This window comes from Ctenocephalides felis, unplaced genomic scaffold, assembly GCF_003426905.1.
Source record: "Ctenocephalides felis isolate EL2017-DRISC unplaced genomic scaffold, ASM342690v1 CF-g0.4_SCAFFOLD_01170, whole genome shotgun sequence".
Taxonomy (NCBI): Eukaryota; Metazoa; Arthropoda; class Insecta; order Siphonaptera; family Pulicidae; genus Ctenocephalides; species Ctenocephalides felis.
This window is the reverse complement of record NW_020537324.1, coordinates 22,456,122-22,517,479: the sequence shown is the minus strand read 5'-3', so window position 1 is coordinate 22,517,479 and position 61,358 is coordinate 22,456,122. Positions and strand designations below refer to the sequence as shown.

At 29.6% G+C, this 61,358-nt stretch overlaps 2 protein-coding genes across 2 annotated transcripts; both read left to right on the top strand.

Moving 5' to 3' along the window:
* Positions 1–5,191: 5,191 nt before the first annotated feature.
* Positions 5,192–10,280, top strand: LOC113366977 (dmX-like protein 2; the record flags this gene model as incomplete). The annotated part of the gene is made up of 10 exons (XM_026608616.1): positions 5,192–5,305; positions 6,694–6,891; positions 7,221–7,389; positions 7,728–7,801; positions 7,884–8,493; positions 8,591–8,822; positions 9,131–9,433; positions 9,679–9,874; positions 10,034–10,160; positions 10,219–10,280. Coding segments are annotated over exons 1-10 (2,058 nt in total), but the record flags the coding sequence as incomplete, so codon positions are not given.
* A 6-nt stretch (positions 10,281–10,286) lies between these two features.
* Positions 10,287–27,718, top strand: LOC113366143 (dmX-like protein 2). Its single transcript, XM_026607704.1, has 42 exons — positions 10,287–10,397; positions 10,534–10,653; positions 10,884–11,050; positions 11,533–11,677; positions 11,773–11,974; positions 13,002–13,007; positions 13,062–13,223; positions 13,335–13,498; positions 13,611–13,872; positions 13,979–14,262; positions 14,346–14,391; positions 14,440–14,469; positions 14,587–14,798; positions 14,877–15,131; positions 15,321–15,524; positions 15,603–15,757; positions 16,173–16,236; positions 16,530–16,616; positions 16,725–16,838; positions 16,896–17,046; positions 17,289–17,489; positions 17,651–18,051; positions 18,113–18,369; positions 18,442–18,712; positions 18,801–19,032; positions 19,100–19,186; positions 19,271–19,415; positions 19,484–19,668; positions 19,770–20,066; positions 20,139–21,157; positions 21,253–21,535; positions 21,894–22,059; positions 22,133–22,235; positions 22,489–22,707; positions 22,779–22,960; positions 23,028–23,127; positions 24,075–24,158; positions 24,644–24,704; positions 24,785–24,993; positions 25,057–25,126; positions 25,297–25,505; positions 27,095–27,718. The coding sequence occupies exons 1-42, from the start codon at positions 10,290–10,292 to the stop codon at positions 27,359–27,361; spliced, it is 7,986 nt and encodes a 2,661-aa protein (XP_026463489.1). The 5' UTR covers positions 10,287–10,289; the 3' UTR covers positions 27,362–27,718.
* Positions 27,719–61,358: the final 33,640 nt, after the last annotated feature.

The following is a 61,358-nucleotide window of genomic DNA, read 5'->3' as shown; positions in this document are numbered from 1 at the left end:
GCTTTAAGGCACGCGATGCATTTTAATATTCTACTCTAATATGACTTTTGCTGTTAAAATTACTATATATTCTATGCATTCCAATTTATTATATTTCATATTTGTTGAAATTAACGTACGAGGTCTGTTCAAAAAGTACCCGGAATTTTCGTTTTTTCAAAAAAATATTTATTTATTCGTCTACATTAATGTGGTCCCCTTCAAAGTAGTCCCCCCCAGATATAATACACTTATGCCAGCGTTTTTTCCAATTTTCGAAGCACCCTTGATATTCACTTTTTGATATGTCCTTGAGCACTCTCAGCGATTTTCTTCAATCGAGGAAAACCGCCGTCCTTTCATGGGTCTCTTCAACTTTGGGAATAGGAAAAAGTCACACGGAGCCATATCTGGTGAATTTTTGCACTTTGCAACACTTTATTTCATTTTTTACGCAAAATTTAATACAAATTCTTTGACTTTTCAATTCTTCCATTGTAAAAATCGCCGAGCTCAGAAAAACACGTCGAACCTTAGCGACTACCACAGACAAAGTAAACAGTGAATATAGCTGAAAATTTCATCATACTTTAGGGGCATGTATACCAACACAATAAAAAAAAAATTGACAATCAGACACTCCAGACCCGCGAAATTTAATTAATAGTAATTCCGGGTACTTTTTGAACAGACCTCGTATGTTCAGTATAAATTAGGCTGACCTTTATGCAAATGATTTGAAGTAACATCTTACCTTAATATGTTTTATGGTAATGCTCTTAATAGAATAATTTGTACTACCTAATATAAATTTATGCTATTGCAACATTTATAGAAAAATCGAGTCATGAATAAAAAATGATATGAGAAGGGTTATGTTTCTCATTAATTTGGAATGCAGTATAGTAGAAACTATAAAATGGTTTAAGTGATTGATTTATTTTACCATTTTTTTCATAATTTACGGGCGAGCAGAGCTTATAATTGATATTATAGTCACGTTAAAATATGCACTAAAAATTAATGAAGACTTCTGACATATCTTATTCGAGAACACGCAAAGCTTGCCCTGTACAAGTAATTTTTTATCTGTACTTAATTTTTTTATTTTTGGTTTTAATAACTACTTATAATTAGTATTTTATATTATGGATTTCTAGAATGGTATTTTCTAAGTTCAAGTTCTTTTGGATGTACTCCTTGGGCTATGTAATAATAGAATAAATAAAATAAAATCGCGCACTTCTACTATGGATATATATGCACTATAACTATTTCTATACACTACTCCGTAGGCTATGATTTATAGGCATACAGATATAAATCGAAATCTGAATTTGATTTGTGAAATGAATGGACGTACTCGCCTACTTTATTAATATGGCGTGGTTCCAGAAAACTGATTTATATTCTTATTATACTTGACATTATGCCGGGCCGGATTTTCATAGAAATGCAACGTGTTAAATGTTTATATTATATAGAAACAGTATTGTTGTGAAAATGGATTATTTAAACTATTTAGTAACATTTGAAACTATCAAAGCCCCTGGAGTATTTAATTATTGAAAAATGTTTTTTAATATAACATCTTATTCAATTTGATCCATTATTCAAGTCCTGAAGATGTATAAGTATGTGCAAGACAAAATTTTACCATTTCTTTTTTGTCATTAACACTAAACATACCATGACGGGTCAAATGACCCATTTTGAACTTTTGCATTTAAATGCACGTATAATTTCATTGCGTTTGCACATTTGACTTCATGACTTTTTTTAAGTAATTAAAGTACAGTTATAAACAATTTTTTTTTCTTGTTTTGTTTTGTTTATTCTGAGTTATCCTTCTTGTATACCGATATCTACCACAATGGGTCGTTTGACCCGGAGAGAATTTTTTAGTTTATGAGATTGTCGAGTCATATTTGTAGTCGGTAAGTTGCACATTCTTCTAAACACTGTTGCGTAAAGTAGTTCAACGAAAATAGCTCAGAATAATTTCAAGAAAATATCAAAAATTTTAGATTGACAATAGCTTTTTATTGTTAGGAAAAGTGACAGAAATTGAAAGTCTTGGTAAGTACCTAGCTTATATTTTATTTTGATAGCTATAGTAATACAGGTTATTTTTTACCCGGAAAAATGTCGAAGCAAACAAGACATTACAAGTTCTTAGAAAATATAAATAATATTGGCGAAGAGTTTTCAGAAATTAGTGAAGATGAATTTTCTGAAAATGGAGATATACTGGTTGAAAATGAAAATGAGTTTGATTCAACAGATACCGATGATAAAGAAAACAATTCATATTACAATAAAACCAAATTTGGTGTAGACATGACCGATCAAATGGCGAGAAAATTTACTACAAAATCCAAGTCTTGCAGATGGCCTCTCCTAGTTTTTTTTTCAATATCCTTGATTTAGCTAACATAAATGCCTGGATTTTGTACAAGCAAACGACAGGAGAAAATATCTCGCGACAAGATTTTTTACTCAAGCTAGTAGAAGAACTTGGCGCCGATTTTCGAGAAGTCCGTGAACAACCAAAACAAGAAAAAATACGAAAATATCGTTGCTTAAGTCTACTACAGATGCTTATAAACGTATGAGATGTCGAATAGAATACTGTAAAGAAAATAAAACCAACAAAATTTGCTCTAAATGTAAAAAATATGTTTGCGGAAAATGTACAATGATACGATTAACTATGAATTAAAATTTTTTATTTTTGCTTTTGTAATAGAAATGCTCAACATACTTTTTTGTTTAATTATAATAAATTTAATTTTTATTTTTATTTTCTTCCTAACATCCATATTTAATACATTCAAGCATGAAACATAGAGTCGGGTCATTTGACCCGCTATGGTAGAATTAGGTATATATTAAGTCTTGGTATGATTAGTGTTAATAAATAAATTTATTAATGAAAACGTTATTTATAAAACTATAGATATAGTTAGCTTTATTTATTCAATGAATATCCATTCTTTCTCTTTATTGTATTATATTTGACTATTACTGATGGTGGAAAGGTTACATAAGTATTGGTACCATTCTGATAAGGATGAAACTCTCAGGAAATTTTGATGTCAAATTGAGGAAACTTTCAAATTCTTTCAAAATTATATGAATCATCATGAATAAGTTTTTTGTGAATAATTTATTTACAAATATATATTTTTTAAAAATAATTTTTTATTTCAGATTACTTTTCTAATAGTTTCCACCTCAAATCCTGCTCCTGGACCTGGATGATAGACCATACAGATCTAAGTAGTTTATCATGTTGCTCAGAAGAAGCAGACTATACCTCAATGTTGCAATTTCAGTGCTTATATATTTTTTTGGTTGAATGTAGTTTCTAAAGGAAAGTATTTATATAAATATACCTCTGGTTTAGTTCTAAAAACCGTCTGCTCAATATAATGATAACACTGAAATTTGGAACATATTAATTCATTGGAAAAAACGCGATTTAATTTGTTTAATAAGTTTGTGTAAAACAATTCTACGTTCAGGCACAAATATGTGAAATATTCAATAAAAATGTATGATATCAACAAATCTGAGATTTCTTTTAACATGTTGAATTTTATTTATTTATTAATTAATATCATTAAACTTACATTTATTCAGTTATGATAATTGTTTAATAACATGAGGTAATTGTCGTTTTGTTGTTGGTAGTTTTGATTTCAAACTATAATCCTATTATTTCATATCGTCAATATTATCATATCCTTAATTTTTAATTTTTTTTTCAAACAGTAAAGATGAATGAACAAGCTATAACATGTTCGATTCGTTCTGAATCAGATCTTTCAGTATGAAACTAAATGCAGTTAATTTATTCATTGTAACTATTGTAAACGAATAAATTGAATTTGAATCTAGGAGTAAGTGGCAATTTGCCTCAAGAGTAGTTGCATTAACGTTACGATATAATAGGTAATAAATGAGACAAAATTGAGTATTAACTTATGAATTTTTTCCAATAAAATTTTCAGTAGAAATACTTTAGAAAAAAAGAAAAAAATATCTGTAATATTTAATAGTTTTCGAAAGGTTTTTAAATACCAAGAATAAATACGTTTAGTCAAAAAATTCGTCATAGAATAACTAGAAGATTACCATGTCAGATTCTCATTGACCCTAAATGTATAAAATTAATGCATGTTTAAGAAAATATATATAAAGGATAAATATTTATCATAAGAGTTTCAAGAGTATACCCTGATGGTAGATTCTCGGTGGCTCTATCTGCATATATTTCCTGCATATTTTAGCAATGAAAACACAAGTTCCACTTTCTAAATCACTATTTCTTGGTTTTTAACAGTAAGAATTAATGTTACTCCGATTCAGTTAAAAATTAAGTATTTAAACATTTTCAAAATAATCTCTAAAACGTTTGACCAGGGCTAATTATCAAGGGATGATTATTGGTTAATAAGAGTTAAGAGTGGCAGACGATGTAATGAACTAACAGTATAATGCATTATTCACTAAATTTTAATAAATATTTATATTAATAAGTTAAAAAAGTATAGAAATTATTTCTGTACATTATGTGTGATGTATATTTAAATCGGCAATGTGTTTGTTGATTTATATTTCGATTTGATTGCATATTCATTAAAATATAATATTATCTAGTATATTCTTGTTATTCATGTATTATTATAAAACATAATGTGATTGTAATGTTAAATTTAGTTTCAAGTACCCGATTGTTAAAATTCATTAATTTTTATTTCAAATTTTGCGCCATTATTTTGAATGCTGAAAACAGCGCCATCACGTCTGAGCGGAGGACCCTTTAAGTATCCCTTCTGAACGTAAAAATCGGGAAAGAGAAATGTCTTATGTGAATAAATCATATTCTCATATTATCTAGGGTACAAATTACTGTGACGCGGATTAAGTTAAACATTAATTATTTAAACATTTTCAAAATAACCTCTAAAATATTTGACACCGCTTTTGTGTCAGCTGAAGTTGTGTTGTGTTATCCACAGATGGCAACACTGTTCGTACGTCAATATGACGTTTACGTCAGATCTATTGGTCAAATAGTAATGTTGAATTAGAAGTGAATCGATATGGAGTCGTAACACGAATCTTTTAAATTTATGAATATGTGAAATATGCATTATATGAAATAGTGAATGTAAATATTATGTGTAGGATAGTAAAGGTATTTTCCGTGTGGTAATTTGTAGCAGTCACGATGAACTGTCATCAAATATTAAGTGGTGCCTGTAATGCAGGAGATCGATGTTTTGCTGTTGGTTCTGTCGAAGGAATCCCATTCACGGTATTGCACAATTAATAATAACATTCATAAATGTTTTATAAATATTTTCAAATGTTGTAAGTTTTTGCTACGTTGCCATCGTTTCCTATGCCTATCCATATAGAGCAAAAAAATTAATCAGCTGACTACACAACACATTCATAGATTAATATTGTCTTAAACAAACACAGATATATTTACATATTGTATTGTAGTTAATTAATATCGCGGCGATATAGCTTTCCTATTGTCTGAACAAACTTTTTAGAATATTGTTTCTTGAAACTGCTTTTTTAAAGTATTAATATGCTTAATTATATTGTTGATATAAATATATTATGTTTATAATAGTCTTTCAAGACTATAGTCTTGCTTCTTAAAAGTTGTTTTTTAAACTAATTGAAAATAAATTAACGATTAACATTGGAAAATTTTAAACAAAAAAAATGTAAGAAAATTTCTAAAATAAACGTTAAAATAAATAATACACACATAGAAGAAGTGGATTACATAAAATACTTGGGCCTTATAATACACGAAAAGCTAACATGGTTCGAAACATATAAATGAAATTAAATCGAAGATATCGGCAATAACAGGAGCTTTGAAAAGGATCCACAAATAGGATACTAATTTTGAAAGCGCATATAATACCCTTAATTTCATATGGGATAACTACTTGGAGACAAACAACTAAAGCTAACTTAAATGATATACAGATAACAGTAAACAAAGCTATAAAAATATCATATAATTTTGTACATTTAACACCCACTAAATACTTACAGACAGCAACCAATACTCATTCACTAAACAACATAATTAGAATAGAAAAATGCAAATTAATACACAAAATGAAATATAACAGAATTAAAACAAGTACAACAATAGACATAAAATTTTTACATCAAACATAATAGAAAGAAGAAATTAAGAAAAAATGTCTTATGGAGCGCAAGTAAAATATTTAATGAACTGCCAATCGATATTAAAAATACCAGCGATGACAATAATCTCAAAAGAAAAATAAAGAAAAGTTATAAAGAAATTGAAGATTGAATAAATATTTAAGATATAATAAACATTATATTATTGTAGAATGAAATAGACAAATGATATGCATATATAAAATATGAACATTGTTTTATAATCTTTCATACCAGACACCCCTGTCTAACTGAGATATGAATTTAATATATAAATAAATAAAAAAAATATAATAAATAAAAAAAATAGAAAAAAATAAGAAGAAAAGATCTTGCTTTCTTTGTTTTTTCAAGCATTTATTATGAATCATTGTTAAAATAAATATAGTCTATTTACAACATGTTTTTAAATACAATAGCTATGTCACAAAATTTATAAAAATTGTATACATTATAATTATAAAATATTCTATTATATTCTAGGCATATGCAGCAGGTTGTAACATTGTTATTTTGGCCAGCACTTTTGAACGTGTCCAAATTATTCCTGGAGCTGTTCACAATTATATTCGAATATCATCTCTCGACTGTAGCACAGACACTGGCAAAATAGCAGCAGCCTATGAAGATCAAGTGTGCATTTTTGAGCCAACGCCATTAATACACAGTGATAGTTCACATGTATGTAATTTTAATTCAAAACATTAATAAATAGAATGAAAGCTTTTTTATAATTATTTAGTCTTACATTAATTTTGATGTCCGTTTTCGAATAACTATTTTTTACGTAAGTTTACATTTTTTTCTAAATACTTTTTGTGTATTTATTATATGTATATAATTATTTAATCATTGTATATGTTTGTACTAAATAATAGCATAATTTGTGTATATAATAACCACTCTGACATTATTGGTAAATTTTAAAGTATGAAGTATGAATATGCATTCATATTTTTGCTGATGCATAATTCTCAATTTTCACTTTATATTGATGTATCTTAATTTAGGGATTAGAGTATCGTTGGGTTCAGACGGGACGCTTACAGGCAGATTCCCACATTGCTGCTTTATCATGGAATTTAGAAGGAACTCGTCTCTTAACTGGAGGAGCAGTACTTCAAATGTGGCATCAAAAATTGGTACCACTAGATCACGATCTTGCAGAACCTTCTCAAGGTAATTGAGCGATATAAAAGTAATGTTATTGCTCAAGTTTACTATTAATAAAGTCTAATTTGTCTATATGTTTAATGTAATTTTTAATCAAATACTTACTTTAGGCGTTATTTACTCATGTTGTGTACATATTAAATTAGCATAAGTTAGATAATTATATTTGTGCTAATATTTTCAAAGACTTTTTATAATAATGTATACTATCATCTAATAGTTTAGATAAATTTATTAAAATTATAAAAATATTTGTTTCTGAAGCCCATATTGTAATTAATCATTAATATTATTAAAATTAACATACTATTTAATTGAACTAAATTTTTATATTTATATTTTAGGTGTGACATTCCAAATTGGAGGTGACAGAGATAGTAAAGTTTTACCTGAACCAGAGGAAGGAAAAGATGATCAGGTAAATTTCATATTGAAATATTTGTAGCATATTACTAATTCTTATTGTAGTAGAATATTATTAATAATTACTTATTATGAAGGGGTGGGACTGCGTTTGGAAATGCAAAACTGCTACTCCTGTGTATCATATGGAGTTTAGCCCTGATGGTACACTATTTGCAACATCTGGTAAAAATGATAGACTTGTCAAGATTTGGTATGAAAATAAACATTTATTGTTTCCGTCAAAGAGCATGGACAATAATCCATATGCAAGTCATAATCAGGAACAAAATTATGGCTTTGTCTATATAGCTCATCCAAGAGCATTAACACATCTCTCTTGGCGTAAAACAAGCAAATATATGCCAAAAGGTTCAGTATCAAATATGCTGGTAACTTCTTGTCTGGATAATATCTGTCGAATTTGGGTGGAAACTGTTTTACCTGATGATGGTTTAGTTAATATGAATCAGTTTGATCCATTGGCTTCACAGAATCCTAAATTTAGAACTCACAGACATAAGCATCGGTTTATGCAGAGATTGAAACATATGAAAACGTGTTTTCATATAAGAAGGCATGCCAAACATCATGGTAATTTACCCAATGGCGGTTTAGGTGGGCAATCGCCTATACCAACTTTACCCTCGACATATAGTGTGCATGATTTTCATTCATATGGATATCATGGAACTGGCGTTACACCAGGTATAATATAAATAACTTTGAAAACTTTATCAGTGTGATAATGCAAAGATTTTAAAGTATTGTTCAAATAAATAATTCAATACAATTTCTCTTGCAGGATTACATTTTCATCTTGCTGCATCTATTAATGCAGAAACTGATATTCCTTTAGTTCCATCGATGAAATCTTCTCATCCTTCACAACAAGATCCCTCATTCATACTTCATTGGTTAAATAATAAAGAAATGCATTTCAGTTTGCAAGCTGAAGCAATTTTACAGGAACTCACTAGAAAAGTTGTCGAAAAGGAAGAAGCAGCAGCTAATATCACACATGTACAAAATCCAAGGTATTTATACTGACAACCTAGATTGTTTTACACCATTTAAATATATTTTATGAAAAATAATGAAACATTCCGTTTTCTATTGTTAATATATTGTTTTTCTTGATTTATCTGTCTATCATTAATAACATATATAATATATATTCAAGAGTTTTTTGTGTATAAGCTTTTATAATTCAGTAGAAATAGAGCTTATAATCTCATGAGTTGTCAGAATATTTTCTTAATTTCTATCGGTATGTAAATGAAAGTAATAACTAGCATTAAATTTCATAAAATGATTTATAATATATTTTTATATATCTAACTAGTATTGTGGAACCAAATGATGAAGAAAGTAAAAAAATGGGTCGTGTGAATAAATCATATTCGCAAGATGAAAGCGGTAGTGATGAGCATGTCATGAGCAACATCAACAAAACACATGATCCCTCTTTATCAAACACAACATCCATCAATTCTTTTGCAACTGACGTAACTGGAGGAGGTGGTGGCATAGGAATGCATATTACTGACTCGCTTGATATGAAAATAGATTGCTTATTGCGAGATTGGCATCATAGTCCCGACCTACTCTTTTCTGTACATCCAATTGATGGCAGTTTTCTTATATGGTAAGTGAACATTTTAAAACATAATTTCACATTATATATATATTGAAATTTTATTTATAACTATTCAAAGTATACAAGTATAGAAGCAATTTTTTATTATGAATGTGACACAATTTATATTATGATTTATTACTGGAATTACTTAGAACATCATATGTAAAAGTTGTTCTAGATTTATTTATAAAATATTTATTTTAAAACATGATGTTTTATTACTTATTAGTAATATATTTTAATTACAACAGGGTTGTGGAATGGTTGGATGAATATCATCCTGGCTCATTTCGCCAAGCCCAAGTATCCTTCAGTACTAGAATTCCTGGAGCTTTTCCTCTTGGCGATGCTATGAGTATGGCTACTACTTTGTCTTTATACAATACAACAGGATCACATCAATTCAGAGATATGGTGCGAGCAGCAAAACCAACTTCACAAAAGACGGTAAAGAGATAATATTATACTATATTTTTATTATTTTTTTTGTAATAAGGCTATTAATATTTATTATAAAAAATATCAAGAATCATAAATCAACTTGAAATTCATTTTTATACAAGTATTTTAAAATCTAGTATTTATGTTGAATCAATTATATTTTAGGGTGTTGAGGTCGGTATAGAAGCATCAGCCAGTCCACTTCCTAGTGTTGTGGAAGAGGATCAGACTGCACCGGAATGGCCAAAAAATGCAGATGACCAACATGAGAAACCATCTACTGATCCACCAAGTGAGATTTAAAAATTTTAACATAAATTTTATACAAATGACAATTATTTAATTTATAGGTCCTGCACCATCAGGCGAAAATCATACACCGCATTCTGCAAGTATGATACTTAATTCAACTACAAGCGATATGCTTTCAGCACCTCCATCGCCTGTTATATCTATGGTTTCGAAACATTCAAATGGCACTTTGAATCTTTGGCAGTTAACTTTTGCAGATAAATCAAAGTTTTCTCAGGTAAGCTTTATATAATTTTTATCTTTATATAATCTATTCTATTCTATATGCAATAACACTTTTATTAAATAAAATAACATAAAGCTGCATCATGATAAAAATCATTAACAGTTTTATAAATATATATTTTGCACAGGTACTTAGCATTGGTCATGCATCAAGGGCTTCTGGGCACAGATTTCGAGTAAATGATATCACATGTCATCCTGTTCTACCTCTTCTTTTAACGACTTCTCATCATAATATTCCAGGTAACATGTAATATTTTTTCTAATAATTTTAATAATTCCTATTTATATTTTTAATTATATGTTTATTTATTTTCCTGTTTAATAAATGTAATGCAGTAATGAAAATTACAAATTTTATAATTGTCCTAAATATAATATTAATTTATCAGATTTTCCAACTGTTCCTGGAGCCCCGCGTCCGACACAAACTGAAAAATCTGCAAGTTCTACTCCGACTTACGAGCATTTTGTTAACAAGGATGTATTTTCTCCAACCGGTTTTTGTTCTGAATTGATTTTGTGGCGTGTTGATGCAGTCGGTCCGTTGTCGAAGTCTGGTGGAGTTAGTGAACTTGCTAGAATAAATAGTCCAGAAATATCTGCATTCAGTAATGTTGCTTGGATTCCCACTTTGTTACCAAGGTAAATTTTTATGTGATTTATACGATTTTCAAATTGTGTGAAGCGTGTAAACTTTATCCAAAATCCAAAGACTTAATACTGGGTTTGGGTTTTCTAGCATCTATTTCTCTCTCTCTTTTACTTTAATTGTCAGAAAAACTCAAGGTTTCCTGAATAATCAATGTCATTATGTTTTCTGTAATTTTTAAGAAGGAAATAAATGTATGTTTTCTTAGTTTGCTTAATATATTGAGTTATAATTACTTTATGATCCGATTATTGTCAAGCAGGATGCTGCAGGAAAATGAACAATATACATTTGATTAATTTGTGTAACAGCACCTAAATGGAAAACTGGAATATATTTTTCCTGTAATACTAAATACATTTATTCACCAGAGAGTTATACCATATACATTAATAATTATAACCAAATTTTTATTAATCCGTCAATTTCTGATCTATTCATATGAAAATAATCTATCAATATATTCTTGTTTTAGTACTACTTTGGGAAACCTAAGCAATTCGCCATCAGCATGTTTTGTAGCCAGTGATGGGGAATGCTTGCGAGTATATCAAGCTGTTATTGATGCTCGTACTTTGTTAGCTGAAATTAGTTTGTCTGAAAGAAGATCCAAGATGAAGGTATGTAATAAATTGTTAATAAATACATTTTAATTCATGTATTCAGAGATTGCTTTCAGTTATGTCTTCTTCTATATACCTACTCTTTATTAAAGGATTCTATGATGTCTCTATCTTCTGCTTGCTCATCGGAAGTAGCGGGTCCAGCTTTTCCTTTACAAGAGAGAATTAAAATAGTTTCACAACAGTCGACTGCGCGGCCTGGTTGTGTGATACAATTAGATGCTATTGAAGATGCAACACACGATTGGCAAAATACGCAGTTTCTTCATGTGTTCCAAGAGCAGTTGATTACAGGTTGGTATATGTATTAAACTCTGTTATCATCTATATATATAAAAATAAGTCGGGATTTTTCTTCCTGACGAAATAACTCCGGAACGCTCGAACCGATTTCGACAATTTTGCATTTGTTTGGAAAGGTCTCGGACTCCGCAAGATTTATAGCTAAGAAAATTAGTTGTGCATGGCATCGTGCCTTAATGCAAGCTGCTGGAACTTCATGCACCGTAATTAAAAATTCGAGTAATAAAAATAATCAACAATTGTTTTAAATAATTTCAAATAGATTATATACTTCTTCTATATATATAAAAATAAGTCGGGTTTTCCTTCCTGACGAAATAACTCCAGAACGCACGGAACCGATTTCAACAATTTTGCATTCGTTGAAAAGGTCTCGGGCTCCGCAAGGTTTATTGCTAAGAAAATTATGGCATTGTGCCCTAATGCAAATTGCTGGAACTTCATGCACCATAATTAAAAATTCGAGTAATGACATTAGTGAGAATTATCAGAATTATGCTTGGTTAAGTCAACGAGCAATTCTTGCCGCAAAGAATAATGATATACATGTACTGTTTCCAGTTTGCCTTGCGTTCGCAATAACAAGTCGCAAGGCCAATCGCTTAGTGTTTGCGGGATAAATTTCAAATAGATTATTTAGAAAATCATTGTTTTTCACATGGGCAGTTATACGGTGCCTGTTCACGAGTTGGAAAACCATCCGCGTTGTTTGTGTTAACGTTAGACCAAAAAACAAAAAATGTGGTTTACCAAAGAGAACTTCAATTAAACGGATAATTTGCGGATTCACATTCATTTACTTTTAGAGAAGTTCAATTAAAAAACACTTCATTTTTGTAATGTAAACACTTAATTTTTCAAATATAAAACAAACAAAAAATTTCTTCATCTTTCTCACGAAACCATCTGGTGGCGAAACGGAGTTCGTCGGGTTTGCTAGTTTGTTCATAAAATCTTGGTATGATATGAATGTAAATAATTGCTAAACTTCTGAAATGTTTATTTGTTCTTATTCTAGGTGAACGTACTGAAGACAAAACAACTCCAATATTTCAAAGTTCTGCTGATCTAAGAGAAGGAACTCCGAACTTAATGGAGTCTCAACTAGGAGCTATGGTTGATTTACAACAAAATGCTGTGTTTGAAGAACCATTTTACATTGTTGTCCTAGAACGTACTGCTAAAGGCACTACTGTCCATATGTGGAGATTAGTCATAGCATCCCAACCTGATCCTGAAGGTTAGATATCCGTGTGCATTCAGATAAAATATTTGAACTTGATATGGATGAAAAGTTTAGTAATGCTTCTATATTTGCCCATTTAGAGTTATATTTTAATGTCTATTGTAGAAAGTTTATCAGCAAGTATGATGTATGTACCAGATTCAAATTTAGTCCAGGATTTAGATGAGTCTGAATTGGCTGCTCCAAAACATTCCACAACCAAACTTAATCCACAACCAGAACCTGTTGTTGAACCGCCAGGGCCTCACGTTTCTATTAGTACAACAAAGGTAAATGATTATAATAGTTTTGACTATTTGATCATTTCGTATTTTTATAATTTAATTTTATAATGCTGCCCTGCAATATTTTCATTTATTTCATTTTATATTTAATTTTCAGGTATGTCAACAAGAATTACCTTTGCCTGAGGGGGTGGAAGTTGTGCATGCCTCACCAGCTGCAGGACATTTGAGTTCATCATCAATTTACCCAGCATGTTTTGCACCTTATATTATAGTTACTGCTTGCTCTGACAGCACTGTTAGGTTTTGGAAATGCCAGGTTACTAAAACGAACGAAAAGGAAAAAGGTTCAAGAGAATACAATTGGTGTGAATGGGAAATGATTAGAAAGGATCAGGAATCAACAATAGATATTTCGGGTATGTTTTAGAAGTAGATATAAAAATATTTACATATATTACTGAAAACACTATTATTTGAATAGTTTATGGACATAGTTATAGCCAATTATTTTTATTTTTTAAGGTCAACCACTTAATATAAGTGCTGCATATTCAGGAAGAATAGCTTGTGCTTATAAATATGGAAAATCATTTACTCGTCCACATAAATCTGATCCCGAATCCAGATTTGTTAATTTGTGTGTTGCTATTTATGAATGTGAAAGTACTGGTGGCTCTGAATGGGTTTTAGAAGACACAATCCACCTGAAAAATATTCACTTACCTAGAATTCAAGTTGATCCTCATCTTGATTTGAGCTATTTGTATGACAGCAGATTTTTACAGAAAAAACAAAGGTTGACACAGGTAACATACATTCGTTTTAAGAATATTTTGTTAGCATTTTACTTCATTATATAGAATATCCATTAAGAGTTGTTTGGTTTTAGGTATTACAAACATTGTCGCATGATGAAATTCGAAATAATCGAACCAGTACAGAATCTGTTCATGGTAATACACTATCTCCTACGTCAGCAGAAGCACCAAATGGGTTAACCAAAGCCAATGCAGGTCAGTATAATAATAAGTATAGTTGCTAAAAAATTGTTTGTTAATATATCTTAAATACAATAATGGTATTACTTTATTTGGAACTGTAATTTATTTTGAAAATAAACGATTTTTCAGGATTATTAGCAGTTCCAAGTTTTTCCACTCTTCAGTCTCTTAGAAAGTCCATAACCGAGAATGGAAATACTTGTCCTTTGACACAGAAACATCTTGTACAGTTAGATTGGATATCTAAAGAGGACGGTTCACACATTTTAACTGTTGCTGTTGGAAGTAAGGTCATGTTATTTACATCAGTTTCAACAGATTTGGCACAAGCTAATATGAAGGTATGGAATATACAGGAATTTGACAATATTTAGCATTTACTTCTTTTAAAGGGTATTATTTTCTACTTATATCTCTAGGCAATGAAAGAATCCGCTTCCACTAATCGACCGATATTGCGTAAAGCAAGTTCCTTGGCCGCGCCTCATTTCAATGATGAAATTCGATGGATGAAATTGCGTCGAATTGACTTAACAACGGCAGATGGTCTTCCTCCATTGCCGATGCAGATCTCCTGGGTTCGTGATGGAATTTTAGTTGTCGGTATGGACAGCGAAATGCATGTTTATTCTCAATGGAAAGCAAATGCAGATCAAGGGCAAACACCACCGCAGGTAATTCACCGACAAACGGTTCATAAATATTCATAATCATTCATAAATTTTATCTAGAGAAAATATATATAAAAAAAATCATAAAACAACAAACATTGTTGTAGTCATATTATATTTAAAAAGATATTTCATTTAAAAAAAATTACATTTATGAAAGATTATTCATTAATTTAATCAATTTTTTATTAGGAATCAGATGAATTATATGATACTAGAAATTTGAGAGATGAAGATCTTCGTACAATTGCTCATGAGAGTTCCCAAAGACGGTTAAATAATGTTAGTTCAATGCCTCACTTGTCTAGAGTCAGTTCTATTAATCTCCAAATGTTCCAAGGCGGTGGCACTATAGACAGAAGGAAGAAAAGCAATACAAATCTACAATCAGAACAGGTAAAAAACTTGTAACAATGATTTATAATTCTTTTTATCACCTCAGTAAAAAAAATGAACATTGTTTTTGTTTGATAGGCGCCTGCTTTAGATTACATGCCTGACTATGGTTTATTTGAGGCTTCAAGAATAGCGTGTCCTGTGTTGCCACAATATCATCCTAAACAACTTATGGAATTATTGAACAGCGGGAAAATTCGTTGGGTTAAAGCTATATTGGCACATTTAGTAAGGTAATTGCTTTACATATGTATGTACAGTCTGAAAATGACAATGGATGTTACAGAAAGCGTTTTGTAGTAGAAGGTCTTTTTATATAAATATGTATGTACTTATGTTTTTTGATATAGTGAACATAGTAACTATACATGTGTATATTGTGCTCAAAAGACATTGTTATGGTCAAATTATTATTTTCAATTTTGCTATAAATAAACAAATCGTGATAATAATTCTGCACTAATTCAAAATAATAATCAATATTTTGTAAACAAAAACTTATATGAAAATCAAACTTCGTATTGTAATTACGTCATTATAAACGGCTGTTCAATATCATCAACATATTCTAAATACACTGCTTAAAAATGTAGCTAAGTGATGAAAGTTAGCTAACAAAAATATGTGATATTTGATTTTTTTATACAGATGTATCAGCGGAACTTACTCTTTGAATACTGCAGGGGGCGATGAAGACAGTTTGACCAGACAGGTATAGAAATCCTAATTCACTCATTTTGCCATGCACATTGTTTTTAACTGTACCTATTCTTCAATATGTACTAACCATTTACTGTTTGTTTATGTGGTTGCCAAAACTGTACGAAGTACGACTTTGTATTTTATATTATAATGTGTAATATTGTAGTTTATTATTTGTATAAATTAGTTTTTTACCATATTATTTTGCTTTTATTAATTTGGCATGCCAAAAGCTGTGATATACTACTAATCACTATGCTTTTGATGTTTTTATTTTCCATTATTTCTGGCATTGTTTTTCAGCGCGGGTGGTCTCGCTCGCGAACCTTGTCGGTCAGTTGTGTACCTGGCACTGCCAGTCCTCTAGAACCAAGAAATTCCACTACTCAAGTAAGTCCCGACATTCCAATATTATGATATTTTGAATAAGCACATATGTGATATCTGAAATTTTTTATATTTCTGAAATTTATGTTAAAAAAATATATTTTTTTACAGTTTCCTGAAGAGTTAACATTAGACTATGCAGAAATCACCTCTATACCACCCTTGCCGTTATGGACATTGCTTGCTGCTGAGAAAGAGACAGCAGCTACAAATGAGGATGGACAAGTAAGTAACCATTTAGTTATTAATTAAACAGCGTGCAATAATAAACAATGTTTATAGGAATATAATAACTTGTTTGATGCAAACACAACTAATTGCGAGGAAACTTTGGATGATTTACTGGAATGTGATACAGATTCACCTAGAAGATTTGATAGAAGAGCTTCAGTGCCCGAAAGACAAGGTTTATCTTACTTTGGGCCTAGACAAGGTAAATTTTATACATAAAGCATATCATAGGTCAAATGATGATATTTAAATTTGATGCATTTTTATATATTTTTATGATATATGTACTATTAACTAGTAGCTTGCAGATTTATATCTGCTCATTATGTTTTATGTGACTACTTAAAGTATTTTATTATTAACAAACTTCCCTGGTATAGTTTATTATTAATAAAAGAGTAAATAAATTATAGCAATTATTGAAAAGCATTTTTCACTTTTTAGGTCGTTTACTCTCGCGACTCTTGACACATACCCACATGCCTGGTTTGTCCAGCTTAGATCAGATGCATTTGCTGGCCTTGGCTGACACGGTATCTTCATGTAACACTGATTTTGCTGAAAGATTTGCAAATGATGCTGCACGAAATGCAATTGCTAAAGAAAATTTAAGCGGAGTACCGGATACTGAAGTTATTTCAACAGGTATTTACCGATCAACCTTTTCACTTTAATACAACGCCTATTTGTATAAATTTATATTATATTTTTAATACAGTAATAGATTAAATAATATAGTGATAGATTTTTTAATAAACTTATTATATGCGATCACGCGTTGCTGATGATATTAAAATTTTTTGTAGATTCATTGGATGACTGTGGTTTGCGGTTCCTATTAGCCATGAAACATTACACATATTTATTGCGGTGTCTGCCTATTGCACAGAGAGCTCAATTCCAAAGACAAGGCGTTGGAACCAACAATTTAGTTTGGGCATTCCATTCCGAAAGCGAGGAAGAATTATTAAACGTTATACCTTCATATGCAAAAGGGCAAGCAAAATGGAACACACTTAAGGAATTGGGTGTTGGATGGTGGTTACGTAATAGTACTTTATTAAAAACTTGTGTAGAAAGGTTGGCTAAGGCTGCCTATCAAGTTAATCAAGATCCTTTAGATGCCGCTATTTATTACATTGCAATGAAGAAGAAAACGCTAGTTTGGGGATTATTTAGATCGAAACGAGATGACAAAATGACGGCGGTATGATTACATAAATTGGTTGATAAATGTTTTTATTATATTTAAAATGCCTTTTTTACAGTTCTTCAGCAATGACTTTACAGAAGATCGTTGGCGAAAAGCAGCACTTAAGAACGCTTTCGCGTTGTTAGGAAAACAGCGATTTGAACATGCAGTTGCCTTTTTCTTATTAGCTGGTGCTTTGCGTGATGCTTTGGAAGTTTGTTTGAATAAACTAGAAGATTTGCAACTAGCGATGGTGATCGCTAGATTATATGAAAGTGATCGCGAACCAAATCCACCAAACTTAAAACGGCTTCTTTATGAAGAAATACTTGGGTAAATATACAGTTCTTTAATAATACGCACTACGAAATCAACTGATAATTAACTGTATTCTTTATTCTGCAGTTGCGACGCTGAAGGCAACAATCAGAACACAGCAAAAATGCATCCAGATCCTTTCTTAAGATCCATGGCTTATTGGATTTTGAAAGAACATTCTACTAGTTTAAGTACATTATTACAAACAGGCGTCGGTCATTTACATTCCGCCCATGATGATGAAGCAGATACTAGAACAGACGGACATTGTACAACTGATCCGAATGTTTTCAACTTTTATGTGTATTTAAGAACACATCCATTACTTATTAAACAACATATTGCATCAACAGCTCAGGTATATTAAATTATAAATTAATCACAAAATATAATTTATTAATTCACATTTATATAAATCAACTTATTTGATAATTCATGGTTGACAGGAAAGACAAAAAGTACACGTTGCTCTAGGCGGCTTTAGTTATTCTAGTGTTGTTGGTGATGCTAATTCCAAAGTTGATACAGGCAGACATTTAATGCTCGAAGATTCTATTACACCTCTAGAAAGGCAGTTATACTTTACAACTGCCCATGGTCATTTTAAAGCGGGCTGCCCAGCTTTAGCTTTAGAAGTTCTAAGTAAACTTCCAAATAAAGTTATTGATCCATCACAAGGTAAACCTCAATATGATAATTCATGATAGTGAGTTTTGCATTCTATTATTATTTTAATAAATTGCAGGAGATTTAAATAGTCCAACCAAAGGTAAACCACAAGATCTCAGAATTGATACAGGCATGCTATCGTTCAGTGATACAACAACCAAAGGTATGAATTGTGATCAATTTCAAATCTGATACCCTGTAAAATCACTCAAGTAGTCGTATTTATTATTAATATTTTTATATTTAGATATTACAAACACAGAAACATCAGATGATCTCTGGGGCCCGCCCGCACAAAAAACAGAAAGCTCAGATTTCGATTGGGGTGCTCCAGTTAGCAATACGAAAGAAGAGGAACTAGTTTTAGATTGGGATGATGATAAATCAGAGCAGTAAGTAAACTCTTGTTTAGCTCCTATTTTTTATTAAGTTTGGTATTTTTACTGTTTTTATATTATAGTTCGTCTGGGTCTGATGACGCACCCATGATGAAGATAGATAAGAAAGTACAATTAGAAACACCGGCGCCGCCGGAACAATCTTTAGGTACATTTGATATTATGGCACAACAATTGAAATTTGTTGCATGCTTGAAAATTCTAATGGAGGAATTGTCTACACTGGCTACTGGTTATGAAGTTGATGGTAAGATTTAGTCATTTCTTATTATACAATATTCAGTCAGTTTTATCATATTTAACTGTGTGAAACTAAAATTTAATAATGTGCTGAATGGCAATTTTTAGGAGGCCAACTTCGATATCAACTGTATATATGGCTGGAACATGAAGTTGATGCTCTTCGACAGCTTTGCGGTTACAGTCTCGGCGAAAATGTTCAACCTAAGAAAATTCATGAAAGTTCAACATTGGATATAAGTTCAAGCAATCTCAATGCCTCAACAACTAATTTAGAACGATCAGATACGCCGACACCAAGTACTAAGCATGAATGGCCAACGTTACATGAAATTTTGATGGCTGAGAAAATAGATTTTGAGAATAAAGTTCAAAGAGCTGCTAAAAGGAAGAAGTGGTTGAAAGGTAATTTATTTTGTCATAACTATTAAATATCTCTTATAAGCTACTCTACAGTTTTTTATTGAAATTTTATAGCAAATGAAACATTGCTAAGAACACTTCTATCATATTGTTCACTACACGGAGCGAGTGGCGGCGGGTTAGCATCGGTAAGAATGGAACTAATTCTGTTACTTCAAGAACTTCAGCAAGAGAAGTCTCAACAACAACTCTTATCTCCACTTCCATTCCCTACTACATTGCCTTTGTTAAGTGCGACAGTTGCTGGCAATAAAACAGTTATTGCTGATCCAGTACGACACTTGCAATCTCACGCACATGATATGCTACAGACAATAATAGAATTATCAGGGCCTCCTCAAGTAGCAAATATACAACAACTAAGAAGAGTTTTTGAGCTCAGAGATCTAGCAGTGGCTTTATCAGCTTGCATTTATCAATCGTTATGTGACAGTGATACATGCAGTATAAAGAACGCGGTATCGAACGAAGCATTTTTAAGCCCCGGTTTAGAAAATATAGCGCGACTTAACGCTACCTGTGGTAGTACTCATCTCATTGGAGGAGCGCACGCTAGAAGAAGAAAATATTCAACGGATGAGCCCGTCACTGTTAGTACACCACCAAGTAAATGGCCAGGTGTTACCAATTTACGAGCTTTGCTCGCACGCGAAAAAGATGAAGATTCGCCTCGTTTGAACCTACTTCTTTGCGAATCTTTTGTAGCTACATACATGGCTTTAGTAGTTTACTCTCTTTGCACATGTGATTCCCATATTTTGTACAGATTAGTTGGTCATAAGTTTTCTAATATGACTTGGGCTAGCTTATTTGGAGGCGGTGTCAAGAAGCTACTGCGGTCTGCTAATCTCCAACCACAACCTGCAGCTAATCAAGATAAAGAACCTACAACCACTAAAGATTCAATGTGGAATGCAGTTACATCACTAACTAAGCAAAGAGTCAGGTTGAACATGAAGTTGCTGGGACAGTTTTCAGGACAAAGTGGACCGAATATGAAAGAAGATAAACCAACTTATCGAGAGCAATTTGTTCCACCTGAAATGTCCATGGTAGCATATTTCTTACAAAAGGTAAGTAAATATAATATTTATAATTTTCATTTGCATTGTTTAAACATATGCTAATTTATCAAATTTTGAACAATATTACTTTACTTACAAAATAGACACAGTATGTTGGTTCGGACGATTACGACTACGATTCAGCAGAATCAGTAGCATCTGATTTAGAGTCTGAAGAAGAAGATGAAGAGGATGTGTTTGCTAATCCTCTGAGCACTGACGCCAGGTCCTCGCAAGTAGCAACTGCACTTCGGAGACATCGTCGCGAAAATACGCAGCATTCGAATCCACACTCATATTCATGGTCTATCATACGATTAGCTGTTGTACGAATTGTGCAGAATCAATTGACAGAGTTTCTCAATATTGCTGGAATAGAAATGCAAGGTTAATATTTTCATAAGCTGTGTTTTCATATCATGAATAGTTGTTATTAATATGTGGACATTATAACATTGTGCCACAACCAGATTTATCCTTATAGAAAATTAGACAACGGTAATTTGTGGAAAAGGATTACCGTAGACAATTTAACACAAATATCTTTAAAATTGTTCATTTTATCTTTTTTGTCTTCCAGCAAATGTGTTTAAGCATTGAGATTAATTTATGATAATAACTTTTTCAAATAAGAAATATCGTAACTTCAATTTCCACAACACTATGTTTATAATCATACATTTTTTTCTTTAAATTTAGTTTTTCATTACAACTTTCGATATTTTTATATTACATTTCAATTCAGAATTGCCTGTGAGCAGTCCTCTGATTCATGGCATTTTGCGTTCATTATCGCAGTGGCAACAATTACTTTCTGAGGAATTAGAATCTAGAGGTCCAGCTCCTGCAGACTACATTCCAGGATGTTATGTTGAAACCACTGCAACTGGACCTGCTATCCATAAATACAGGTTTGTATTAAAAATTTGAAATTTTTTTGTGTTTTGATATAATTTTGCATTGATGGTTTTTTATGTATTTCAGATCGTTATTGGAGAAGGGAAATACACCCTTTAGTCCTGTACTGGCAGCTGCCGCACCAGTTACGCGATTGTGGATGTATCTAGTCAAACAAGAACTTGTACAGGTAATAAAATATATGATAAAATTATGCAAAAATGTTTCAATTTCAAATAGACATTTTAATAATATTTATAAGTTAAACAAAAATAGTAGACAATTTTCAAAAATATTGTTCTGACGACGTGACATTTGTGGTGCTTGCTTTAATTGTAACGATTTCGTCTATTACAAAGTTTTTTTTTACTCTGGTAAATCAAAACTTGGTTATCAATTATTCATAACAACTATTAATTGCATTAAATTTATATTTTCATAAGGAAATTTTCATTCGAGCCGTATTTGGCAAACGGCGATCGCTAGCTGCAATCCTGGAACCCTTAAATGGTGGTTCCGGATGCGCATCTGTTGTGGATGGAACATCTCGAAGTGGTTCAATTGTTCAAGATGGTGACAGATTGCCAACCGAACAACTTCAGCAACCCGTACGAATAATTCATAAGGAACAAGATCATATTTCAGCATTCTGCTTAAATCAGGTAAGAAAATATTGGTACACATGTTATACTTGATTATGATTCAATAAGCATAAATGTGTCAATTATTTTAGGTAAATCCTGGTTTGCTAGCTCTGGCAACTCCACGAGAAATCCAAGAAATGGATATCTCACTATTATTAGATTCACCATCTTGGTTAGAAGATGAATGCGAATTCGATATCATGAATTTAAACAAAGATGTTGACACGTTGCCGTCGAGCGGTTTTCTTGTTATTCAGACGTCAACTGACAAGTAAACTATAATTACTTCACATTTAGTTTTAACATTTTTCAAAAACTCAAACTAATAAAACTTTTAGAAACATTCTGAGTCATAGTCCAAATTCCGGTCATAATTATGCAATGCCATCCAGTCCTCAGCCTGGAATTGCTGGTCAATCAGGAAGAGGTGCATCTGTGGTAATATACTTAAAAATATTTATATATATATATATATATATATATATATATATATATATATATATATATATATATATAAATCATATCATGTAGAATTATTTCATTCAATGGTTGAAGTATATACAATATTTAATGTTATAAATATGTCAAATTAAATACTAAATAATCTATCGAAATGCATATCATATATGCTTATGCAACTACTAATTTTGTGACAGTTTACTGGCACTTTGTGGTGAAATGTTTTGAAGATTGAAGAAGTATTATTATGATGGAAACAATGTTGAATTGGTTAACGACTTTTGCAGATAAATGAGTCATTTCGCGATTCTTTGATATTTCTTCCTTCTTTTCTTTTTGCCATTTCATCCAAATAAATATACTAGCTTTCTCATACACGCTGACAGATATCATGAGCAATTATGTTCATGTCCTTATTAGTTATTGCGATTAATAGTTTGATTTTATTTTATGGAAGATAAGTTAAATAGTACTTGATTAATAACTTTCCTACACAGGAAAGTATGCAGCTTATAATAAATAGATAGATTTTTGCTGCAATAGATGATATGCTTAAAATATGTATAAAATAATGATTAAATTAAATCAACAGAGAATAGATTGCACATAGAACCTTTGAACTTTATGATAGTTATTTATTGTAATCTAATAGGCTATTTTGAAATAGTGTGCATTTCACTTATGAACACACTGCACTTACGTCAATTACTTATCTTTTTTAAATTATTATGAGTCTGTTTTGGAGATTATTATATACGACCATTTTATTTTTTAAAAAAAACTTATGTTCATGATTTCTTTTCCGTTATTGAGAAAACTATTAACTGTCACTGTTTGTGGTGTGTGTTTGCTTTTGCAAATATCGTTTGTCTGTTTGTGTGTTTTGTGCTGCCTTTCCTTGAATTCTGTCTGGGATGTGATATAAGATGAAAGGTGTCAGTTTTCCTGGATCTCACAGTCATCGATTCTGTCAACTGGTGGTGGACCGAAGCAAACATTTACTCAAGCCGGTAACAAAGTTTTCCAGACAAATTGAATTGAATTTCAGTACTGTTATATTTTAATTCTTTATCTGTAACGACTTTTTTAATTTGTCTTGAATATAATGTTCTAGTCCATTCAATAATATATACATTTGTTTTGTATATATGTGACCCAATGCATGAAAATGTTTAATTGTGTTATTTTCATTATAATGGATACCTTGCACATAATTTACATTTGTTTGCATAGTTTGTCATCATCCTCAAATGAAATATGGGTACTAAATACTCTGAGCTTTTATATGCACTTCTTTATTTAAGTGATTATATTTATTTATTTGCTAGATTTTTTTATGGGTTAGCAGTAGATATGGATTTGAAACCAGAGAAACATTTGAACAGAAGTTGACTTTTTGCATTGGCTTATCATTATTTATTTCATATTTATATGTGTATAGCTCAGTTTTTTCAGTGAATTTATGACAAAAGACTATTGTCTCGTATCTTTTCAGGTCTTGAAACATAAAGTAGACAACATTAAGCGAATGTGTTCTCATCCTCTGATGTCACTGTGTGAGTAAAAACACTTTATTAAGTTGTATTATTTAATTTTAAATTTGACTATATAATTTGTGCCATTCTAACCTTTTCAGATTTGACTGGGGGGCAAGATGGTTCAGTACAATTATGGGAATGGGGTCATCAGCAAGTGGTATGTACTCCAAGAGCACCAGGAACTTTTGCCAAAGTAACTAGAGCGAGATTTTCGCAGCATGGAAATAAATTTGGTATCGGTGACGGAGATGGCAATCTCAGCTTATGGCAAGTGGGATTAGCCAGTAATGCAAATCAATCATTCTTTGTAAGTCGATAGATTAATTACTGCTGTTGATTCATAAAAACTTCATATTTAATATTTTTTCAGACATACCAGTGCCATAACAAAGGAATTGGAGATTTTGTGTTTTTGGGTTCTTGCAGTTTATTAGCTACAGGTAATGAACCATATTATTACCTTGAATTATTCCTTATTATCATTTATTCTTGAATTATTATTATTATATTGAATAAATATTATTATTTTGCATCTACTGCAAGTAAAGACTGATAGTTAACTGATAATACATCATATGCCATCTAATTATTTCATATTTATATTCTTTAGCTGGCCATAGTTCTGAGAGCAAAAATGTTGCAATGTGGGATACTTTGATGCCAAGAAAGAAATCCCAGGTGACTGCATTTACATGTCATGATCAAGGTGCCTCTAGTTTAGTCTATGCACCCCAACATCAGCTCCTAATCTCAGCTGGTAAAAAAGGAGATGTTTGCATTTTCGATGTCAGGCAAAGGCAATTGCGACATCGTTTTCAGGTACGCACATTATTTATTTTATATTTATTAAATAATATTATATATATATATATATATATATATATATACACATACAACTTGTACATATATAATACATATTACTACACCTATTGTACATTATTGTATAATATAAGGTATAAGGTGAACGTTTCAAGTACAGTAAAACCTCCATTATCCGGACTACTAACCGAGACAAAGTTATATGTACCTACAATTCGAATTTTTGCACTGATCTAAGAAAATATATATTGTACGTACATAAGGAAATGTTAATTTCTTATTAAACATTGATTTTCGTTGATATCTATGTATGTATTTGTTATTTTTGATAAATACACATCATTATTCTTCATACATTGGATTATCCGGATGCCTATCGACAGCAATTAGTCCGAGGTTTTACTGTATGTATTTCGGTACTGGTTGTCAAGAAAATATTATATTTAGACCGGTTTTGGCGAATTGAAAGAATAACATATTTTGTAGTGCTTGTAGATTTATATGTGTAATTTCTAAAGAGTTGTATGAATATTCATAGCGCATTTTGTACAAAATAAACTGTCGTACAATATAATACAAAACAATATAACAATCAGAAAATTATTAGTCGAGAAATTTTTTTGATAATTTAGGTATGTATTTAATAACAATGAATACAACTTTGTGTATTTTTCCTGGATCAAGCTTACATCAACATTCCGATAGATGCAAATAATCGACATAATCAGTAAAGAACAAGTACATATTTTATGAGTGATTTATTTGCTGTTTCTATAATATGAGGAACTATTGCTTATAGTTTAAATATTATACCAAATGCAAATAGTTGTATGTCTTAAGAGCATACCTGTTTTTTCAAATACTTGGACGTCGGCCCTAAATTCATAAATTGTCTTTTTTTTCAACAATTTATCGCAAAGTAACGGTCCAGCTGGTCGTAATAAATAATACAAATCAACGTGTGCCTTTCTTATGGAGGATCATTAAATGGAGTTCGAATGTTTTAAATCGATGCAGCCGTTTTTAACAAAACGGTGACGAAATTCACCTTTCGTCGGTTCACAGACAGACACATACATACTTTTTCTTAGTTTGGTCTCGCACGATTCAGAATGTCTTGAAACGTCGAGAAAACGAAAAACTAGCAAGTCGATCTTCTTCTGGAAGTTGTAAGAATTAAGAAAAATTATAAAATATTTTTATTAAACAAAATAAAAAGAAATTAATAAAAAAAATGCAAGCAATTTTTTGTTAGAAAGAGTAACGTTCTGTGAAGCAGCACTGAAACTACTAAAACCGATGTCGTACACAGGTATGATATAAACTGGCATGTTTATATAAACATATTTTTTGAAGTAACATAGACGGAAATAAATCCTATGATAAAAACTTTTACCACAATATCCAGTTACTAGAGACCGAAGGATCTTATGGAATGTTAAACGAAAACCGCGTTATCGGTAGTTTGACGCAATTCCCGCTCCGCGTAGTATGGAAACCTCATTCCCAGACTATCTCGTTTCTGGGGGATTGACTGTTATGCGTTCGTATTTGAAAGCTTCTACAATAAATTTCTCTATTTCTATTAGGCCCATGAAACTCCGATCAAATGCTTAGCAATGGATCCAAATGAAGAATATTTTGTAACGGGTTCCGCCGATGGCGATGTGAAAGTCTGGGGTTTGTCCATCCACTCACTTTTGCATTCATTCCCTGGCGAACACGCCAAAGGTAGTTTTTTCAAGACAATCGGTCAAGGCGTCACCCAGCTTCACACGGATGGGGCTGGCAGATTATTTTCATGTGGCGTCGATGGTAGCATGAAAGTTAGACAATTGCCGCATCCACTTTACTAAATATTAGGTATGTACCTTGAAATTACTTGCAGACATCAATTTTGGTGATTTATCTAAAAAAAGTTGTTCAATACTATGAGTTTATTTAATTGGTCGTACTTATAATAAACTTAAAACAATTAAGTTTTATAAACAATCAATGTTGAATATTCCTTGTTATATTTTGGAATGTTTATATTGTAAGAGGAAATTGATGGTCTATTATGCAATTTTTTTGCTTGTGTAGTTATATACATTTTATCGGTCAGTATCCAGTCTAGTTTCATCTAGATTAGATCATAATTTTTTCTTCGATATATACTATAATTATTTTTGTTATTATTCTATTTTAAACTTATCGACGTTATTTTACTGACATCCCCAAGAAAAACTAGCTGGTCATAGATTTATTATACTAACATAATTTTGAATAAACAAGTGTATAACAGTATTACATAAATCAACAAAATGCTGTATCAAGTATTTTAAAATTAAATATTTTCATGTTGATCGTATACTAATAAATATTTCATGTTTAAATAATAAGAGACAATATTGCTGTTGTTAAAACTTTCTAGATAAATCTAAATTTTTCAATAAATTTATAAAATTTAGTTTTGTAATTAATTAATTGTGTAATTTGGGAATTTTAAAGTAACATCACATAAAAAATACGTACAGAAAGTTAGTCGGTTAACCTAAATTTAATTAAACTAAAATTTAATATTATTTTTGTTAAATCATTCAGAAATATTATGTTATGAAAAATATTATGTAACAATATTATGTTATTAGGACTATTTTGATAGCCGCCTCAATTTTTTATATAAAATTGTACTAATAATTCGCGTTTATTTGTGATATTTAACTAATTTTATATAGTTCTTATAGTTAATATATATAAACATTGTTGATTAACTTACAGCTAAAAAAGTTTTTAAATATTGTGTAGTATAGTTATTGAATTATATATTGTACCAATTGTAATATTTATTGCTTAAATATATTATTCAAATTCTTGTTCATACCTGTACTTTCTTTAGGATTATGTATGATAATGTTGGTAAAATCGTTTGTTTATGCCTATCTATGATATTATGTAATTTCGGCCAAATAGTTTCGAGACGAGGTTATAGAAATAATAAAATTAGTTGTTGTTTGATCATGACAAGTGCAACATAATGTGGATCGAATGTGATTTTGAACGAATTTACCGATGACGACTATCAAACTAAATGTTACTGTACATTGTGTGATTATTAATAATGGCGTTATAAAATAGTGTTAGTTTTTATTGTTTGAACAACAATCAGAACTACATGTGTTTGATGAACCGTTGTTGTGATTCCTTAACCTAGTGGTCATCAGAATGCAGCCCAGCGGTTGATCATTTGACGCCATATTTAAAGTTGGATTTTTTTATTTAATAATTTCACATATCATATTTTAGATTAAGTGAAAATCTGTTAGCACCATTGATTTATACCAAGATGGACGAAGTGGGTACCGAGTCTGGAATCAGTGGTTTCTAGAACCCCGTTTTGATCATGGAACCATGGCCGGTTAAGGAATAGTGGTAAGTAAAATATAATTATACTTGTTTTATTCGAAAAACTGTCTTATTAGACAAATGAAAACTTACTTTTTATAATACCATGACTTATTTTGTTATAATAAAAACTTTTGCATATTGTGCAAAATAGTGAACAGTCATACATTTAATGTAATAAGCAAATAATACACTATGCCGTCTGCGGAACATATTTGTACTTACAATTAGACAAGTCTGATGAATCATTGTATTTATAAATATCTAAAACCTTTATTTAGTAAACGATAGAGTTTTATTTTATTTCCATATCATTACAATCTGTCTGAAAAGTCATTTAGTAATTTTGGTGATTAATTTGTAGAAATATGATTATCAGATGGTACCCAGTGGTAGTCTTTTTAAGTGTGAAAACTAAATGATTAATGTTTGAGGGAAGCAAGTCTTTCGCTAGTTGATTCGGTTGATTTTTCAGTCTAGTCTTGCACTTACAATTTCATGCAAGTCTTGTGATTTTTTCTGTTACCGAAAGTATACTGAAGGCTCGGTGATTCAGCAGATTTTCGATTTAGTCAATTGACAATCGTTCTTTCTCTCAATGTTTACTTTTATCTGATTATATAATCCACGCCTACGTTCGTTCCCAAATGCACAAGTGCATATAAAAATAGTTTTTATTAAAATCAAAACTGTAATTAGTAGATGATAGATATGTATTTAATTATTTATTTAATAGAAAATTGTTCTTTCGCTAAACGTTTTCATTTAATCTTTTATTATGAATCATCAATCAACAGTAGGTACTATAACTTTATTAGTGTGATTTGCAATTTGTGATTGATTTAATATGAAATCATGCGGGTTTTGATACATTTACACTAATTCTGATATTTGACACATATCAGGTGATTGATAGTATAATATAACTGATCACATTTACGCATTAATACATGCTTGCGAATATATGGGAATGCTTTGGCATGCAAAATGTTTAATTCAATTACTTGCAATTGTCTTTGATAAAGGTATTAATTTAGTAAGATAGAGGGATATTGCAAATAATCAGAATTAATATTTGAATTGTTTGAATTACTTGCTAAACATTAGCTAGTATAGAACCACTTGCGTAACTTGGCAATTTGTATTAAAAAATGTTTGTGTTATATATATATATATATATATATATATATATGTATATATATTACAATCGTTTATAATTTATGAATAAGTAGCTGTAGATTCAATTACTATTATTGATTTTCTTTGTTTTCGTTTTACGACTTAGTTTTATATTCGCTTTTATATTGGCGTTAAATAAGGAACATAACCCCGCATAAATCTATACATGATGTGGTAGGAATATCGGCGGGCAAAGACATACTTTTCCTTCTTAGCCTTTGGCGCCAGACCGTTTTATTCAGAATTTCTCCAACGTTTTGCTGAAGGAAAGATACAAGAATGGATTTTAAAAAAATTGGGTATATAATAATATTATCATTCATTCTTAATTTCTTTTACGAGGGGCGTATTTTTTTCATTTTGTTCATTAATAACAATAAAAAAATAAACTAAATTTAGAATTGTTTATAATCAGGTATTCAATGATTTTACCATTCATTGCACGTTCTTTGCGATACGTGTATTTGATTTTTTTTTAATTCGCTTTATCAATCAATCAATTTTATCAATGATAACAATCAGAAAGTTAACTAAGTTTTACACGTTGTATTTAATAGTGTTACCATTCATTATCAACCTCATTTACGATGCGTGTATTTCATTTTGTTCATTTTTTATCATTAGCAATCAGAACATTAACTACATTTCATAAGTAATTTTGATTTACATTTTTCATTTTTTTTATCTTTAACAACAATTTACTGCAACTATCTTGGTTTGTTCTTTTATTTTTCAAGGTGAATATTTGTAATAAAACTATAAATGCGTCGGACTATGAATTCGCATCGGATAAACTTTAAATTTTTAATTAATATGATCTTATACGGAATAATTGGCCATAAAACTGGTACTAGTGATTATCTATGATTGATCTACATTATTAACACAATCCTCACATGTAACAGAACAATATTCGGTTATTGCTGAAGACGGTGCATTAGCAATGACGGCAAAATTAGTTTTTCATGCTAACTGAGAGATGATAGTATGATAACTTATTTTCATTTAAGGTAACAAAAGCATTATTTGAATTAAAAGTACTAAACATAACTATTACTTCAAATCTAGTTCATAATAATTATGTGAATATCACAAGAACCACTAACTAAATATTTGAGAGCAACACAACATTAACAAAAGTATAAATGTAGTTGAGAATATCAAATATTGACATACTTTGTGCAAGTTTATAGTTCTATAAAATTGAAAATTATTGTTTTTTATAAAACTTGGTAACACGCAGATGGAATACCGAAACCTGTTATCGAACCTTTGAATAGAACCTATCGTATTTATAGTTATAATAATCTTGTTGTATTATTAATAATTGGGCATTTTAATATGGTGATATTGAAAGGGAAGTGATGTGGCGACATAAGTTGGCCACGAATACGTATCATGACATTTTATAATTTGTAAAACGATCAGAGATATTAATATATTATTATAATTTTCTAATGCGGTCTATTCTATATAATTTTTCAACATTAGTAACTCAATTTTGGTTCTTCTTAAGCGAGTATAAGTCACCATTTAGCGATGTTTTAATTCCTAATATAATTAATGATCTTTTAGATTATGTTTTGACATCGAAATTATTCTAAACAATATCTCCGACATACATTTATTTTTATCGCGGTTCACTAGCTATATTTTTTCTTTTCTTTTTCTTTATTACCTATTAACTTCCACTTTATCTCGGTATATTACCCTTTGCGATCGTATATCGGTATAATAGTTTATAATGTACCGATATACGAGTGCAATGGGTTAATATTTTGATTAATATCATGATGTTTTGTAATTATTTATAATTTCATAATATGTAAATATTTTGGAAATTGCTAAAAAATCGTGCGATCACATTTTAGGAACCATTACACGTTTGCGTGCCAGTTCGACTCTAGGCGGCTACACTCACGTAGTATGTAGTGCTACAGGCATTGTCGTATATTAATATATCATGGGGATAATACTTGCATTATTTTTTTATCATGCAGGGCACGTAATTTTTTCTTCATGCAAAAATGAGTATTTTGATTCTAAATTATTCTGTATAGGACATATTTTTGTTGCTATATTAGTATATTTTAAATATTTTTGCTAAACGCATTAGTGTGTTAATATTATAAGAATAATATTGTTTATTAAAAAATATGCAGTTACTTTAAGGAGTTGTGGTAGTTATTGTCAAATAAGTTTTATATTGTTAACCATTTCTCCATTTTCTATAATTTAATTATATTATTTCAATTTATAAATTAACTTTTATATTACTCAATACTTTAGCATGATTTATATTTAGAGTAGGCCTATTAAAAAGCCATAAAAAATATTTAGTGCTTTCCTATCCCTGATATACGTCGTCCGTTCTTTTCATTGATCGTCCGAGCACCAATCGGCGTTGCGGCCCTCATCGTGTCCTCATTCGTGAGCCTTCGTAGCGCGTGTACAAGGGATGTAACTGTAAACAAGATCAGAGTCAGTTAAATTTCAAACTAACTTTATTTTGGTATTTTATTTTCAAAATGGACACCCTGAAATATGCAATTTTGAACACTATTTTTTCCAAACGATACTTGTCAATGCAGAAAAATTTTGAAAGCCGGCAAACACAGTTAACTGTTTAAGTTGCACCACTGCTTAGGTTTATTTTATTTTTTAAACACGTTTTTTATTGTTTATTGTTTGACTTTGTATATACGTACATTAGTCTTATACTTTTCATAAAAAAAACTTTACAATTTTAATTTTAAAGAATTTAATATAATTATATAGCGCACTACAAAACATTTATTTCACTATATTATAATCTAATAAAACTTATGGGCTAATTTTCCGATAAAATAGACCGCAACATAGCGTTGTTATTATGGTAACGGTATATTATCCTTCCTTCTTTGTAGTAAAAATGGTAAAATGCTATGTAATTGCTGTGCAGTCAGGTGTTTTTGATATAAACCTAACCTAGTAAACGCACAAACTTCAGAAAAAGAATGTTGTGCATCTTGCTGATGTGCATTTATAACACATACGTGAAGTTACATGTAAAACGTTTACAATTAAATGGCTGGCCCGGTTTGGGGAGCAAATTGAAAATTACGTGCCTTACTTTTTGAGATTATTATTTTTAAATGTTATTTTAATAATTAGGTTTGAGTTTGTAATTAATTTCTAATCTTTGTAATAACTAAGAAAAAGTTGATTTCGGGTTGAATTTGTTTACTACATGTTCAATACAACTAGGGTAAGACCTAGACGACTAGGGTCACTTTTAAATAATATACCATAAAATTAATAATTTTCGGATTTTTTTTTATTTTAATGAAATCAAAGTATGAATTAAATCCTAGCTTCAAAATGTATCAAACCTTTATAACGCAAAACATATTGATTAAGCTCATTAATAATAAAGAAATTTTAACAGCTCTAACAAATAATCAAATAGAAGCCTTTAACCAGCGAACTGCAATTGACGAACATATTCTTCTTGGACAAGTGGTACATACTCGTTAGTAGGGAATGCAATACCAGTATACCGGTATAACGAATTACCGGTAAACCGCCCGATGTTTGGCGGTATTTTTACCGGTATTTATCCCAAAAATACTGGTATTTTTACATAAGCGCTATTTGATACATAATGCACTAAAGTTTAAATTTCTCGGAACAATTTTATCTTTAAATTCCATAATCGCATAAACAGCTATATCTCAAAGTGATTCTATAAGATGAACAAATGTCAAATATTATCTCAACTCGTCATTAAACTGAATATTTATTGCTTTACTAAGGGCTTCATATCGTGTTACAATAAATAGAATTCGACTGATAGATTACGATGTTTGTTTTATCTTTTGCAAAAATGTAACGATTTTTTATGTCATATTTGCGCCAAAATATTTTATATCATACATATTACCCCTGCGTAATCTTTATTTTTTCTAACTTTATACATAATAATTATGATAATTACTAAATATTTTTGCTTCTTATTACAATTATAAAATATTATTTTGTGACGTTTGAAAATACTATAGAAGCAACACATTGTTTACAATTATAGTAATTTATTATTTATTTCGACAAAGTATCCGATCTTAAATTATATATTTGTAGAAAAAATATTTTTTTTTAAATATTGGAGATTATACTAATTTAACACATCGGATACAGACAATACAGTTTATTATAATAATGTAATATGATCTTTTATGAGATTTGGTCTTTCTTACTCATAAGTTTGTTTTCGTAAAAAGTACTCAATATACTCGATAGTGATAATGAATTAATTAAATTTGATATACTTTTGTTAAATTATTATTTAAAAAAAAAACTTATTGTTTAGTTGAATATAGTTGTAGATGTATAGAAATTTTTATTATATTTGTACTAGTAACTTTCAATTTTGTTTACGTTTGTTTATTCCGGTTCTAAAATGAAAAATTACCGAAATACCGGTATTGAAATTTTTCATCGGTATTGCATTCCCTACTCGTCACTAAACAAATTAAAATTTTTTGAGGCTATGCCCGTATAAAATAAATGAATATTAATGCCATTTTATCTCAAAAACATTCTGCCTTTGACTTGAGCGCACTGTAATTGTATTAATTATTACTTATGGGGCCTTAGCCTACAAAACGCACAAACGACGAATAACAATTACCTAATATAAGTGCAACTTTCTGATGTCACATATGTGAAGTTTTTGTGTGTTAAGTAAAATACATAGCTTTTTTACAATGCTTACTATCAACTGATACGAATATAGACCCGTAACATTGTAATATCATAACATTTCGATTTTCACGGAAATGGGCGCTTTTAAACATATCGCATATGCTAAAATTATTCAATAAAACCTGTAAAAAGCATAAATTAAAAGGAATATGTAAACTTATTGAAATGTAATGTTTGAAATCCAACTTGCTATACTGAGCAAAAAATGGGATAAAAGGTTGTTTCAATTTTTTTTTTTTATGATTTCTAATAAACATTTTGTGTATCATTTGGATTGCGATGAATTCTAAAATGTCCTAATTGCCATCCTTGTTATCGTCGTCGACGGCACAGAGAGCGCTGCGAAGCTCTACGGGCGCCAAGACAGCACGCGCTACGACCGTAGGCCGCGACAAGTCAGAATGAGTGCGCGTAGCGCGAGTGCGAGTGCGTGTATCAAACATGGAGGCCCGTAGTTTAGTTAAAGCGAACCGTGCAACGACGCGCCTGAAAACCTTTTGAACCGATTATGTGACGCGAACAAATTAAATGAGCACAAAGACAAAAGTTCGCGGAGAAAGTGAAGTGGGTGATCTGTGTGGTAGTTTAGTTTAAAATTTGTTTGAAATTTTTTGTCAAAGGGTGTGGTTCCGCGGAAAAGCCGAAGAGCTAGGACATAGGACATAGAGAGTGAACCGATACACACCTAAAGAGAAAGAATAAGCTTGTGTACCGGAACGCGCTGCCTTTTGACGTATGCGGATTTCTGGTCGAGTGCGCCAGGGGTACGCTGCGTCGATCGGTACGACGTTGCGGTAAGAAAATCATTCACATGCATTGCATATTTTATTTTGAACTAATTTGTCAACCTACATTATCTTTGGTTCTTACATTTTTTATGGTTTTAGATTAGTTTTTTTGCGTATGTTATTACACAATACATAAATTGCATTCACTTTTCAAACACTTTTGTTGTTGCATTAATTGTAAATGCTAATAAACGCTCTAAATCACGGATTAAATTAGTGAAAAATGTGCAATTATATTTTAACCCTCTATGTACCCAAGTAACTTTCAGGTGACATCCCAATTTTTTCGATATTTTACCAAACTAGTGGTGCTTGACTTTGTGCCTCAAGGCAATTGCTGGAACTTTCCGTACCGAAATCTCTATGAAATATCTAATAATTTCATGTGCTCATGTCTAATGATCATTTTTGACCGTCAATTGGCATTTTTTTACTTTTTTTATTGTATCTTCGAAACCGCTTAGCCTGCCTGTTTCAAAAATTGTTTCTGAATTATTCAAATTGGAAACTATGTTATCGATAATTAAAAAAAACGAATTATAATTTTTGCCCCGTATTTTCGAAAAGGCTCCCGATCAGTACGATTCGACTGTTTTTTGAATTATTCAAATCGGTTGATCCGTGTTTGCGAAATCGTCGATGAAAATTTGTATCAGAGCGCGCACGCACACACACATACATCTATTTTTTCTAAACTATGCCAAAATGTTCAGAAACTTTTGAAGCGTAAAGATATATATAATCTTTTTTTAATATACATATATTTTTTTATAAAACTTACCTTATACGAAGTTAGTAATTATGACTTTCTTTGTGAGCATAAATCTCATTTCTATACATTGTCAAGACAATCAATTTCATCATATTCATGATCTGTGATAGACTTTTCAACCTGAAATAACATTTTCATACACATACGTGCAAACATATATGCCGCTGTGTCTTGAAAGTCACATAATTCATTCGTTTAAACAGATTTTTTTGTTTATCATTTGCACATATAGGAGTATAATCAGCCATTTTTGTTGCCTGATTTTTTTTATGTAAAACAAAAATTCGACCCATCATAGAAGGTTAATTAATAAATTTTTTATTGATGTGAAATTTATACTCATATCAGAATTTTTTAAAAGAAGCTCATTTTGAATATTTTTATTTTTACTTTTACTTACTCCACATTTTGCATTTATTTTTAGTATTTTACAACACAAATATGCGAAAATCAAAATTATATTCCTGGAATTAATTTGTTCTTCTGCTTTCATTGGAATGGCTTATACCAATTTATTTTTATGAATGAGTTATCGGAAGATTTATGTAAGGTAAATCTTCAGATGTTCGTATTTGCTTTAATACTTAATGTGAACACTACAGTTGGCAAGGTCGCTTCGGATGTCACAGGATATATTGGATGCGAAGTCGAAGTTTCTAGAATTTGACTCGTATTAGTTGAAGCAATTGTAGTGCTGAGTTTTGCACCGATGAAACTTAATAGTTATACTTGGAAATATAATTTACATCATTACCGTTCAGAGAAACTGGTCTGTGACTGAAATAGTTTCTGGTAGGTAACTATTATGACATCGTTTTCGTTAATTGAAAGCATATCATTTGGAAAATCTTAAGGGTCTGTTAAGTTAAAGTTTTCAAACTAAATATATACGATTCATATAAATTCCATGCTTTGACTGAACAATTTTGTCAAAATGTATCTTTATTAATAAAATTTGAGTTTTAATCGGCGTCAATGCTATAAATAATATTAATAATTGGATTCCGATTCTATATTAAGATTTATATACTTTTAAGGAGCCTGCCGTGTCGTAAACGGTTAAAACCTAGAAAAAATATGTCTATCTAGTTCCGGATTCGATTGAAATCTCGGTCAGCTTGATATCAGACATCATAATATTAAATTTGCACTTGAGGTTATAGATCTTGAATATAATCTCAAGTTGCTTTCTATGAGTGTGTAAAAATTATTATAAAATATATTTCAGTTAGTTAGGACAATGATGGATTGCTTTCTTATGGCGTATTTACCTAGAAATTAGCAGGTTCTGATTGCTGTAAAGTAAATAAATTAAAACTATAGAATTATATTATTTTCTATTTGTTTTTTATCAAAGCTCGATTTACAAGAATGATCTTTGTTGGCATTTTAAGTAAATTTATGTCATAACGTTCTTTTCATATTTTAACAGCGATCATAACTACGTTGGGCTCTCTCGTAGGCGGCTAGAACGACTGGACCTGTATCAGGGGTGCCAGGTTCGATACCCACTTCGAGCAGCCTGTTGTCAGACAGCAGTGACAACTATTTTCACTTGGAAATATAGATAGCAATATGTTTCCAAGTGGAAACAGCCTTAATACGGCATTGCTGCACCAATTAAATGCATCACTATTACAGTAATTGTAATAATAAAAATTCAGCACTAGAGATGAGACAACTGTTTGGGTTGCCATCTATAATAAAAACAAACGTAGTTTGTAAGATATTAATCACAACATCTCATAAAACCCATTTAAGCTCTGGTCGCTGTTCAAAAAAAAAACTACGTGTTTTATAAGTTGTGTTTTGTTTCTTGAACTCAACCTCACGTGGTATTTTTCCTCAAGAAGGCAACCCGTCGGTCAATTATTCTTTTTTATGTAAAGATTACAAATTTGATAGACCATGCAGCAATGCACACGAAACATGACTTTCATTTTAAAATAGCGAGAAGTGATATGTTGTATTGAAGATGTAATAAAACTAATTTTTTTTTCACTAAGAAGTTCAATAAACGCCTAGAATTTATACTACCTGAGAATTGATGAAGCTCAAATGCTAAAAATATACATTAAAATCTCTTCTTAGTAAACATTGTCAAAATTTGAATCTTCAATCCATTTGTATCCTTTAATCCGGCAATATACACACTATTGATCTCGGAAAATTAGGAATGAATTTCAAGGGAAATTGCAAAACCCGAAATGATTTAATCTGAAACCTAATACCATTGCTACGGACGAACCTTTGATCCTTAATTCACAATGTCTTCGCCACCCACCTGCGATGCGGGTTATGGATTTATCGCGTCTTATAATAAATTTATAACGCATCATGTACTCGACATAACGGATCGAATATTGGAAAAATGTTTGAAACCTGACACGAACGAACTATCGATAAAAACCGATATCTGGATATCGAGAATTTAATATAATTCTGTGTGCGGTGTTTCACGAAATATGAAACGCGGCCGGAAAACAATTTATTTTTATTTCTATGTATATATCTGTTACCCAAGGATATTTCCTATCAGGAAACAAAAATCGTAATATTTATTATATGATGCTATCGTCAATATGATTAACTGGAAGCGTGTTTGAGGGATAATGATAAACAGAAAAAAAGATCATTTATACGTTAAACTTGATATTGCTGTTTTTCTTTCAAGATTTGAAATTAATATAACATATATATATATATATATATATATATATATATATATATATATATATAACTTCCGACTACACTAACTAAAATTGTCGAATAGATTGAAACTCATATTGCTTAAAATAAATATCACCTAATTAATTAATCTGATTGAAGATTGACTGCTTATTGAAGTTTATTAGATAGAAATATTATTAAATGAGAATGAAAATTCTCAGTAATTTAACTCGTAGAGATAAATAATGAAGCAAAGTTTGTTACACTGGACGTCGTCTATAAGTGCACAGAGATCTCTTAACAAAATGTTTGACCTTTTTGCTTTTTGATAATACTCTTGAATTTGCGATTTATTATATTTTTGGCAATAGTAGGAAACATATCAATAGTATTTTAAATATTCGTTGTAAAAGAAATGACTTGCGGTACAAAATATATATTCCATGGAATAGATGCCTAATAATAATATCATTATTAACCCTTTCGGATGCCGAAAGAAACTTTATTTTGTAGAGCGTCGAATCAATAAAACATGACATGAATTGTTACTTTTGATTCATTTGGCGCGGAGTTATAAAATTTAAAAAAACAAATGGTAATTATATAAACTGATTTTTGATATACAAAAAATTGAAAAAAAGAAATTGAAAAAAAAGTTCTTTGAAAGAAAAACATTTTTTTTCCAAAAGCAATTATTTTGTTAAAACAAGCAGAAAGTTTTTTGATTCAATCAAATCGGATGCTTAGTTTTCTCATTAACTACCATTTTTTGCACATTTAGCTCTGTATCTTCAAAATGGATGGACCTGTCTTTGGCAAAAACTAATCACTTCTACCAATCATTACAAATTGAATGTTTTTCAATCATTCATATTGGATAGTCCGTTCTCTCAAAAACTCGATTTGTTGTACCTGCTTTGCCAAAAACTAATCAGCATATAATATCTCCCTATCAATTGGAATCGAATGTTTTTTGAACCATTCAAATCCGCGCAACAAAACATAAAAAAACACACATCCATTTTTTCTGAAGTATGCCAAAATGTTCAGAAACCTTCAAAACGTGAAGATATGCAAAAATTTTCATTTTCTAGAACTACCCTACGAAAAATACCTGAAAGTTTTAGCTTTTAGTATTAACTTTAAGATAGTCCGCACCCCAACCAAAGTTTCTTATGGAAATAACTTCGTTACGGTACGGGAAGTTCCAGAAATTTGCTTTAAGGCACGATGCCATACACTACTAGTTTTTTGATCAATTTGGTAGCATTTGAGCCCCTGGGAGCAACAAAAATCGAAAATACCCATATTAAGAACCACTCTAATATACATATTTGTATATGTATATGTCTATATGTATATATAAATATATATATATATATATATATTATATATGTATTTATACATGCATATAATGTGATACTAATCCATAAATGCACTTACTATAATGTTCATCGTAATTCATTATCGCTTAATCTATGTTTTCGAACATCAATTTAGGTGTTTTGAGTACCTGTTTTGGTACTTTGGCATCGTTTTGTACACACTATAAGCACACATCGTATCCGTTCAGGGTGATTTTAACTGTATTGATTATTGTCGTCGGCTCTCTGAGGTCGACGAGTATTTTTGTAGTTATAATATAACACAGGGATATGAAAGTCCTAAAGGTCAAAGCTGTAAGCTTATTTGTATATTGTAAGTGTTTGTTTTTTATGAAATTGTTTTACTATATGTTGTCTGACACAATTGATTGCTCTTCATTAATGTTGTTTTCAATTATTTGTGGGTGTCGATAATGAATTCATAGTAATATGAATTATTACATGAAAATAATTTTGTTTACGGATGACATTCGTGTTTACATGAGCCATACAAATAGCCTTGATAGAAAGCTCATTGATTTTACATTGTTTACTATAAGTATATATAGGTTATACCCATCAAGTCTATATTTTAACAGAATTATAGTTATTATATTTTTTTTGCGATCATAAATCAAACTGTAAGCTCATTAGTTCAAAGTCTAAATTACTTCTTATATCTTATATTTTTAAGATTTAATAATAAATTCATAATAAAGCATATAATACCTTGTCTTGTCACTTCAGGTTCAGTCGATTTAATATAGATACTTGAGTTTATAAATAAATATAAACCATTTAAATTTTTGTTCACTTAAACTAATGGATCTACTCCAAAACTTGTTACATCGAATATCAATAGCACATCTCTTCCAAAACTTTAACTTTCAATCTATTTGAATTTTCTGGCTTTCTCTGAAAATTTTATTTTGAAAAATAGAAATAATTAAGTGTTATAGAACATATAAAATTCGTCACGAAACTATTCTATATTAGAGTATTGAATTTGCTTTAAGTTACAAGTTTTATAATCAAATCCGGCATTGATAAAATTACTGACTATTATTACATTTACTTAATTCAATAGGAGACAAGATCTCAATTTGTTAAAGGTTATTTCAAAAACATTGCTAGTTACACGAACAATAAATATGTAATCATAAATACGGTTAATTGCGTAAAATCAATTTTTTTTTATTTGAAATTTTATTTTGAAATCTACAAATAATCTAGTGTGAACATATAATTTGTCAGGAAACCAGTTAATATTTCAGTTTTGGATTTGCTTTTGCTTATAAGTTTTATAATCAAACTAGGTTTTTAAACAAAAATTTTATAATGATGTGTTATATACCAAGAATTTACTCAATTCAATAAAATATTAAAACTATTTTTTTAAGTCATTTCAAAAACATTAACTGAACAATAAATATGTATCCATAAATTAATTTTGTAAAATCAAGTTCACGAGCCTGGATTTCTTATACATTTTTTTTATCTTCATTATAAGTACATAAAAATTATCACTTATAGAATAATGAAAATATTAGTAATTAGAAATTAAGTTTAATTCAGTAACTTAATAAGTTCAATACTTATTCATGACTAAATTTTGCACAAACTATTTTATTAATCACCAACTTATATTTTATTCTGATTCTGTAATTTATAACATTCTTTGTGTTTTTGAGAATAAGTATGAATAAGTTATTTGATAAAATATGACTATAACTTTTCTAATCGAGAAATTTGTTTTCTCCAATTTGCAACTTTTAGTTTCTCGACATTTCAGGTCATTGTGAATAGTTTGCACTATTAGAAAAAGAATGTACGTAATCAAAAATTAGATTATTCATCGACATTTTCCTAAAAACAGCTGTACCGATTTTAAAATGCAAATTTGTTGACACTCAATAAAGAGTTGCCTTGATTTAGTTCCTCATAGTTTTGCAACGATCTTACAAGCTCGTTCTTTAGAATTAGAAAGAGATAACTACAAACTTCATCCACATTTTCTCAACAATTAATAATGATTAATGAATGAATTATGTTATTAAAATTTGAAAAGTATTGACCTCTTAATTCTTATTGATGGGTGAATAGTTTTTGCAACTTGCCTTGAGGCCAAGGCATATATCACCAGGTTATTTTAAATAATTTTGCATAATAAATAGACTACTCTGCACGTATTATCAATTTCCTGTCTCCTATGTGCAATGGTAAATTTTACAAATAATCTTCTATAGCTTTCCGATATTTTTGATGTCCCTGAGATCTTTTTCATGGCAGTAAAATTCGTTTATAGTTCGAGCTTGGGTCATTCTGGTAAGCCTCTGCCGATGCCATCTTTGAGCTCGACGTCTTCCAAATAAGCTTCCACAGTTTATCCGTTGATTGTCCGACCTTTCGAGAAAATACTACGTGAGAATCATGTTACATGTTTTGTATCGAAATCACTTACGGTTTATTTTTATTTTTAGAAATTAATCGTAGAGAAATCGCTCGAGAGCTTTATTGTATTATTTAACACTCGATAAGGAAACATTCTGAGTAAAAATGTTTATAAATGTAACATTTTTTTATAATTATTATGACCAGTTATCTACTATGTGTTATCAATATTTTACTATTTTTATTATTGTCTTAACATGGCATTAATAAATTCAATATTCATGTCGAATATTATTATAAAACTTTAACAATTTACCTAAACTTTCAAATATCTAAAAAAAACTTGAGTTAAAAACTTTAAACTTTACAGATTTATCCATACGTTTCGGTCTTCATCGAGTCTTCATTTTTTTTTTCAAAAAAATAATTAGTTTAAATGTTCCAGTTATTAATAGCTTAGTTTATCACAGTGTAATAGTGTAGTGTATTTTTGTATAATTAATTCTGTAAGTACTTATATATAAGTTTTATACCTTTATATTATTTTCCTCCTACATCATATAAAATCTTTTAGTTTTTCCACTGAATGACGGTCTCGATGAAGACCGAAACGTATGGATAGATAAAGTATTTGAAAACTACTTTAGTTTTGTTACTTGGTGTTACTGCCCGATTCTAAATAACTCATCAATATATATATATATATATATATATATATATATATATATATATATATATATGCCATTTGTTAAATAACACAATATGGAAACGATATCTCGCAAAAATTCTAGTCTTTTTTTTCATCTGATTCGGATTTTCTGCAAAAATGAAAATCAATGTCTTAACTGTGACGAAATAAGGGCTATATTGATTTTTACATAAGATCAGTATACATTGTGCATTATTTAAACCTATAGAATGTTTTTGGAATTTTTTGACTGTCAGTATGCGATGTTAATCACGAAAAAGTGTCTCGACCGACAACTGCGCAAAACTTAACAACTCTCGTTTAATTTTTAACAAATGATTTTAAAATTTAGTTTTATTAAATGATTTTAAAATTTTTGAAAACCCATTTGCTATTTTTTGAAATCCCATTGATCAGATTTTCATATTTTATTTCATAGAAAATCTATTTGCAACCTATACCGATTATTGAAATGATTTTAAAAATGAAATGAAATCCCAAATACATCTTCATAAGAAATAGGGTTTATATTTTGGTAATATTCGGCCGGAGCGTTTTTTTGCTATTAATTATTAGAAAAATGTATTTAAAAATCATAATTTGAATAAGATACGAGAAATGTATAGTGATAGAGTTTATTTTCTAAAAGACGAAGATCCTAAACTATTGTAAGCCTACGAGCTTTGAGGCAACATGCCACTTATCACTAATTATTTTTCAATTAAAAGTACTCAAAATAATTTTACATTTTCTACCATTTTACTTGCTCTTTTGCGTAAAAATTATATTAATTTCAATGATATCCTAAGTTTATATTTTCGAATAATTTGATATTTAATAATTAATCTTAAGTTTTATCTATTTATCATTTTAGATATTTGATGCAATAATGAAAACCTTGAAAATAATGTTTTAAGCGACTAAATTTTCTCTTATCATAGTACAACTAATTCTTTTTTAAACTTAATAAAAGTGCATCTATATACGATGCAATTCTCGAATAATGAAAATAATTATAATCTGGCTTTTCCTAATATACAGTGTCAAAATTTTGCATCAAATTTTTGATTTATCGAAATATTTCTGCAATCTTCTTTCTGCTAGTTTATAAGAAGATGACTTCAATCAATAACCAGCTATTTTTGATACGGAACTCTAAAAATAGATAATATAATTCATAATCGATGTCATTCTTCAAACTGTTGATTTAATAGTTCAAGTTATGAATTTAATATGATTTATATACAGATACCCTTTGAAAAATCACGTGAAGTAAAATTCTAGAATTTTATCATCGTAAAACCAGACACGCGATTTATTAATACGTTATAGAACTGTCTTCCAAAAGCCATGGTTATCATCAGTTGATATCCTATCATTAATAAAATTACGAAAACGATTACCGGGTTATGAGTCTTAAAATAATCGAACTATAAATATAGTACATGGTAGTTGATATGCACTAAAATAGAACGTAACGTAAAAGTACTTTATACGATTAATCAATAACAGAGAAAAAATGATATATGATAGCACGATCGATTTATGGTAGAAGAGTATATAATAAAGGGCATATTTTTGTATATTTCAAACAAATATATATATATATATATATATATATATATTAATATATATATTTTATATATATATATATATATATATACAAGTATATATTAGGGTGATCCTTAATATAGACATTTTCGAATTTCCTTGCTCCCAAGGGCTCAAATGGTTCCAAATTGATAAAAAAAATCTCTAAAAGTTTTAGCTCTTAATATTAATTTTTAGATAGAGCAAATTTCAATCAAAGTTTTGTATGGAATTAGCATGTTTTTTTTTTAAATTTAAAAATGTCTTTTAGATATGCACTAAATTATCCGAATTCTGAATCGTTTTAGACTACAATTGAACAATTTACCTATATGTTATCTGCATATGTAAATGTATGTGTATTTATATGTCTTGAATATTGACTTTTTGTCGACTTTTTCTTAAAAACAGCTAATAAACCAATTTCAAAAATTTAAGTCAATCGACAAAATTTGTTGGAATTTTTTAGGTTGATTTGTTTTACAAAACGTTCTGCCGAACCGTTTCTTTGAAATTAGCAGAAAAATACAAAAAAAAATAATTAAAGTTTTCTTTAAAACTACTGAATCGTTTTTGAAAATTGAAAATGTTTATTTAAATTTTTTGAAGAAGACAGTTAGAAATGATAAAAAAAAATTTTGGCTTGATGGCAAGCGCGATTTTGTGCTTATCATTTTGAAAACGATCGATTTGTTAAAATTTGATTTAACATTCTGGAATTCATTAATTAGAAATTTGAAAATAATTAAAAAGGCACCTAAAACTCTTGATGTAATGTAATGTAATGAAATTATTAACAAGTTATATTAACATATATTTCAGTTTATTTAAAAAAACTGACAAGATAGTTAGGGTGACACAGAGATATAGAATCTATTTAGGTAATTATTAATTAATTTCTGTGAACTTTGCGATATTAATACATACTTGATATGTTAATATATACTTAAGATGTTAATTCACTCGAAACTGCTATATAAAAGCACCTTTTTGCTAATTCTGCCGAAGAAACGGCTTGGCCGATCGTCTGGCAAACTTAATAGCGGTTCCTCCTCACAGAGGGTAATCCAATAGGTTTTAAATTTGTGAAATTGGTTAAGCAATTTTTAAGAAATTAGATAAATTTCAAATTTTTGATACAAATTTTGTTTATAGCAATTTTTCAAACTTTGATAATTTTTAAAATTAAATCATTTGTTGTAGAGCCGAAACATTTTAGCATGACCATGATGTCTATCATAATTTTCTTTTTAAAATTGTCTAAAAATATCTTTTTTTAGTAAAAGCAAGCTCTTAGTTTTGAGGCAATAATATCACAAATAATAATATCATAAATAATATTAAGAAAAGTTGTTGCCAGTATATTTTTCATACACACACTTGCTAACACTGAAAAAATGTCATTCGTGTTGTTTCCACCCATACTGTGAAGTAAAATTTCTCGTAAATAACTTTAACCTTCACCTCAAATTATGGCATATAATATCAGTATTCATCTTCTTTGAATCAAATTAAAATATGAACATGTTACCAGCCTTTACAAATTATGGGTTATAATTCACCATTGATGTTAAACCAAAAGTTTTCCTCAAAGTCCGCACACCGTTCATTATGCGGGGACACGGATTGGCAAATCGTATGTTGCGCCGGGGTATGCCTATGCCACGGTTATAGCGGTATCATCGGATAAAAGTTGTGGCAGGCAAAAGGCGAACGGGCGATTTGGGCAAACCCTCCTTTTTGAAGGTAACTGTGAAAGTATAGTAGAAAATGTGGTGTGGATTTTAGACCCAAACACAAAATACTTTTATAGTAGATCGTACTAAACCATTTTTAACTTCCCGTAGGGCAAGTTGTAGTAATCGCAAAAAAATCGAAAATGAAATTTTTTATTCATCTTTACGTTTCAAAACCTTATGAACATTCTGGCATAACTTAGAAAAAAATGGATGTGTGTGTGTGTGTTTGTGTGTGTGTGTGTGTATGTTCGGATACAAATTTTCGTCGACGATTTCGGGAACACGGATGAAGCGATTTGAATAATTCAAAAAACATTCGATTTATATTGCGCTGATTAGTTTTTGGCGAAGGCAGGTCTAGTCGTTTCGAAGATATGGGGCAAAAAGTGCCAAAAACGGTAACTCAGTTTTTAAGAGAACGGATAGTTCGATTTGAGTAATTAAAAAAACATTTTATTTATATTAACTGAGTGAAGAACTGTTCAAATTTTTCAACGCAGGTGCAACGACTTCGGAGATATGGAGAAAAAAGTAAAAAAATGAGCCATTTGCCGGTCAAAAATAAACATTAAGCATATGCACATCAAATAATTAGATATTTTATAGAGATTTTAACAATAAGTATAAATTTTGTTTACATTCCTATGGGTTCCGTACCAATGTTTACGCGTTAGACGGCGACGCGGCGTCTACGCGCTTCGATATTTCGGCTTTATGCAGTTAAAGCATTACGATTGCTTTGAAAAAAAGTTCAGAATTTTCAAAATATTTCAAAATAAATGATTTTAAAATAAATGATTTAAGATGATTTAATATAGTTTGAAATTCTATTAAAAATTTCAAACCATTGATCAACTTTTATTGATTATTTTTAATTACTCGAATTTTTTAATTGCCGCACGGAAAGTTCCAGCAATTTACCTTAAGGCACGTTACCTTAATTGCCTGAAGACAGCATACCACTTACAGCTAGTTTTAAAACTATTCAACTGGCAAGTATATGAAATGATACGACTCATTTTTTTCATTTCTACATATAAAGGAATATATCTGACAGTTCTTTCTTTCTTTATGTGTAGGTGTGCAATATTTACATATGAATATGTTTTTAACTTTTTATATCTTTACGTTTCAAAGGTTTCTGAATATTTTGGCATACCTTAGAGAAAATTGATGTATGTGTTTGCAGATACAAGTTTTCGTCGACGATTTCGGGAAGACGGATCAACCGATTTGAAAAATTCAATTAATATTCGATTCGTGTTGATGAGGACATCTGCTGATTAGTTTTTGGCAAAGGCAGGTCTCGCCGTTAGATAATTATTCTCTAAACAACCAAGCAACACGATTGCTTTGAAAAAAGTTAAAAAATTTAAGTAGAATTTAAAGTAAAAAAAAAACACTCAATGTTTTTTTCAAAAATGTCTGCATTCTCAAAAATCTATTTTTTTTCAAATTTTTTAAAGAATTTTAAAGGTTTTTTAAAAATTATAATTTTTGGTACGGAAAGTTCCAGCAATTTGCCTTAAGACACGATGCCATGCACTACTAGTTCTATCTTACATATTATAGAACGTATACGTATGTAAAAAATGTCTATCTTGAAGGCAGGTTAGCAGTTTTTTTTCAGATATTGCTATAACATACTATGTATTGACATTTTGGTGCAAGAAACAACCCAACATGTCTCACAGTTTCTGCATGTGCTATTTGTATCTGTCCCAAGTTTCCTTAAATGTTCTTGCAGTTTGCAGTGTCCCGCCAGACAACCTATTATTAGTTTGAGACTTTTTTATACAGAGTGGGAAGCATTTTAGATCTCATCGTATTGTGTTCTCTTCTCCTTAAGAGCTCCTTAGCTTGTCTTAAACCGAGAGGTTTTTCCAGTAGTTTTCCCTGGAGTCTGTACTTTCTTCAATACTTAAGTATTTGTCTCCATAAGTATTACGTAGAACGTAACCTTATATTCATTGAATGCATTATTTTTCTTTAATATATATTTGAATATCTTAGACTCACTCGAGCAGTTGATTTTTAAATAAATATTTATATTGATCAGTCATCTACATACGGTAACATTGAAATCTTACAAGAGTTTCAAAGTATTAATCTGATTTTTGGTTTGTTCACTTCGTCATGAGTTTGAAAGATTTGAAAAAATTACTAACAATGAGTTTTAAATAGTAACTTTTTCTGTAATTTAAGTACGCAGTATTTTTCAATTTTTTAATTTAAAACTAATATTTTATATTCTCTTCTGATGAGGTTTGGCTAAACATACATTAGGTTGCGTTTTTTTCAAATAATAGAAGAGCTAGGAGAAACATATCAATTGCACTCTTTGTTCGAATTTTACTTGTACCTACCACGTAGAAAATGTACAGTAAATACCTTTTTTGTAACATCTGATTTTATGTTATCACAGAGCCATCACGTTTTTATTACATCCACTTCTTATCTATTCTATCTATTGATTTTAATAAATACGGTTCATAATGAGTACTTGACCAAAATTACTAATAATTTATTTTTAATGTTCATCTGAAATTATTTTTGATCTTGGATTGATTTATTCTTATTTTCAATATTCATTTTATATATTCTTTCTGTCAAATTTCTGTGTTCTCAATTTTGATGCTAAAGATACTGGATACTAGAGGCTTTTTTGTCGGTCAATATTGCACGAATACTGTTCAAATATCAAAAATCAACTTAAATTAAGGTTCTTTTTATATTTTCTAATGCAAATATTAGATTCTAAACTTTCAGCTATAATTATAAAAACAAGTGTCAAGAAACATTAGTTTCGAATAATAATTTTTAATTATCTATAAGATGCCGAATGAGAAAGTTTAGAGTGAGTACCAAACTTTTGTTAAATCAAAAAATTTGATTACAACTTAACTTGAATCTCAAATTAATTTGTTCTTATTTTTAATACTTACACTAGGTTTTTTTGCTGATCAACGTTCCACGTACTTTTTAGCCCAAAATTAATATAATTGATATATTTATTAATGTAAGCATATGGGATTCTACTTTTTTAGTCATAATTATTAAACTGTAAACTAGGGTAAACTAGTGATGCCTTAAGGCAAATTGCTGGAACTTTTAGTCTGTAATAAAATATTCTAAGATCATTAAATGTTTTCAAATATATTATTATAATAATTCTAAATTTTATTATTTTATTTAAAATAGAAGCTTATAAATTAGACTATGATGTTCATATAAGTTTACATGAAAAGTAAATAAATAAAGCTTAATGATATCCTTCGAAGGGGAGTTAGAATGAAGAATCGAGTTTCCTAATTCTAAAATTAGCTAGAATTAATATTAAAATTCAAATTATTTTTGATGTTCAAAAACATTTTTTTTGTAATTTTTTTTTCTTTTCCCAAAAAACAATCGTTTTGTCAACACAAGCAAAAAGTTTTTTGAATCACTCAAATCGATTGCTTACTTCTTTCGAAAACTGCCATTTTTACACATTTAGCTCGGTATCTTTGAAACGGCTGGACCTCTCTTTGCCTAAAACTAAACACGACTTCTCCCGTTCGTTAGGAATTGAATGTTTTTTGAATCATTCCAATCGGATGCTCGAATTTCGCAAAAACCGAGTTCCCATTTTCTGCACTCTTTGCTTCGTATCTCATAAACAAAGAAACTGGACCGACTATTTCCAAAATCTAATCAGCACATCTCCTTATCAATAGGAATCGATTGCTTTTTGAATTATTCAAATCGTTTGAGCGGTTCTCCCGAAATCGTTGACGAAAAATTGTCTCCACGCATATATACACACACGCACACAATAAAAATTCATCAAGAAAAAATTAGATAGATAAATTGTATTTTATATAGGCAGTATCTTCGAGAGTTATTAAAACCACCAACCAAAATATCCTAAATGTTTAATTGAAATGGCTATAGAAAACTTATATTTTTATATTACTACCAGCTCTCCTCCACCTTCTGGAGGATGGGCCCTACGGTTTGCCGCCGTCTCGGCCGCGGCTAACATATCACACAGCGTGACGTAGCACTGCGGTCCTGCGCTTTGCTGCTGTAGTAACCCGTTCGGCGGTAGGACGATCATGTTCGGGGCGAGCAGCCGCGGTTCATGAAAGAGACGTTAAATTCTAAATGAGCGCTGCTTGTTGACGGATGCTAATTAAAGCCGTAGCCACGTGACAGGCTAGGACGCACCTATAATAAATTATCATTTCTACTGTACACACCAAATAAAATTTTATTATGCCCTAGAGTGAGAATGCTTATTGTAAAGGAAGGGACCGTTTTAAGATTTCTATAAAGTATCGGGTTTAATTTGTTTGTTCCTTGTGGGAATGTTATATTGGTTTGTATATAAAGATCTTTGGTTTTTATTGCCCAACCGTCGGAAATAGTGAGTACAATTTATACATGTTAGTTATGCTATAGATGGACTTAATTTATATGGTATTATATTTTTTTTTATTTATTCACTACTATATTTACAACTGTCCAGTTAAGGACATTTAGCAAATTTGTTGATTTACAATTGTCAGCCATAATAGACATAGAATTATAATGACATATTCAATAGTTGTTTTTTTCATTCGTTATAAATAATATTAACAGTATTTTAATAATAATAATATAAACTTTAATATTTTCTCATAAATAATAACTAATAAATATTTTCTTATAAATAATACTTAACTTATTTCAATCTTTATAAGAAAAATTGATGACTTAAATCAAGTTTCAATCAAGGCGATTTTTTGTTATAAATTGACTTAGCTAAATGTCCCTAATTTCTTCATTTGATTGAACAAATAAAATAAGTAAAATCATAATAATCTTATTCTAGTGGTATAATAGGTATTCAAATGCATTTTGTAGGTTCCTATTTTGTGATAATACTTAAATAGTTTAAAGATTGTATATGAAGGAATAAACACGATTATGCTATTGGACAACGCAAAAAAATTGATTGTTCATAAAAATTTTTTATACTGAGATAATATTAGCTGTTTGATGATGTGATGCTGTAATTTTAAGGTAATCTATTGAAGGTTGAATTAAGTGACTAATTATTTATATAATTTTTGGTAATGAAGACTGCCCATTGCAACAATAAGTTTCTTATTATGTTGCCAATATTTGTCAAATTTCTTAGAAAGTGTAGTTATGTCTGGCGATACGTGAGTTTGACAGTATGCAATGTCAATCGTACTACTAAGATAAGTGCAATTCAAGTAATTTGTAATTATATTGATTAATAACCTTTTACAATTATCAGGGTATAAAACGGTTGACCCGTTTCACACATGAAAAGAACATAATGCAAAACATTCCAGTTTTTGAAAGAACGAAGCATCAAATTTGTATAATTATCCAAACAACATTTTACTTGTATTGGTAACTTGAAAAAATGATTACATTTTTGCAAAGGCAGGTCCTGAGGGTTTGGAGTTGCAAAAAAAATAAAAAAATGTATATTTGTGGTCTGAAGATAATGATCATTAAAAATCATTTTTATTTATCTTATACATGCAAAAATATTGATTGACAGGTGGAGAGCTAGACAAATTACAGATACACTGGTTAATAAGTAGACAGGTAGACGATTAGACAAATAGGCATTTGGGAAAACACAGATACAAATCAGGTTGACCGGTAGACAGGTACAAAAGCAGACAAGGGAATAACTTAAACATGTAGTTGCAACTAGGTAAACAAGTAACAACTGTTAGACAAATAGATCAATACAAATGAAATATTAATTGATAAATCGATCATTTACATATATTGGGAATCTCTTGCAATTTGCCTTAGGGCAATATGCCACTTACACCTATGTATTTTTAGTAGGAAATGTTAAACTTTATCTTCAGAATTTATTATAAAAAAATTCTCACAATAGATTCCAAAGATTAAGATTAACGTTCTCCAAGAAATTAGAAAGTCATCTTATAGTACACGAAAAATTATCCATAGAATTAATGCATTTTTAGAGCTTGTCAAACCCGATAAAACTGTATATAGTTTATTGATATTAAAATTTTATTTTTTACGTATATATCTGATTTCGATAACATAGTGTTTAATTACAGTATATTAATTTATTGTTATAAAAGTATAAGCAGTCAGTGGTGCATGGCATCGCGCCTTTAAGTAAATTGCCGCAACTTACCATTTGTTATTTAACATTTTCAAAAGCTTTCAAATTTTTGTAAATTTTGATTTCTTTGCAAAACGATCGTTCTGTGTATCTGGTCTAAACATTAAGAATCCATGAAAATGTTAGCAGAAATTGTACTTCATTAAAATCTTTATAAAATATCTGATAATTTAATGTGCCATTTTCTAATTATCATTCTTGGTCGATAAAACTTTTTTAACTTGTATTTCTGTATATATGAAACAGCTGGCTATACTAGCCTGTCATCCTAAAACATTCATCAACTCTTTTATTTGATCAATATAAGTGAAATTTTTTGAATCATTCAAATTGAATTCCCTTTTCTCAAAAACTTAATTATACTTTTTTGCATTATTTGCAAAACTTTCAAAAAGGCCAAAAACGTATCAACAAGCCTCTTTATCAATAGGAATCGAATGCTTCTTAAATCATTTAAACCGGTTGATCCGTGCTCTAGATATCGTCGACAAAGGATTATATCCGCACACATATACACACATCAATTTTTACAAGGTATGACAAAATTTTCAAAAATTCCTAAAACGTAAATATATGCAAAAAAAATTGATTGGTATTACTATAACTTACATTATGGAAAGTTAAAAATGTAAAATTGAAGAAATTTTTATCTGATATAAATTTAATGTAAAAGTGAAATGTATGAATTGTGAATGCATTTACCTCAGATTTCTAGTGTTAGAAATAAGAGAGCACGCGACAATGCAAGCTGCAGGCTCATAATTTATTGAGATCTTAATAAGGAGCCAAAAACTTGTCAACAAGCCTCGTTATTAATAGGAATCGAATGCTTCCTAAATCATTTAAATCGGTTGATCCGTGCTCTAGAAATCGTCGACAAGGGATTAAATCCGCACACACATACACACATCAATTTTTTCACGGTATGACAAAATTTTACAAAATTCCCGAAACGTTTATGCAAATATTTATGGTTTGTTTTCTATTACTTACCCTACGAGAAGTTGAAAATGTTAAATTGAAAAAATAAAAATTTGATACAAAATTTAATGTAAAAGTGAAAAATGTTCATACATTTTCCTCTGATTTATAGTGTCAGAAATAAAAGAGCAATCAAACAATGATATAGCTGCAGGCTGATAATTTATTGAAATTCTAATAAGGAGCTTGTATTTTGAGTAATTAATTAATTGTCGAACCTATGTAGATTGAAAGTATACATGATCGCTTATCCTATTATTAACCTAACAATGCATTCCTTGCGCTGGGCGGTGTTGTTCGTCTCCTTTCGCGTCGAGTCGTTCAGGTTCGTTTCGTTGTTCCGTGTTCTGTCAGTGTTCTACGCGGAACCGTAGTCTATCGTAGGGGTTAGCGCGTAGAACACATCGAAGGTCGTAGCAAAAGCTCCAAGCTCTCGAGTGCTACGGCGTCCGTGAGCTTTCGTTCGTCTGTGGTGGTGTATTGGTGCGTCGAGGAATATCGAGCACATAACGGAGTCCGCAATACAAATCGCGCATGCCCGAAATCGTATGCGCAATCCCACGGCTGACAATATGGCTGACCATCTAGTCCTCGCGAAACGATCCGTTTCGAACAATTCCAAATAAACAAACTCATCCTTGGCAAACGACTCCAAAAAGATTAAAAAAAACGAAACTTAATCAATCCACACGCGGTTGTTTCATTTTGAATAAGCCAAGTGTTACGTGCGACCAAAAAGTGTGTCCGATCAAAAAGCTGTAGATAAAAAAACCTATGTAAATATATATATTTTTTCTTTGCTGCTGTACTGTGATCGATATTGCGTAAAATTCTGTGTTCATAATATTAATTGGCGCGTAAGTGTTTTATTAATTGAGCTGTTTTGGTTTAAATAAAAGACTCGCTTTTACGGCTGTGATATCTAGTGTTTTCTCGTTTTTTTACCGAGTAGTTTTTAATATGATATTATCAGTAATGAATGAACTTTGGTTTGGTGTGGTGATATTTCGGATGTTATAGGATTTACATGCTGATAAATGATTATTTGGATAGTAAATGGACATATTAAGGTAAAAATTCTTATGTAGAACTTCCGAAGACTATCACACTGTTTTCTTTCACTCAACCATTTAATCCATTGAATATTGATCGTTCACATGTATTTCGTAGTGACATTAAATATACATACGAAAACCTATATTAAGCCACTGACATGCAATGGCATTTATACAGCCACAAAATATCATTTATTAACGTGCCTGTAAATCATCAGCTGATTAAATGGATTTTCATTTTTTAATAATAAATTTTATTTTTAGGCATTTTATTAATAATCTATAATCTATGTAATGATAATTTGGTCATTTCAAAATAATTTCTAGTTTTTTTAGACATTATTAATAGTTACAATAGTTAGTCAATATGAAATTCGTAAATCAAAGAGCAAAATTTGCAGCAAATTTATTCAATACATATTAGAGAACTTTTCTATTTATATAAACACGATTTTCTATAGATATTTTAATTTTAACAAAATAATAATAAATCATGCACTTTCTGCACAGAAATCTATTTTTGTTAAGGTGATATTTTTTATATTTTTTAGTTTCAGTTTTTTTTAGTATTCGTATATTTGAATATAGAATATACAATTTTCAAAGCCTTAACACAAATATTATATTTATAAAAAATAAAATCAATCTCATTAAGCTTCAATTGGTAAAGACTATTGATGCAAGTCCCCGTGCACTTTCTGTACAAAATGTTCAATATGTATCAAAAATGAGTAGAATTTTTCTTCCATATGAACTGAATAAAATTATCATAATGATAATTTTTGCATTTCCCGCACAAAATTATTTTTTTGTATTGTTATTTAAAATTTTTCAATATCAGGATTTGTATATGAAATGAATAACTTTGAGTTATCAATTTTTAAGACAGTTAATTATTTTGAAACAAATTTTTTATTTATAAAAAATAAAATAAATTTTATTTTGCTTATAAAAATGGCTCAAGTAGTAGTAAAATCTATGATTTTCATGCACTTTTTGCACAATTTTTTGTTTTAATTGCTTTATTATTTTAGAAAGTTTATTATTTTAGAAAGGGTCTTGTTGTAACAGAATTTTGTTAAATTAATATGTCTTGATATCGACTGACTATATTTTTTTGAAATAGAGATGGATTATTGCTGTAACTATTCTTCTATCAAAACAAGTAAAAATATATCAACAAATGTTGTTCATTGTTTCACAATTAATTAATTTATAGAAAAAGTGCGGTTTCACTACTAATCTTGTGTTTGGGGAAAGTTGTAACATAACCGGAGCAGGTAGAACGATAAAAAACCGATTATAATGCTCTACTTATTTTTAAGAAAATTCAACTTGTTTCTAAGTAATTCTTTTAATACTTTAACGCAATCTATAAGTAATACAAATGAAATATATAATGTTCCTTGTAGTATCATAAATCAACGTAAAATACAAATAATATCATAATACAAAAAAAAGATATAGTGCATTCTGTAACACAATTTACATGTGCTCACATTTTATAAACTATGTATTCCATTCAATCTTCTTCACTAGAATCTGTATATAAATTTTGTATGGTACAACTAGTCCCAAGGTTTTGTTCCAACTAACCCCGAGTACGATTTTCTTGCATTTTTTTAGATGATTAATATTTTAATTATAATTTAATTAATATTTTTTATAAAATTTAGCAATCATAAAAATTGTTACATATTATTAAAGATTGATAAATTTAAAATGAAATTATTTACATAAGAATTAAAATTAGTCGATAAAAATAACGCAAACCAAAATTTTACGGTAGATCAATTTTATATTACCTGTGAAAAATGACTGACCTGCACAGTTCTGTTTATTGCGTTGGCCTGCCTGACAATAGCTATGACAATATTGTGCAGAACGATTTACATATCCATTTGTACCACAATTTATTTTTAATATCGTTTAAGATCCTTTTTAAAAACTTCAGTTTCAAATAGCCCCTAGTTTCCCTGTATATAATAGACAAATTGCAGTATAACTTGTGCAAATTTTAGAACCGTATCATAAACAATTTTTGGTACTTTACAAAACAGTGTGTAATACAACTACATATTTTCATACAATTACGTTTTATTATTTTTTTTATATATTTAATTTTGTTTAAATTATTTGTCGTTGTGATGTGACCTAATATTGAACTTTACAAAATTTTATATTATGAATACAAACTGCAGAAAACAGTATTATATTATCAAAGCGATTTTGTTTCGTTGCTGTTGAGTGCAACTGGTTTTAAAAATATTAAAAAAGAAGTATATTCTTTTTTATTTCCGACCGCTCTGGAAACTTCTATGTTATTACGAAGCATTAACATCACTACGCGTCCCGTGTTATTATTTTATGAAACTTAAAAGGCAAAAGTAAAATAAAAGAGAGAAAACGGCTGGAATATTTCAGTGCCTTAGAAATTAAATTTATAACATTATACAAATAGGTATTTTATTGTGTTTATATTTTTATTACGTCGTAAAATGACTGGCGAGTGTTTATGATATAAATACGCTTATCTTGTTACAATCATAAAATTTTGGACCACTTGCAAATATTCTTGGAAAGATTATTAAAATCTAGAGAATATGTAATAATATACTATATTAATTTATAACTTTACATTCATTAATTCTTGTAAACAATTGCGAAATAGTAAAATAGAAAAGTGTTTCATAAGAAAATATTATTACACACGCAATTATACACTATATATATATATATATATATATATATATATATATATATATATATATATATATCTATGATTATTATATTTTCAATGCTCTATTTTTTTAAGAAGAAAAAGAGCTTCTGAATAGACGCCTAAACTTTTTTTCTGTAGAATAATGTTTGGTATAATTTTCTTTTTTTTAAATATAATTAGCAGAAAATTCTCAAGAAGGGAAAAGAAATATTTTTTGCATTGAAATATTTTTGCACCAAAAAATAATAAATCTAAAATTATCTTAATAGTTAATGTAATTCAAATATTTATAGTGACATGTACTTTAATAATTCTCAAATTTTGAAAATTTATCAACGTATTAACAAGCGTAGTATACGGATATCATTTTATTGAAAATGATGTCCTTCATTTTGTGCTCTTTTTATTAAGTTTATATAATTGTTTATTACAGTTACTAGATGTTAATTAGTTAACAGTTGTAAAAAACATAGTAATTCAAAAAAAATCAAACGTAGTATAAAGAATAATAGAGAAAATATTCGATACGCATAAGCCTAATATTTTTCTTAAATCATAAATTGTATATCATAAAATTATTTATCTCAAGCGGATTTCAGAATTTTATTCATCCTTTAGTTTTTATTTTTAATATTATTATAACGTTCAAGATCATAGTTAATTGCTGAATTTAGTGTAATTTAGAGATGAATGAATTTAAAACTTTATTAGATATTTATACTCCTGCAGGGACGAAATATTGGCAACACCAAATCTTCACGATCAAATTAAATTTAAACCTTTTGGATCATAAGTCAAATGAAATAATCTATAAAATAAAAAAATAAAACCAAGAAATGTTTCAAATATAGAAAGCATTTATATCTTTTTTTTATTATTTATGTATCGGTCATTTGAAGAACTACGTATATTCAATGATTTTTAATAATACATGAACTTTTTTTGTCTGGTACTTCATGGTTGTAAATTTACCGGCATTACAGAAAAATGTCATATTTATTTACTCATTATCTATTACACAGTCCATTATTTATTTATTTATAAGCCAATTGGCTATGTACAGTAAGTTGGTTACACAGTTTAGATTTTTTTTATTTACCACTATATCTACAATGTCAAGTTAAGGACATTTAGCAAACAGTTTTGATAATGCTAAACTTAGGCCCTCATATGACAATTCAAATGCATACATATATCTATACTATCATGAATTATGCATTATACATTTGTAACATACTTGTAGAATATATCTACTCTATTTTTCTTTATATTCATATTTAATAGCAATCAGAACCTTACGTCCTATATAGGCCTAATTGGGCTAGATCTTCTGCTTACGTCGAATTTTTAGATGGTCATCTATATTACATCATTTTATCTAATGCAGCAATACTCGCGAATGGCTATTTTTACTAACAATAGGAAACATATGAGTACTAGTATACTGTTGTATATATACTAAAAATTATACTAAATTTTAGTACGAGTAAGTTTTAACATATTGTTGTTAATTGCAATTTTATTCATTGCCGTATTAATGCAAGTTTTGGCAAAATCCGAGTTTGAAAATTTTTGTTAACCATATTCAAATCAACTATGCATATCCATTACCACAAGTCAATAAAACTAGTCGTCTAGCACAAGTCAATAAAACAAGACCACACAATGTCCAAAATTGTTTTTAAAATTCCTACCATTAATTTCAAACTAATAAGGACAAAACTATGCGAAGCCATTAGTGAAAGCAATTAATCTTTACTTCTCAAGTTAATACTATAAGCTCTTCGCGCCACAGACCGCAGTCACACGTAGACAAATATCTAACAGCTTCATTCGTCTTATGTAATACACGGAGACAAGAGAGGACTTACAAAATACGTCTTAAACACGACATAAATAGTGAAGCGTGCCTAATTATTATTCAACATAATATTTTGTCGAGTTTTTAATAAAAGGAGTTACGATATGGCTGAACTCTAACATTTCGACGTTAGTAACGCGGAGTTCACCATGGCCTGGCGTGCCCGCGCCCGCCCCCTTCATATATGACCTAAATCGAACAAACTGGCGCGACCTGAAAGATTTAGGTCACATCTTCGTGGCATTTTTTTCTACTTCTTTATGCAGGTGATAGTACAGTTGTATGTTGATATTTTTACTTTATCATTTGATAAATGACTTAGTTGACATTTTATTAAATTTGCATGTTTCATGTGTGAATTTTAATGTGCTGCAATTTGTATTTTAACTACAGTTGTTCTTAGACATATTAAAAATTTTTTTTTATGAAAATCATGATTGGAACGTGTCATTATGTAGGGGAGTTAGGGACTTGTTGTAACAGTTTGTTGTAATTAATGTATATTAAGATCCACATTTCTGCGATATAAAGATGAGCAGTTGCTGTAATTATTTCTCTACCGAATTAAGTGAAAATAATTTCATCACTGTTGTTTCTTATTCACAATTAAACAATTTCTAGAAAAAGTGCGGTGAACAACTTACCCCGTGTTCGGGACTAGCTAAAATTATAATTGTACCCTTCATAATTTATTCTTCATTCATTTTTAAGAAAATAAACTTGTCTCTAAGTAATTATTTTCCTACATTAACGCAAACTATGAATAATACAAATAAAATATATAATGTCTTCTGTAATATTCATTTTATCATAAATCAACTCAAACTGCATTTAATATCATAATATGTATAATAATATCGTAATAGCTATTCATACAGCTTAGCAAGCACAAAAATTGTCACACATTACAAAAGATGGATAAATTCTAAACGAAATAATATATATAAAATTCAAAAGTAGTCGATAATAATAACGTCAACCGAAATTTTATCATAGATAATTTTATATCACTTGTCAAAAATAACAAATTTTCACAGTTTTGTTCGTTCTGTTTATGTGGCTGCAGGATTGTGGCTATGACATAGTATCATGAAGGATGGGTTACATGTCCAGTCGATAGAAAAAAATATTATAAATAATATTTTTAATGATAGTTGTTAAAGGTCTTTGCCCACAAAACAGATAAAAATTGAAACTCGGCTCTTAAATTAACATTTCATTTTCAATATGTTACATGATATATTCTAGATTCTTAAATAGTGTTATTACAAAAACATATGTATTTTAATTTTTCATTGCAAGTCTATTTCATATTTTGTCTTTGTTATTAGGTATTTATTGTTTTTGATAAGCCAATACTTATAATCTTTTGGAATAACGAACTGAGTCGTCGGTGTTTCAAGTTCTTAGAATAATGTGTAATATTTTATATTCGATGAATTGCCTACACATATGAATATAAAAATGTTGAATGTATTTGCTGCCAATTCTTTATTATTTTTATTTATTTCATGGAAATGGACCATGTTTACTTTTTTTAATTAATTTGTACACGTACCAAAGTCTAGCCTAGAATTGTTTCATCATCGATGTTAATATAAATATTATTGAAATAGAATTAAATGACGAAGGGTAAAATAAAAATAATAGAATACTATGATATAAGATTTTTTTTATTATTGTCATTATCAAAGGTTATTCATTTTATTATTCATCAATTTCATTTGTATTTACGATATGTAGTATGTGTATTTTGA

Bases quoted from the DNA above. Each gene is read 5' to 3' on its own strand.
- LOC113366143 (XM_026607704.1), top strand. From the start codon at position 10,290: ATGCTTTCAGCACCTCCATCGCCTGTTATATCTATGGTTTCGAAACAT. The intron at 17,047-17,288 runs GTAAATTTTATA...TTCACTTTTTAG, and splicing joins TTACTTTGGGCCTAGACAAG to GTCGTTTACTCTCGCGACTC. The intron at 22,236-22,488 runs GTAATAAAATAT...TATTTTCATAAG, and splicing joins TCAAACAAGAACTTGTACAG to GAAATTTTCATTCGAGCCGT.